The 72,089-nt window shown below is 35.4% G+C and overlaps 3 protein-coding genes across 4 annotated transcripts; 1 reads left to right on the forward strand and 2 right to left on the reverse strand.

Annotated features, from left to right (window-relative positions):
• Positions 1-15,725: 15,725 nt before the first annotated feature.
• LOC141717032 (uncharacterized) lies at positions 15,726-24,724 on the forward strand. Its single transcript, XM_074519161.1, has 5 exons — positions 15,726-15,937; positions 16,045-16,121; positions 17,615-19,158; positions 22,862-23,000; positions 23,869-24,724. The coding sequence occupies exons 2-5, from the start codon at positions 16,067-16,069 to the stop codon at positions 24,492-24,494; spliced, it is 2,364 nt and encodes a 787-aa protein (XP_074375262.1). The 5' UTR covers positions 15,726-15,937; positions 16,045-16,066; the 3' UTR covers positions 24,495-24,724.
• Positions 24,725-27,595: 2,871 nt separating this feature from the next.
• Positions 27,596-30,187, reverse strand: LOC141720622 (uncharacterized). Its single transcript, XM_074523133.1, has 3 exons — positions 28,679-30,187; positions 28,051-28,138; positions 27,596-27,967 (listed from the first exon to the last, which is right to left on the reverse strand). Exons 1-3 carry the CDS (start codon positions 29,306-29,308, stop codon positions 27,759-27,761), a joined length of 927 nt encoding a protein of 308 aa, XP_074379234.1. The 5' UTR covers positions 29,309-30,187; the 3' UTR covers positions 27,596-27,758.
• Positions 30,188-31,848: 1,661 nt separating this feature from the next.
• On the reverse strand, positions 31,849-37,729 carry LOC141720623 (UDP-glucuronic acid decarboxylase 1). Of its 2 annotated transcripts, none has more exons than XM_074523135.1 (7): positions 36,818-37,729; positions 36,433-36,575; positions 36,265-36,344; positions 35,227-35,310; positions 35,068-35,142; positions 32,489-32,581; positions 31,849-32,348 (listed from the first exon to the last, which is right to left on the reverse strand). In XM_074523135.1, exons 1-7 carry the CDS (start codon positions 37,459-37,461, stop codon positions 32,139-32,141), a joined length of 1,329 nt encoding a protein of 442 aa, XP_074379236.1. In that variant the 5' UTR covers positions 37,462-37,729; the 3' UTR covers positions 31,849-32,138. The 2 variants fall into 2 exon arrangements, with proteins under 2 accessions (XP_074379236.1, XP_074379235.1); XM_074523134.1 differs by having other exon boundaries at positions 36,433-36,579; positions 36,822-37,728.
• Between the last annotated feature and the right edge of the window lie 34,360 nt (positions 37,730-72,089).

The raw sequence follows: 72,089 nt of genomic DNA on the forward strand, positions 1-72,089 counted from the left end.
GAACTAAAAATAGATATAGCTGACTTGAAGATATACAATTCTGAGAAGCTGGATTCAATAATGCCATATGGTACCATGCAAGATCTATTACTAAGATTGAGGAGAGAATCAGATTCTGAAAAGAAGCTAGCCAAGCTGGAAAACAGAGTTCAAGTTATTGAGAATTCAGTGGCTATCCTTCTTCAAAATCAACAGACTCAGACAAATCTTCTCATGCAACTGGCTAAAGCACAAGGCCTAACTCTCAACTTGATGATAACAAAAAGGGGGAGAGAGAATCAAGTAAGGGGGAGAAAGGACCAACTGAGGGGGAGAAACTTCAAGTACAAATCAGCAAAGTAATTGTACCTTCAATTACAGTCTCCAAGCCAACAGTTGCAGATGGTATAGATCTAATTAAAGCAGCAACAGCAAACTTGAAAGTTGCTAAAAAAGGAAAGTTGAGTTTGATCAACTGGAATAAGATTGATGAGGAGATACAGAAAAAGTTTGAACTAGTCAAGAAGCCAGTTCAGTCAGCCATCCATCACTCTCATGTCAAGCCAATCAGTGTGAATGAGATGAGCATGAACTATCTAGAAAAAGGACAATCTTCATGCATCAAGTCTACAAAGGCTGAATCAATTTTTAAACCAAGGGAAAATTATCCAAAATCATCTTGGAAGAACCCTATGGACACTGTGTATGAGACACCCAAGCCTGATGAAAAGAAGCTTCTGTCAAGATCTATTGTCTTTTATAAAGATCCAGCTGATTCAGCTTCAAAAAGGAGAATTTCTAAGATATTCAGAAATGGAAAGGAAATTTGTGTGGTAGCTGGACATCCACAATTTGCTCAAGCAAAGAAAGAAGAAAAAGCCAGATTAAAGCAGGAAAAGAGGCAAGCTACTCTAGATGCAAAGAAGTCTAAACAAAAGATAGAACAGATTGTTATCTTGGCCAAGCTACAGGCTGTAAACTCTTCTCAATAAATTCCCTCTCAACCATCTGAAGCTGCTGAATCAAAGAAGAAAATTGAAGAACAAAAGAAATCCCCAAGGAAGAAAGAATTGGATAGAAGAACAAAAAAGAAACTGGAAGTTGTTGACAAGGAATTGGAAGATCAATTTCCTAAGGAATCCACTCCAGCTACAACTCAAACATCAAATCCCTCTGTGGTATTTGAAGACATAAGGGTGGTGGATCCCTACAGGAACATACATGATGAACCTATTATGCCAAAGGATGGGCCAATAGAGTGGGATAAAATACCAATTCCTGACTTCAACTTACCAATCCTTAGCAAGCCAAAAAGGACAAAGTCAAGGGCAGTCAAGAAAGTGAAGCTGTCACCTCTCAAATCCAAGTCAGTAGTTAAAGCTCAACACAAGGTCAACAGGGGAGACTACTTGTACTTGTGTGACATCAAAGAATTTTCAGATCTAAATCTTTATCTGGATGAACTGGATGAAGTAAGGGCAATTGATGCATACAGAAACCTACCTGAAAGGTTGGTGTTCAAGTACAAAGGAGGAAGGGAGATTCAGTGGCCACTTCATAGGATTCTTCAAGAAAGACAAGTTGTGCTGATTAAAGTCTATTCATCCTTCAAGAAAAACTTTGGGTTCAATGTAACTGCAAGAAGACTAGTATTGAAGAAGATTGAAGAGCTGAGGAGTGTTAGAGCTAAAGATGCACTCCCAAACACTCTAATCATCCCATACACAGGGAGAAGAGTGAATCTAAGGCCCTACTGGCGGATGGAATTCATAGATGACAAGGATGTAAGAAGATTCTTCAGATTAGAAGACCAATTGAGTATCTCTAGCAATGAGACTCTCTTGGAAATGCAAGAAAAGCTAGATCTCTCAGACTCTGATGAACTAGAATTCCACAGGCAGCTCCAGAATCAAATTGAAGAAAATAACAGAAAGCTTGAAAGAAGATCCAGACCTTCAAGGAACTAGAAAAATCTGCTCAGGCTAGAGGAACATCTTGAATTGACTATGAGCCAAACCTTACACATTTTAATTAATTGAAGCACTTTCAGTTTTATCTACTTATCTTTAAAGATATATGTTTAGGATGTTTTGTTATCATCAAGTATCTCTTAATTTATGGCTACAATTCCAGTAGACATAAATTGGGGGAGATTGTTGTGCATATGTTGTGTACTTGATGATTTCATAAACAAAACATCTAAGTAGATTTTACTTAGTGAAATTATGTAGCACTCGACGGATAAGAATTATAGTCCCGACGGATAACTCATTATAGTCCCGACGGATGATTAACTTATTATCCATCGAGTGAGTAGCTTATGTAATAATAAGTTTGTAGCACAGTTATGTATGCACCTTTGTATAGAATCTGTAGTAGCATATAAGTCATGTTGACTTTAACTAGATATGCAGAATAGGTTGATTAATTGTACATAAATGATGTCTTGTAATTCTGCATAAGTGATATAGAGTCAAGTGCCAAAATAGCTACCGACGGATGATTAACAAAGCCATCGACGGATGATCAAATGACTATCAATGGATGTTTAATATAGCAGTCGACGGATGATCAATTAAATCATCAACGGATGTTCTGAAAGTCGGCAGATGATCATATGAAGAATTCAAACAGCAGTTGAACAGTGAAAGCTGACACACAGCCGTCGAGATGTATACAAACACACTGTGGAAGCCCATTAACTGGGTAATAGAGGACGAAAAACAGCAAAGCTTAAGACTGTTAGATTTTATATTTGTTCAGTCTTTTTGACTTTGTAATCTTGGTATTATATAAACCAAGAGAGTAGCAAATAGAAAAATGACTGAGATAGCTGAGAAACACAAAAACAGAGATATCTTTGTAAGCAGAATCATTAGCATTTCCTGTATTCTCAGTAGTTCCATTTGTAAGCAGCTGTGAGCATTCCTGCACACAGAGTCCTCTCGATATATAATATATATCTCTGGTGGAATTGTTTAAATACACCAGAAAGTTTTTAAAGACTCTTGTTTTTAATTACTTATGTTTTGATTCAATTAAGTTTACATTCCGCATTGTGCTAATCAAAACAAATATATCTATAATCGAGTTGAACATTTTTATTTCAAGAAAAAGGTTCAAGAATTCCATTCAACCCCCCTTCTGTAATTCTTGCTATATTGTTAAGGGACTAACACAAAATATCTATAAAGATTCAAGAGTAATTTAGCATAACTAACTCACTTACCAACCTTGAAAAGGTGGATTCATCCAGTGGCTTGGTAAATATTTCTGCAAGCTGCTTTTCACTTGGAACAAAATGTAGTTCCACAGTACCATTCATTACATGTTCCCTTATTAAGTGGTACTTGATGTCTATGTGCTTTGTTCTTGAATGTTGTACTGGATTTTCAGTGATGGCAATTGCACTTGTGTTATCACAGAAATAGGAATTCTTTCCACTTGCAGACCATAGTCTAGCAATTGGTTTCTCATCCACAAAATATGTGCACAGCAACTGCCAGCAGCAATATACTCAGCTTCAGTTGTAGAAGTAGAAACTGAATTTTGCTTTTTACTGAACCATGACACAAGCTTGTTTCCTAGAAATTGACAGGTTCCTGTTGTACTTTTTCTATCAATTCTACAACCTACATAATTTGTATCTGAATAACCAGTTAGCTCAAAATCAGAATCTCTAGGGTACCAAATGCCAAGCTTTGGTGTTTCCTTGAGAAATCTGAAAATTCTCTTAATAGCTACTAAGTGAGATTCTCTAGGATCAGCCTGAAATCTAGCATAAAGACATGTAGCAAACATTATATCTGGCCTACAAGCTGTAAAGTACAGAAGTGAGCCAACCATGCCTCTATAACTTAAAATATCCACAGACTTTTCAGTAGGGTTTAATTCAAGCTTTGTTGCAGTGGCCATGGGAGTTTTTGCAGATGTGCAATCCATTAGATCAAACTTTTTTAAAAGATCATAAATGTATTTAGTTTGACTAATGAATATTCCATCACTAACTTGCTTAACTTTCAAACCAAGAAAGTAAGTTAGTTCTCCCATCATGCTCATTTCATACTTACCTTGCATCAATTTGGCAAACTTTTTGCAAAGTTTTTCATCTGTAGAGCCAAAAATAATGTCATCTACATAAATTTGAACAAGTATACTAGAGCCATTAATATTTTTAAAGAATAAAGTTTTGTCTACAGTACCTCTAGTGAAGTGATTCTCTAATAGAAACTTTGACAAGGTGTCATACCAGGCTCTAGGTGCTTGCTTCAGTCCATAAAGTGCTTTCAAAAGATAGTAGACATATTTTGAAAAATTTGGATCTTCAAAACCAGGAGGTTGACTGACATAGACTTCCTCCTCCAAATCTCCATTCAGATTGGCACTTTTGACATCCATTTGATAGACCTTGAAATTGGCATGGGCTGCATAGGCTATGAAAATTATGATGGCTTCAAGTCTTGCAATAGGAGCAAATGTTTTATCAAAATCTATTCCTTCTTGTTGATAATAGCCCTTAGCAACCAATCTAGCTTTGTTCCTGACTACTATGCCATTTTCATCCATCTTGTTTCTGAATACCCATTTGGTGTCTATTGGATTCTTTCCTTTAGGCTTGGGTACCAGCTTCCACACCTTATTCCTTTCAAATTGGTTTAGCTCCTCCTGCATAGCTAAAATCCAATCAGGATCCAATAAAGCTTCTTCTACCTTCTTTGGTTCTTCCTTAGAGAGGAAGCTGTTATATAGACATTCTTCCTGAGTTGCTCTCCTTGTTTGAACTCTAGAAGATACATCACCAATGATGAGCTCAAAGGGGTGATCCTTTATCCATTTCCTTTGTTGAGGTAGATTAGCTCTAGATGAAGATGCCTCGTTGTTTTCTTGATTTGTGACTGAGTTTTGATTGTTAGAAACTCCCCCTGAGTTTATGGATCTTTGATTTGTGAAAGGGGAACTTTCTGTACGTGATCTATTCTGACTTTCAGCTTCTTTTGATGACCCGACGGATGGTCAATTTTGAGTACCGACGGATGAAGCTGGTTATCTCCCGACGGATAAAGCAGATTGTCTCCCAATGGATGAAGCATTTTACAACTCGACAGATGTTGAATTTTGTGCTTTATTGGTAGTGGATTTTTCTGCATTATCCTTTGAAACTGTTTCTTGATCACTTTCATCATCACTGTCATCACTAACCATCTTCACATTGTCAAATTTGAGGCTCTCATGGTAATCTCCATCTTGCAGTCTTTCAATCTTTTTATCATCAAACACAACATGTATTGATTCCACAACAATGTTGGTTCTCAGGTTGTAGACTCTATATGCTTTACCAACAGCATATCTAACAAAAATTCCTTCATCTGCTTTAGCATCAAACTTCCCATTCTGATCAGTTTGATTTCTCAAGATATAACATTTGCAGCCAAATACATGAAGAAAATTTAGAGTTGGATTTTTGTTCTTGAACAATTGATAGGGAGTCATGCATTTTACTTGATTAACCAGAAAAATATTCTGAGTGTAGCATGCAGTATTTACAGCTTCAGCCCAGAAATATTTGGTAACTTAGACTCTTCAAGCATTATCCTTGCAGCTTCAATCAGTGATCTGTTCTTTCTTTCTACTACTCCATTTTGTTGTGGAGTTCTTGCTGCTGAAAATTCATGTAAAATCCCATTTTCTTCACAAAATACTCTCATGACAGAATTCTTGAATCAGTTCCATTGTCACTCCTGATTCTTCTAACTTTAAAATCAGGATGATTGTTGACTTGCCTTATGTGATTGATGATGATTTCACTAGCCTCATCTTTAGACTTAAGGAAATATGTCCAAGAGAACTTTGAGAAATCATCAACAATTACTAGGCAAAATCTTTTCCTTGAGATGGACAACACATTGACTGGTCCAAACAAATCCATGTGTAGCAGTTACAAAGGTTCTTCAATTGTTGAATTAAGCTTCTTTCTGAATGATGCTTTAATTTTCTTTCCCTTTTGGCAAGCATCACACAGTCCATCCTTAGAAAACTCCACTTGAGGAATACCTCTAACCAGTTCTTTCTTTACAAGTTCATTCATGGTCTTGAAGTTTAGATGGGATAGCTTCTTGTGCCATAGCCAACTTTCATCTTGACTTGCTTTACTGAGAAGACAAGTAACAGATTGAACATTTGATGAGTTGAAGTCAGCTAAGTACACATTCCCTTTTTTCACACAAGTGAGAACCACTTTGTTGCTTCTCTTGTTTGTCACAACACAGGCTTCTGAGGTGAAGGTTACTGAATTGCCTTTATCACACAGCTGGCTGATACTCAACAAATTATGCTTGAGACCATCCACTAAAGCAACCTCCTCAATGATGAAATTGTCTTTAGAAATCAAGCCATATCCCACAGTATAACCCTTGCTGTCATTTCCAAAAGTAATACTTGGGCCAGCTCTCTCCTTGAACTCTGTGAGCAGGGTAGAATCACCAGTCATGTGTCTTGAACAACCACTATCCAAGTACCATAGATTCTTTCTGTTTTCCTGCACACATTAAAATCAAATCAAGTTGATTTTGGTACCCAAGTTTCCTTGGGTCCTGCCTTGTTAGCTTTCTTTTTCTGTTTCTTAGGCTTTATCTCATTTGACTTGGGGATATCAGATTCATCCTTAGTCATTTGAGTTGAACCTTTGAAACCATTCATTGCAACAGAATTATCATGCACATTTTGATTAACAGGAAATGGCATGCTATTAGTAAACATATTATTCCAGTAGGGCATGCTAAATGGCATTTGAGGCATACTAAATGCAGCATAATAAGGATTAGGTGCAAATGGCATATTAGCAAATTGTGCATTCATATTCTGTGCAGACATAACATTCATACGCATAGAAGGCATGGCATTCATGTTGGAAAAAGGAGGTGGCACAGATATGGAAGTATGCATGGCAGTTTTGCAATTAACAGACAGATAATTTACACTACCACACTTAACACAGATTTTTCTTGGAGCATACTTATCAGGTGTGTAGTTGTTATGCTTGTTAATCCCTACTTTACCATTTCTATTGTTTTTCCTTTTAGCCTCTGTTTTAACCTCAATCTTTTCTAGTCTGTCATTCAATTGTTTGATAGAGAGATGACCAACATTTACTATCTTTTCCTTCTTCACTTGACTAGATTCTCCTGAAATCAAGTTTTTGGAAACCGATCCATACTTTTCATTTAACTTGCCAAGTTTGGCTTTACTCACAGGTTTGCTCACAGCCGACGGATGAGGATTTATGTCACTCGACGGATAATCTTTTTGATTATCCGACGGATGACTCTCATCATCCATCGAGTCCAGATCTGTTAGAAATCCCTCAACCAAGTTGGATTCCAGCTTCTCCTTATTATTCATCCAGGCTGCATCACAAAAGGACTCAATACCTTGAACTTTGGTGATTTGAGCATGAACATCTCTAGATGTTTTTCATGCCTTAATCACCTCCTGTTCTCGTTCAAGCTACTTCTTCAAGATCTCTTCTTTCTTCAAGGACTCAGTTAATTCATCCTTAGCAATTTTACACTCAATTCTCAATTTTTCAAATTCAATGAACTGAGATTCTAGCACATTATTCCTCTCACTTAAAAACAAATTTTTTTCTTTGATTTTAGCATTTTCCTTAGTAAGAGACTTAAGTGTAACACGCAAGTGATATAATTCTGTAGACATGTCATTTATTGCATCATTACACTCAGCTTTAGATAAATGTGCTAGGTTAGTGGTGATTACCTGATTACTTGAAGAACTTGTCTCTGTTTCATCAGACTTGGCCATTAGGGCTAGATTGACATAGCTGACATCCTCATCCTCATCCAGACCATCTGCTGCCCAGTCATTTTCTTGTGTAATGAAAGCCCTTTCCTTTTGTTTGAGTAACTCAAAATATTCCTGTTTATAATCCACAGGCTCAAACTTCTTCTTGCTGGAATCTGACTTTCTACACTCACTGGCAAAGTGCCCTGCTAAGCCACATTTGAAATATTTGAATTTTGATTTATCCACCATATTTCTATTTGGCTTAGCTGCTCCAAAGTTCTTCTTGAACTTGAGCTTGGAAAATCTTCTGGAAAGAAATGCTAGATGTTCATCAATATCTTCCATGTCATCTTGGCTCAAAGAATCTTCATTTTCTGCTACCAGCCCCTTGCCCTTGTTTTCACAGACCTTTGAAGTAGACTCAACAACTTCTATCTTCACTTCTTTCTCTTTCTCTAACTCAGCAACCAGTGCAATGGAACCTCCTTTCTTTCTCCCTTTCTCCATTCTTTCATCTTGCTCTATTTCAATTTCATAAGTCTTTAGAATACCATACAGTCTCTCTAGTGTAAACTCCTTGTATTCTTGTGAGTTTCTCAAGGAGACTGTCATTGGTTTCCATTCTTTTGGTAGGGATCTCAGAAATTTGAGATTAGAGTCTTTGGTTTGGTAGACTCTTCCATGCAGCTTTAGAGTATTTAGTAGCTTTTGAAATCTACTAAAGATATCAGTGAGAGATTCACCTTCTTCAAACTGAAAATGTTCATATTGCTGAATTAGTAGCTACATCTTGTTTTCTCTAACTTGTTCAGTGCCATCACAGATAATCTGTATTATATCCCAAACTTCCTTGGCAGTTTTGCAATTGATGATGTTTTCAAACATGTCACCATCAACTCCATTAAACAGAATATTCTTGGCCTTCTTATCCTTCCTGACTTGTTCAATATCAGGATCTGATCATTCGTGCCTTGGCTTGGGAACTGATGGCTCATTTCCAGTTGCAGCTCTCATTGGTACATGAGGGCCTCTCTCTATGCAATCTACATAGGCCTCATCTTGAGAAAGTAAATGAAGATGCATCTTTACCTTCCAGTGATGATAATTGTCTTTATCCAGAAAAGGAATCTTGACTCCAACATCCTTCTTGTTCATTTTGCTGTTTGTTGTGATCTTTAAACTCTTTGTCCTTTAAGAGCTTGCTCTGATACCAATTGTTAGTCCCTAACAATGCAACAAGAATTACAGAAGGGGGGTTGAATGGAATTCTTGAACCTTTTTCAGAAATATAAAAATGTTCTAAATTAAGATATATATGACAGTATTTTGATTTGCAAAGTGCGGAATAACAAGTTAAATATAAATCAAAACACAAAGTAATGAAAACACAAGTCTTTAAAACTTTCTGGTGGATTAGAAAGTATCCACCAGAGATATATAAATATATCGAGAGAACTCTGTGAAGCTTGAGTAGCTCATAGCTGCTTACAAATGAGAACAACTAAACTTACAGAGAAATGCTAAGAATACAACTTACAAATGTTTCTCTGAGGATTTACTTGCTTAGTCTTCTTGTTGTTCTAATTGCTACTCTTGATTTATATATCACCAAGATTACACAGTAATAAGACAAGATAATAAAACAAAACATATCAAGTCTAATATTATGCTGCTTCATTACTCTATTCCAGCATCTTTGAATATCTTCATAATAGCATGAAAATGGTAATATTTCTTTGTTCTCAAAAACCCAGTTGAATAGGCTTCCACATTCCTTTTGCATACACTCGACGCATATGACTGTGTTGTCACTATCAACAGATGTTTGAATTGATTATCCGTCGGGTACATGATCATCCGTCGAGTAGCCTTGTTGATCATCCGTCGAGTAGCTTTGTTGATCATCCGCGAGTAGCTATATGGCACTTGACTTCATTTCATTTATGCAGAATTACAAGACATCATCTATGTACAATTAATCAACCTATTCTGCATATCTAATTAAAGACAACATGACTTATATGCTAATACAGAATCTAAACAAAGGTGTTTGCAGAAATGTGCTACATGACTTATTGTTACATTGTTAGGTCACACACACACTGTAGAGGGGGTGAATACAGTATATAGTACACTCAAATCGAACTTTAAGAACTTAAGTAACAGAAAACAAACTTTATTGAAACAATAAACTCTGTTACAGTATGGAACTGTTACCTCTCAGTGATGAACAAATATCACGATAGCTGCTAGGGTTATATAGAATAATAACTTCGATAATGATAACACTTATAGTGTAAACCCTATGCCTGTGTTTATATACTACATAGTTACAAGATAATCGCTAATTGATATTGAATATAATTCTGCTTCCTAAAATATATCAATCAGATATCTTTTCTTCCAAGTATTCCATTCTTCACGGAATTCCTTCTTCATGCATATCTCTTCTTATGTTTATCTCGATCTTCTTTCCTTTAATCAGCTATTGTCCTTATCTGATTGTCCTTCAGCACTTAAGTTCTGATATCTATCTTCTGATGATTATCTCCTGATAATATAAGTACTGATATCCTTAAGTCCTGACTTCCAGTATAAGTACTGATCAACAGTTAAGTACTGATTTATCCTGTTCACGTAAGATCTGAAATCTAAACATAAAACATATTAGCCATGACATTATCAAATATATCTAACAATCTCCCCCAACTTGTAAATTAACAAAATATACAAGTTTAACAGATATTTGATGATGTCAAAAACATTAAGTACAAATGCATGAGAAATAGACTAGATAACTACAACTTATAGTCCTTAAAGTTTTTACCAATTTCAACTTCTGATAACAACTTCAATCTGTATAAATATCATAATTTAAGCAGTTGTAGATCTTCGACTTGGCTTCTTCATTTTCTGATCTCTCTGATGTCAGGAGTTGTTCTGAGATAGTTCTTCAACAAACATTTCTCAGCATATCTTAGTTCATCAATCATTCTCCTTTTAACACCTTTAAGCTCTGCAGTATCTTCACCAGTTTGAAAGATTGTAGCTCTGAGATCATTAATCTTTGCTTTTCTTAACTCCTGATCTAGTCTTATGACATAAGCTTTGTCAGATTCAAGATTGAATTCAAGTCCCTTAATACCAAGATACGTTCTGATCTGTGCAGTATTAGGCTTCATATCAACAATATCACCATTGTGATCTCTGTACTTTGGAACATATATGTTGTCAGACTTAACAGAATAAAGCCTTTTCTGTCTCTGAATCTGTTCTTTTAAGTAGTTTGCAGCAGTCTCTGTTATTCTGTCATCCACTTGAAGTAAGAAAAGTACATGCTCCAATTCTTCAAAATACTTCAAAGGAATGGCATTTTGTCTTATATGATAAACCCTACCATCTGTCATGAAATACAACATGATGTATTCTTTCAAGTAGGTATGGTAAACCATATGTACAGATTCCAGTTGATTCAATCTCTCAGGAGTTGCTCCAATACGTGGTTCACTCAAGGAAGTTGGATCATTGGTAGTGTTGTGTACTCTTCTTTCATCAGCACTTCCCAATCCAGTTTTATCTCTAGCTTCCTTTCCAGTAACTACTCTTGCTTCAAAACCACTTGCAGTAGTCTTCAAAGATTGAGTCTGTTTTGCTTTAGTGAATCCTGGTAGGAGTGTTTTAGATCTATTTTCTGATATCAAGTTAACTTGAGCACTGTCAGAGGTTACTTGCTTCTTCTGAATATCAGAACTTACAATTTCTTGACTCTGAACAACTTGAGCCATGCCAGAGGTTGTTTTAAGAACTTTTCTTGTAGTCAGAGCAAGATCATCTTTTCCATCAGTAATTTCTTCTTCCTCAGGAGGTACATAAGGCTTGATAGGTTCACCAACCTTTTCTTTACCCTTGGATCTTGGATCTATCTGTGGTTGTGATCTAGCAAAAGTTGCTTCAGTATGTATCCTTTCTTTGATCACAATGCCTTTAGGTTTTGGAAGTAACTTTTTACCAGAAGCTTCAGATTTAGATGTGACTTTCTCTGATTTAAGTCTGGCTTCTTCTTCCTTTAAACTTTCCAAGTCCATCCCTGGATTTTCTTGAAGAAATAACTGTCTTGACATTTCCTCATCAAGATCTAGAAGTTCATCAGAACTTATCCTTTTACCAGCAGCAGAACTTATTCTTTTCCCAATATCAGAACTTGTTCCGTGACTAGCTTGTCTTGATGTAAACCTTCTACCTTGACTATGACCACTACCCATTCCAGAGGTTCCTTGGTCATCTTTTCCATCATCCTTTCCTTGCAGTGTCTTGTTGGTTTTACATTTGGACTTAATTACCTTCTCCCCCTTTTTGGCATCAGCAGGTAATAAAAGAGAGATAAGTAGTTCCACTGAGGTCTGGATTTCAGTAAGTTGCGATTGCTGAGAAGCTTGATTTGTCAGAATTTGATCAATCTGAGCTTGTTGCTTCTCTTGAGTTTTCTCAATATAAGCAACCCTGTCAATGGTAGGTTGGAAGAACTTTTTCTTATCAATTTTCCAAACTTGTTCCTGTTTGATAAAGTTCTCCTGAATCTTGTGTAGCTCTGCATGAGTATTGGAATGAAGACCTTGTAGATGTTTAGTACTCAATGCAGTGACTCTAAGCTGGGTTTTAAAATCATCAGAATTTAACATTTCATCAGCTTTAGTCAAGTGCTCAGCAAGATGTAAAGCATTTGGAACACATGAAACTGAGTTCCATTCCTTAGTCCACTCCTGACCTGCAGGAGTTTCACTCCAAGGTACTGGTGCATCCCTGATAATAAACTCCTTTACCAGTTCAGACTTAGGAAGAGTCAGTGGAGGAGTATGTCCTGAAGGACTTGCTTCATCAGCATCTACAGTTGTAGCAGCCTCACCAGTATCTCCAACATTTGCAGCATCAGAACTTAAAGAATCAGTATCTTCTGATAAGACAACAGTGTGAGTAGCAATGGAGGCTTCAGCATCCTCTAATTGCTGATCTGATACTAAGTTCTGATCAACAGCCATATCCTAATGCTCACCTAAAATCTGATCATCAGCATCTTGATGCAGAGAAGGTGTTGTTGATAACTCTGGAGTTTGAACAGCATCAATAACAGGTGTTGTAGAAGTAATATTTGTTGTTGGAGCTTCTAAGAAAAGTATTTCAGGCACAACTAGGTTCTGAATATCAATTTCAGCACTTGTGCCTGGATCAACAAGAGACACAGATGGTGAGTTAGCCTTATCAGATACAGCTTCCTGAGATGGAGTTGATGGAGAAGAAGTGACTGGAGCAAATTCCTTGCCTTGTGAGATCAGAGATTCCTGATCCCCTTCCTTAGCTGCTTCCTCCTCATCATCTGAAACTGGCCTTTGTGCCCTCTATTTCTTGTACTTCCTTGTTGATTTGGATTCCTTGGGAGTTTCAGGAACTATCATACGTCTAAGCCTCTTGAGAAGCCTAGAACCCCCAATGTCAGAATCCTTCTGAGAAGTTGCTTTCTCAGCTTCAACCACCACAGGTTCTGAAGAAGGAATCTGTTCCTCAGAATCTGATTCATCTCTCAAAGTAAATCTCCTCCTCTTTTGAGGTGTTTGAGGAACAGTCTTTGTTCTCTTTGACTTAGAGGATGTAGGCTTCACAGTAGATGCTGAAGAAGAAGGTTGAGCAGTCGGTGAAGTGGAGAGATAGGATTTGAGATAAGTTCTGAGGGTAGGTTGAGTAGTATGAGAGGTAGGTACTGAGGTTGATGGATTTTGGTTATGGTGAGTTGGTTGAACATTTGAGTAAACAGATTTGTAAGTAGCAGGATCAGCATTTACCAGAATCTGTTTCACAGACTGAGGAATCTGTAATTGTCTCACCATTGATTTCTTTGTGTCAGCATTTATCAGGTCGTTAAAGTACCTTTTTGCAACCTTAAAAGGTGGGGTTTGAGTGCTGACTAACTGGGGTTCAGCAGTACAATACGTGTAAATAAGTTGACAGAATCTAGCAAAATAAACAACATCTCTATCCTCTGTCATCCTATCCCCAATAAAACCAATTATTCCAGTTGCAAAATCAAAATGAGTTTGATGGATAATAGCATACCCTATGTGCTGACTCAGAATTGGGATAGCATCAAAATTTGAACATTTGTTCCCAAAAGCTTTGGCGATGCAATCAAAGAAGAAACTCCATTCTCTTCTGATATTAGCCCGTTTCAACTGTCCAAATTTCGTCAGACTCTTTTCATATCCCAATTCAGCCATTAACTCCCGAAGGGCTGAGTCCTCTGGAACTGAGCTTAGTTAAGTTCACTTTGTATATCTTATTACTAAGTCACAAATTAGAATAATGCTACTCATCTGTTAAGTTCTGATACTAGTAAAACTGCTGAATGTACTAAGTGCTGATAGACCTCTCTTATCAAAAGCAAAAGCAAAAAGATCAAAGATTAAAATCAGGTACTCCTTTGAGATCTAGAGTAAAAATGTGGAAGGGACGACCCAAGTGCATTGCTGGTATTAAGTAAATATGCATCAGAAAAGCAAAATATTTTCTTGGTGACACACACACTGTAGAGGGGGTGAATACAGTGTATAGTACACTCAAATCGAACTTTAAGAACTTAAGTAACTGAAAACAAACTTTATTGAAACAATAAACTCTATTACAGTATGGAACTGTTACCTCTCAGTGATGAACAAATATCACGAGAGCTGCTAGGGTTATATAGAATAATAACTTCGATAATGATAACACTTATAGTGTAAACCCTATGCCTGTGTTTATATACTACACAGTTACAAGATAATCGCTAATTGATATGGAATATAATTCTGCTTCCTAAAATATATCAATCAGATATCTTTTCTTCCAAGTATTCCATTCTTCACGGAATTCCTTCTTCATGCATATCTCTTCTTATGTTTATCTCGATCTTCTTTCCTTTAATCAGCTACTGTCCTTATCTGATTGTTCTTCAGTACTTAAGTTCTGATATCTATTTTCTGATGATTATCTCCTGATAATATAAGTACTGATATCCTTAAGTCCTGACTTCCAGTATAAGTACTGATCAACAGTTAAGTACTGATTTATCCTGTTCACGTAAGATCTGAAATCTAAACATAAAACATATTAGCCATAACATTATCAAATATATCTAACAATAAGCTACTCACTCGATGGATAATAAATCATCATCCGTCGGGACTATATTGAGTCATCCGTCGGGACTATATTCCTTATCCGTCGAGCGCTACATTTTTCACTAAGTTAAATCTACTAAGATGTTTTGTTAATGAAATCATCAAGTTCACAACATATTCACAACAATTATTATTATTATTATTATTATTATTATTATTATGTTGCATGTCTTTTATAAAATATTATAATTTAAATTTATACTTAAACTAAAAAGTTAGCAGTTTAAAAGTTTTCGAGTTGTATATCGAGTAAACTTCGATATAATCGGAAACATAATTAGTTATGTTATTTATTATTTGTAAAATAATTTAAGTTAAATAAAAATAAAAATTATAAACTAATATTTTATTTTATCCGAGTTTTTATCGAGTATTATATTGAGAAAAATCTGAATATCTCGTTACTTTATATCTTGGCCGAATCAGACCGGATTCCGATATTTAGAACACCATAATATAATAATATATACTTGGGAGGTACTCTGCAGAACATATTTGCTTAAAAAATAAAATGAAAAATAAATATTTTTTACAACATAGCCGCAAAATCATCAAAAGTAGAAAGTAAAGTAGAAAAGCGAGCCGGAAGCGACCAACCTGTATTAAATCAGTTTTAGCGAGTAAACCGACGTGGTCTCAAACTACACGTGTACAAAGTAGGCCCCTGTGGGACCACAAGAGTATTATTTCTTGGCTCTTGCTCTTGCCCGAGCAGTGTAGACTAGCAGCACAAATGCACAATACTTCCCCGTCTCATACATCACAATTCACAACAATCTCACTCCATCTCACTGTCTTTTTTAACATTCAAGTGAATAAACACAAAATCTCTCTCTCTCTCTCTCTCTATCTATCTCTTTGTATTAAATGCTAATTCTGCTCCTCGTTAATATCCGCTCTCGCTAAATTTTTGTTAGACTCTCTCTCTTTCACTCTTTCGCTAAAACTTTGTGAGTCTCTCTCTCTCTCTACAATTAGATTGCATGTAGATGGTATTCATGTATAATTCTTATCTATATCTCATAATAATTCGAGATGTATATGTGACTGTATGCAGGTGCTTCTTGTTGTTTAAGAAAATGGATAGACTTCGACGTCTCGGAAAACCAAAGAGTTCAGCCAAAAACGATCAAGGTCTATTTCTTTATTGTAAATGTTTGTGTATATTTCATTGTTCTTGTATATTTTAATTGTGTGCACTTCTCCATGTCATCGGTGAAAACTGAATTATGTTTTTGTCTCTCTCCCTTACAATTATGTTAGGAAAATGTTAAATCCAGAGCAATTTTTTAATTTCCAGAGCGAACGACATGAAAAGACTAAAATGCCCTCCCTAATATACATCAACAATTCAAGTAAAAATTAATACGAGGGTAATTCAGTCATTTCAAAACTCTTTTGCTCTGGAAATTAAAATTATGCTCTGGATTTAACATTTACCTTATGTTATGTGTCTACTAGTACTAAAGTGAATGAAAATCTACTGTACGAGTTTTTGAATTTATTTTTCTAAACATGATTGATTGTTTTTAAAGAGGTTTTAAGATTCATAATTTTTTCGTAAATTTTGCTTTACACCTAAAATTTTATATATTTTATTTCAAAATTTTCAAATATTTAATTGATTTATCTATGTTCTTCATTAAAAAGTATAACCCTCCCTTCTAAGTTTTAATGGTAGATCTCATCCTGCCAAATTATATTTTTTATTTACTGAGGGAGTTTAATATGGGGTCCAGAAACCCCATAAACTCAAATTTTAATTTTTTTCACCATTCTTTTTTGAAAACTATATGAAAATATAAATGTGTTTTCTCAAAAATTTTGCCCGATACCCAGCCCCATCTATTTGGGCGTAAATCAAGTTTGGTATATTATGGGTGAAATCATGTTTGAAAATTATAAAATACGGTTAAAAAAAAGTTTGGTATACCATGTGCGTGAAATGTTGTTTGAGATTATAAAATTTAGTCTCATGAGATAATATGTGTATATAAAAATTATTTCATTATATATCTATTTATTTTGTAGCTGTTCTTAAAAAAGTTATATGAAAGTCGAGGAAAAAATGGGAATTTTTGTGAGTGTAATTATTTTTTTATAATACAAATTAGAGTAAACTTACCCAAAATAAAACAAATAAGGAAAAATGACTCTTTGTGACGCTTAAAAATCCAACTTTATCTTGGGTTTCTTGAAAATGGGAGTTTAAAGTATCTTAAAGAAAAAATTTGACAACCAGCCCAGGCCCAAGTAGCAGCCAGCCCAATTAAAGAAGCATCAAGGTTTAGAGTAAATAACACATCTAACATCTTTCTGCCATTCTGACAAAAAAAAACATCTTTCTGCCATGAAGAATCCAATTTTTAGTAGTGCTTTTATGGGTCTTTTGCAAAAAGATTGGTTAATTTAATTTTTGATATCCTATATTCCTTTGTGCTCCCGATGCTATAATCGTCCTCACATATTAACTCGAAGTGAGAATGCATATTATGGGGTTAAGGGTTTTAGATTGCATGATCTGTCTTCAGAATTCATTATTTACCGTTTGGCGTTTGCTGCTGGTGCGTTTGCACATGTTTACTTGTCTGTTGTAAGAGAGATTTAATGGATGTATGCATTTTCAGGAGACCAGCATGTTCGCCAAGAAAAGTCTAAATTAAAGCTGCCTTCATCCAGTTTGGTTGCTAGATTATTGAGGTTTGATGTCTTACGATGTCAGAATCTAATTCATAGGCAACGTAAAAGCTTTGCGGAAGGACATGCTAGCCCTGTAGCATTACAAGGAGATGCTGACTTGATTGGCGATGAATCACATAAGAAGAGGCTCACTCAGCAGCAACACTGCAAGGACATATTTGAAGACAAATGTAGCAGCTCAGGCTCCAGTAAAGATTCCATTCTGGGACTTCTTAAGAAACCCAATCCCCTGTTCTTCAAGCATCTGCAGGGCGAGCAAGACTCTTCTTCTAGCTCTCTTTTTACTCGTCACCTGCCTATCCCAAAGCAATCCAACCCTGAAAATTTTGAAGCCAAAGATCCAAACTTGGAGAGAAACACTTTCAAGAAACTTAATATTAGCTCTAAGAAGACAACCGATGATTGCATTCTGAAGCAGTCTTTAACTCTTGCTAGTACTCGTGATCGTCCCGAATCATCAAAAGTTGGTGGGGAGGAGAGAGAGGGTACTGATGAAGGAACAGCTTCAAGCATTGTAATTCTCAAACCAAACTATGCAATGGCACGGGTAGCTCGTAACTCTTCATCATCAAATGATTTTTCACGTGTTAATAGTTCTGGAAGTAGGAAAACTAAAGGGCATACTAGAGATAGGGCAAAGGATGAAGACTTTGTTGAAGCAATAGATTTCGATAATGGTGTAGAGGTCTCCGCATCTCAAGTCAGAGAAGCAAAAAAAAAATCCAAGAAAGTTATTGAAGATTTAAGCGGGACTACAAGCTCTACAAAGGAATTAGAAGCAAAAGAAGCTGCCAGAAGGTTTCAAAAAGAAGTGCAGGAGGTTTTTAGTCGTATGAGGACCGACTTCCCAGCTTATGTTAAAGAGATACCTGGGACAGGGGGCCTTTATGACTTTTCAAAAATTGATTCAGCAAGTGAATCAGAAGTATTGAAAATGACATCATATGATTCAACAGAATCGTTTGTTAGCAGGCAGGCAAAGAAGAGACTGCTGGAGAGGTGGAGAAGAGCACAGAGAAATGAACATGCCAGAGAGGTTGGCAAGGGCAGCACGCTTGGTGAAATGCTCTGTAGTTCGGAGGATAAAGTGAAGAACTTGGATGCTGCAAAGTGTGATAGTCCTTCGGGAATTAGCAGTGCAGATGGCTGGAAGGACAAGTACTCCAAAATTAAATCAAGATCACTTCCTCTTACTGGTACCGGAAATGAGAATTTATATGCAGAATGCGAGTATCGCACTGATGACAAGTTGCTAATGTCCAAGGAGGCCAGGTGTCAGAGTCAAAGTGATAGAGTACATGGGGATTTTACTAATGAAGCTTCTTCATCCAAAAGCTCCAGATCCAGCAAAAGAGAATCACAGTCTCGGCACAGACGTGCCTCTAGTTCCAATGCTTACCCAGATATCTCTGAGAACATGCTAAAACAACGTGATTCCTCTCGTGGCGGGAGAGTGCATTCAAGTCCAAAGGTTTGATTTTTGCTTTCCTTAATGATATATCTTTATAGTTATTATGATTGACTCTTGGCGAACAATTGAACTCTGGCAGCCATTGTTTAAAACTATGGAAATGTGTTCTGATGCATAAAAAATATTAATCCTTTATAGGATCTTTATAGTGCATTGCATATATCATTATTTCTACATGCCTCTCTATCCTGAATGTATATAATTGTTAGTATGAGTTATGTTTGCACTACTCCAGGTCCTATATTTCTCAATCCAAGTGTTGATTTCTATGGAGATTATGTTTTATGGTGCCAATAACTTTGATGATTTTATTAAAGTTCTATCAGTCTGAAAAAAATTGTCATATACTGATCAAGAATGCAAGATAGTATTGCCAACATTAATTAGTCTTATTTTTTGGCTTTGTGAATATCAATCATATACTGGCTATTGTTTTTCTTATTACTGGCATTAACTGCATACATTTTATATTTTCACTGTAGCATACATTAAGAAAAGGTATTACGTACCATCTGATATAAGAGTAAAAGATAGTAGCTTTCTTACTTTAAATGCATAGTGTACTTGAAGCTTATCTGAAAGACAAATATTAAGTAAAACTCGGGAAAACCGAAAATTGCTCTATTGTGTTTTTTTCCATCTCTCACATGTTGCATAATTTTATCCAACTCCATTTAAAAGGCTTACAGATAAAGTCCTACAAGTTTTCCAAATTCCTCATTTCTGTTGTACTATTTTCTTTATTGATCTGTTATAGAGTCAAACTTGTAAGTTTTGCTACATATAGATGACAAGCTCTCCCTTTGTCACACTGAGTTCATGCTAGCTAGATATTGAGGCTCCTAAAATGCGACCTGAGCTCACGGGTGAGAGCTCATCGATTAGCTTCTATGTGTAGGTTGGGGGGACCTGAGACATTGCAAGTCCTAAATCTAGGTCGTACAAGATTTGGGCACAAGTGGGAAGCACCTTGAATGGGTGGTTGATTATTTAATATTACATTAAATATGTGGAATCTACGAGCCAAACCGCTCGTACAAACTACAGATTCTTTTTTCCAAATTCTCAGGCTCTCTATCTTCAGTTGTATATACTAAATTTTATTTAGTCTTTAATGAACATAAAAGTGAAGGGATTGTGTGTCCGGTAAATCTCTATCACAAGCTTTTGACGATTAGACTTCATATAAGTTAAATTTATTAATATATACGAATAGTACATTTACTCCACTAGGAATGCAACTCTACATGTATAAGTTAATATTTTTTTAACAAAATTCCCCATCAATCCATAACATAATAAGAACATAGCCTATTTCTGGTCCATTTTTAATTATTCTATAATTTATAAATGCAACATATATTAATTCACACACACATATATAGTAAATTAAACCGTTTTCAATCATATGTGATATATATGTCCTACTCAGAAGTAGGGTTTGGGTATAGAGCGGTTTTCCCTTAGAATCTCGATCTTTATGAAAGAAGAAAGATCTTTAACAATAGAGTTAAATAATAGGAATGGAATTTTTTTCCGGTCAAGACATGTAAACAAAGTGAAACAATATAAGAGACACTACAATGAATTGTAGGTGGGAATAATACTACATAACGCCTGCCAAAAGCATTCCTAACTACAAGATCGAGAGACTCTCACCGCTCTAGTAAATCACTGAAACACTTGAAAACTCCATTATCATATTTGACGGCTCCCTAGCCTTTTCTTGCTCTCATAGAAGTTCACAGCCACATGACATGGTGTGGAAAAAATGATACTCGAAGGCTCCTAGACTTTAGTCAATGTACTACTCCGTCCTACCTTAAAAAGAAACAAGTTCAATGAGTGGGAGACAAAAGATAGATGAAGAATTAAGATTTTATTCATAGTAGAAAATTTTAGGTCTAGATAAACACACGCATGGCGCGGGCACCCTATGATCATAATAGGCAGATTTTTTATATTAGTTTTTAGAAAATCATATGCCATGATAAGAATACATAAGCTAGGCATTTGTAAAACTTTTACCACTTTTCAAAATTCAAACTACATTTAGGAAATGCAAAAACCATACAATTAATTCTCACTTTTATGCATTTGTACCTTCGGACATTGGGTTGTTGGTTGAATCAATGCATTCACTTTACTCGCCTCAATGAAGCAAGTCCTTTTGTTGGCTATAATAAGCAACCACATTTTAAGATATCCTTCTTTGGGCAACAAAAAGGGACAAAAGAATCCGATCCTTAATCCTTTGCATACTAGAATAGTATTAAGGTTTTAGAGAGACCAGCGCAATGCGTGGACACCGTATGATCTTAATAAATAAGTTGTTTTCTATATAATGTATCATTTAGTATCAAATGAATATGTAATTTGGGCATCGTGTACCCGACAAACATTTGATATAAATTTTAATTGATTCTACTTTAATGTGTTGAGAATTTTGAAAACCCTAATAATTACATTTTAAATTTTATGCCTTTGCGTCTTTTGACGCCGGGTTGTTAGTTTAGTTCAATGCATTTACTATGTCTAACTTAATACCATTCGTAACAACCCAATATCAAGTCTAGGGGTTTAACGAGTGTTAGATCTTTCGAGAATCGTACATGCGTTCTAAAAGTTCTAGTCATTACCTTGACGAAGTACTCCTTACATACCTAGATTTTGTTTGAAACGTTTTCGTCTAAATACTCCTTGTATACACCTAGATCTTGTTTGAAACGTTTTCGTTTAAATTAAATAATTAGACTTACATTTGTTAAAATATATATATTTATTAGATTAGTGATATTTTGTATTAAGGGTGTTTTGATAATTTGGCTTTCAAGACTTATTATATAAATAATGAGATTTGCATTCTAAAAGTTAAGCTCATTATAATAGAAGATTATTTTTCTTTTCTATCGGTATCAGAGCTTAGGGATATCGGATTCAAGTCTTCCTACCCCAATTTATGTAATTCAAATATTTGTTTGTGTGGTTATATTTGTTGTTTGTGTGGTCAATCATACAATTGAGGGGAAGTATAGGGAGTACTGAATAGTATAAGATCTTTTTGCGACATTTATCTTCTGACACCTTAAAGTTTTAGATAGACAGTTACTTAATAAGATTTATAAGTTCAACCCTTAGGGCATACTTTGTATAATGAGTATTTTGGCAACATGTGGTTGAACAACAATATATGAAAATGTGGAACCCGTTCATGAGTTAATTACTATGAATAATTACATGTTAAGTGATTTAAAGATCACTATGTTCATGTTCATGCATTCAGGAGGATCTTATTAAATATTGGTTCTTACCATTTATCATGAAAAACCTAGATATTGACTATCAAGACAAAAATTATATCATTGTGCTTATATTTCTTTATTTTTTTGGCTTTTTGCTCCAGCTCCACTTCTTCTCAGGGAGCACCACTCTAAACCTCAGAACTTTTAATGTCGATTTCATGTCTATTCTGTAAATCTTGATCTAATATCTTTGGAATAATCATGTCATTTTGATGTGTTAGTTTATATTGTTTTCTGAAAACAGGAGTTGAAGATATGTGCACTTCATTTTAAGTATGATATTAATGCAAGTTTGGCATGAAACAATTTCTTTATTTTGTTTGCGTTTTACATTTACTTTAACTCGTCGATTAATCATTAGATCATTGTATGGTCCATCTGAAGAAGTTTCTATTTTGTAGCACTTGGGTTCTGAAGCAAAATCCTCAAAAAGCTCGAAGGAGGCTGACGCCAGTCCAATTCCAGTTCTGGAAGTTCCTTCCAGAGAAGATGCAGCCTCGGGTCTTGAATGCTTTAAGCGAGTTAGTGCTGACCTTCAAGGTAACATATTATATGCTTACCATATGAGATTTTTTTGTTAGTTATGTAATTAGTTCCATTCTGTAAAGTAAATCGCTGGCAATGAAAGATAAATCAATCTTACCAGCAATGCACAACAAACATCAATACACATATATGCATATCTATCTGTATATATTAGATAATACCTATGGCATAGCTACTAATCTAAGCACAAACATAAGTTAGCCTATGCCATTTTTTCGTATAAATACCAAACTATAAAGCATGAGCTATTCTGACAGTAAAAAGATGCTACAGCCAAAAACTGCAATTAAGGTGTAGTAACCTAATAACGTTGGCCATGTTTTTCACTCTAAAAAAACACCATATAGAGGATATCAATCGCCCTAGCGAATTCAATTGGCATGAAATCGTGACACTGTCGATCAGAAGTTCCCCCTAAATTTACGGACTTGCTTTCATGTATTGAGTGCATTCACTATGCATTCTCTTTAAGGAATGTGGGGTATCTGTAAATTAATGTTAAGATTAATATTTTTCTGGTTAAAGCATTCTTATCTGAGAAATGCAGGGGTTGACTAAGTAGTTGCGATATTTTTTTACTAGCAGGTAGTTTTAAATTCGATGCCTAATAGGGGGTTGTTGCCCAATTATGTAGTGTGGTTCTATATAAACTGTGTTGAGATTTGAGAATATCAATTTTTTGCCTGTGGGTAATGTGCAAATATTTTTTTTGCTAAGCTGGAAACATGCATATTTGCTTCTTATTGGAGTAATTATCGATATTTATGTGGTCTGTGCTGTTTGAGTTGCGAACTAATTATTTCCTCGGGTTTTAGAGACTTGTATCACCTTTCTAATTATTCTTGGTTCTTGCTTTTTCTAGATCTTCGAAAGCAGCTATCTGTTTTAAGCAAAGAGTCAAAGAAAAATTTTGATCTACCTATGCACATCCAAACCGACTTTGATTGTGAAGAAATGAGTGTAGCAATGGATGAAAATGATCTAGTTGTATCTGAGTGCTGGGAATCCTTCTACATTGCTGATGTGTTAATTGAAAGTGGTCTTCATGATATGGACACGGATATATTCATGCAAAATTTTAAAAGTCCGAATCTCCCTCTTGGCCCGTGGGTGTTTCACAATCTTGAGAAGAAGTATTGTGATGAGACATCTGCACCGAGACATGAAAGGATGCTACTTTTTGATCGTATACGTTCAGCAGTGTCAGAGATTTCACAGTCATACATGAATCTATTTCCATGGGTGAAGCCAATGACAGCTGAATTTGGTAAGAAGTGTCCAAAACGTAAGTTGAGGAATGAGGTTCATAAGTTTCTGGCTCTCCAAGACGCAAAGGTCATCGAGAGTATGTCAGAAACGGCAACTGAAAAGGTGGAAGATTGGGGTGATCTAAGAAATTCGGTTGAGATGATAGGTACGAAAATTGAGAGGTCGCTGACAAATGGCCTGCTGAAGGAGCTTGTTATGGAATTGCAGTTAAATGAGTAGTCATAAGAGGGGGGGGGGGTATAGTGACAACATAAACAATGGGAAATTTAGTGCGAGGAAGTTACCAAATAATATATGAAAAGAGGGTACAGTTGTTACTGTTGACATACCAGAAGGCTTATGAATTGTAGGGGTTTCAATTATAATGACTTGCATTAGGATAATGATTTTGATTATATGTTGTGAATGATTTGGATTATATGTTGTGATTCATTTCATTTTGGTTATAAGGGCAGTATTATAATCCTATGTTTCAGTTTAAGCGAACAGGTATGCTTGTTTTTTTCATTTACAAACCTCCAAATATAGGCTGTATATTTGAAGGTTTGAGCTTGCTGCAGCTTTAAAATCTCCTTTGTTTTAAAGCTAGAAAAACAGTTTACTCCGTCCCAACAATTGTTGGAACACTACTTGAAGCCTAAGATTCATGGTGACAAGCTTCCATGCGACGTCGTCAAGGACAAGGAGATTTATGGTCCTGATGCCAAGGTCTTGACTGATACTAATATTTAAACGAAGAAGAAGCACAAGTTAATTGAAGCGACAATACTACTGAAAAGGGATTTAAATGTGAGGGGTACAGAAGATTATAATGAGGATGATTTATCTGAGGGATTTATCGTCAGATAAAGACTTGGATCTATTACTTTCTTATGATGATACAAGCAACAACCAACACCAGGAACAAATGCAAAAGCAAAGCAGCAGATTGGCGGTGAAAAGCAAATATTCTGAAGCAGGCCATTCTTCGGATGGGTAAATTACACTCCACCAGTAACTTACACTTATTTTTAAAATACCGATCAAATTTTAAAATTCTCAAAAACGTGACCAACCTTCCTTCAAATTTTTAAAACAATGGTTACCGTCAACTAATTTTATATTTTCCCCTCGATTGTGAATAGAATAGTTTGTTAGGAGAAGATTGATGAGTCGCAGAAGGGTGTCATTAGAGACCGGTCAATTTTTTGAAACAAATCTGCATGACTGTATGTATCCACGTGAAGATAAGATCGCACGGAGATTAGAATTTCGTAGCGGAACCGATAGATAAACTAATCAAATATATTTAAACTGGAATTATTAATAAAATAACAAGGTCACAAGGTAATCATTGATTTTATTCAATAGCGTCGGACGATTCACAGCAACTGAAGAGCGAGTAGCGGGTGTTTTCTACGAGGGTTGAGCGAATTCTAAATTACTGGGTCTGGTGTTAATTGTAAATTGTTAATTGTAATTAAGAGAAAATATTGCGGCTAAATCTCGGATATAACAACTGAGTGTGAGTTTTTGACCGAGAGATATTAAGAATTGAAGAAGATGGTTCTTACAATTAATAAGTCTCACAAAACCATAAGCCAAGATATTGTTTCACTTACTTTTACGTTGCATCATTATATATCAATTTGTACCTATAACACACATATTTGTACATAAATAAGCCGGAGGTCTTTTGAGTAAACAGTCTATTCATTTTTTGGAATGCGGGTAAGGCTGCGTACGGTATACTCTCCCCGGACACTATGCTAGACGGTATTTATTGGGTACGGTTGATTGATTGATTGTTACCGTCAACTAATATATTAAAGCGTAAATTACAAAATGGTGGTTATATTTACGCTGATTTTCTAGATAGTGGTTAAACTTTCAAAAATTGGTAATATCTCATTTCGCATTTTACTATAATATTTTTGTCAAATCACAACACGTACTCGCACCTTTATTGCTATTAAAAATACTTTTATTTCTATTAAAAATATATGATATCCCTAAATGATTAGATATATACACAATTCCAATAATCATCAATTGTTAACTACAATTCTTCCACGATAATAAAATGTCATTGTTTAAAATATTCAAAAGTGTAGTCACTATTTTAAAAATAAATGTAAACTACAATCATTTTTTATATAATAAACGGCGAAGATTTAACAATAGTTGACGGAAACCACTTTTTTAAAAGACTTATCCGGCAACTATTATCTTAATTTGGAAATACAACCAATATTAATGTCAAGAATACAACCAATATCCATGTCAAGTTTATTCTCAAAATACCGGGGCTCTCGTCATACATCAGCATGACACTAATTATCATACGATTCCCACAAGTGTGATGGATGCGATATGGTATTTATTTAGAATATATATTTCTTTTAATCCGGTGGCCGGATCAACTTTCACGCACCTCAACTAATTCGGAATACTGCTAGCATACTCGTACCTACCGAGCATGACAATCCACTTACTTCCTTGTCTCTCGGAAGGTTAAAACTTGTGACCTTGGGATGGTAAACTCCTAAAATCACATTCTAAACTAACTAGGACACCCTGGTTGATTTCATTTGGAATTTTATCCTGCCGGATTCCATACAACTAAAAGACAGATTTTGAATTTATAATGTAAATTGGTAATCTTCTCAACAACTGTAACATTGTGCTCAATATATATTTGTTGGTTTATTAAAAATATACTGGTCATCTTAAAACACAACTCCAGGAACAAGAAACAGAAATTGGCATACCTTAGTTGTAAGTTTGTCTATATAAAGTCTCCAAACACTCTAATTCTTATCGATGTGCATCTGCGGACCACTGTGTATTTTTTTTACAAGCAACAACTAAAAATGTATCAAGAAGCATGGAGCAGAAATGAGGGATTTGACAGACAAGGAGCATGACCTGACAATGTCCGGCATGGGATGTGGAATATATCTCCCGCTTTATATATATCAACTATATCATACTTATTTAGGTTCCAAACCCCTAAAATAATTGGTGTTTTTTCTTTATTTAATTTTGTTTAAAGGTGAGCAAACAAAAAGTACTTGTCATTGGTTCTGCTCAGGTTCAGCCCTGCAATAATCTAGCATGCTCTTTAAGTTCTGTTATTTGGTGCCTTTTGTGTATGGAAGTGGATATAGACGCAAGGCAATATGGCTACCACACTTCAAGTTAACACAGAATAAGAACACATAGGACTGTAGTTTCCTTGTGCGAGGCCCTCAGAGCGGAAAAAGGGGCTAGAATGCCAGCTCCTCAGATCTTACAATTATAAGTAGGCGATTAGAAGCATGACTGGAATCATCTAATCAGATTATTAGCACGATTATTTCATAAACATAGCTCAAATTTGACAAAATAAACATACTTGACTAACAGAATATGACTGTTATCAGAATTTTATTCTTTCTAAAGCTTATAAACACTTAAACAACCCCCAAAACCTGGATCCCACCTAACTCATTATAATTAAACTCAAACTAGAATTGCCTTGTCTTTGCTAATTGTTGATATAGTATCATTTGAGCAAGAAGGGATTGTCGAGGAGGACGTTATTGGTGCTGGTGATGTCAAGAGTTGAGCTTTTTTCACTTTGGAGACACTAGCCAGTACAGATAACGGTGTTACATTTCCAACAACTGTCAACTTCTTTGCAGCAAAGTCTATGTTAAAAGATGTTACTCCTGTGCACCATTCATACATTGTGTCATATACCTGCGAAACCTTAATTACAAACGACTTGTTGATTTGTACAATAACTATATACCTTCCATTTTGGATATATGTTTCCTCATTTTTCTTTCGCATCCTCTGCAGTGAAGAGACACTCGAAGTACTACTACCTGCAAATAATGCTACACACAAAAACTCATACGCATTTAAACACCACCTTAGCTGAACCACCACTGTTTTATGATCTTTCATGTTATTTTTTGTTCTTGGCTTGGCATTTCTTATCCAGCACATCAAGTCCCCTCTGGTAGTGTTACAATTGATGGATTCCAAGCTTTTAACCGGCATAAATTGAGTTTCCATTTTAAATTCTCAGGCTTAATCTTAAACTCTTCAAAAAACTCCATCTCACATTCTAAAACCATGAAATTGAATCAATCCAAATCCAGCCGAGTCATTTGAACCAAATCCATCATTTGGAATAATACTTTAGTTCTAGACATATCACTAGGTGACTTCGAAATCTTAGTTTTGTTGCCACTTAATATCATTTCTCATCTAATACATAAAATATAATCATGTAGATAATTATCATTAGAAAACGAAAACTTTAGCGTTCTTTGTATGTTATCCACATTTCCATACAAATATCTATAACAAATTATAGGTATATACATAGAAGATTATGTATTATGTAGAAAAATATAAAACTGGTTTTATACCTGGCAGTTGGAAGCTGCAGAAGCAGGGGAAGAAGTAAATTGAGAAGAAGAAAAGGAAGAGGTACAAGAAGATTGTTCCACCAGAGCCAAGTGAGGATCAAAACGATGTGAATATATGAATGATTTCATTTCATGAGTGCTACTACTATTAGCAGTAGTCAACAAGTACCTTGAAGAATCACCAGGACTATTGATAATAATCTCTTTACTATCTGTAGCAGGCTCACTACTAGTTTTAGTCTTGTTTACCAATTTGTCAGCACAATCTGCAATACTGGTAGTCTTTTTTTCTTTTTTCAATGAAGATAACATTGACGTCTTTTTCTTCTTGGTCTGACGAATATTTATCATGCTTTTAATAATATCGTGTTTAGGGTCTGTAGTTGGTTGATGAGGAGAGGAAGGTGGTTTAGTACCTGTGGTATTCAGCTGCACTACTTTGCCAAGTCTACTTGCATCTCGGATAATGGGATTGCAGCGGTCTATAGCTCGACCGCCTAGAGAAATTGGGCTAGAGGAACAGGATGAAGATGATGCCAATTCATCTTCCACAATTAGTCTGTCTCTGTTATCTGTTGCAGCTTCTTCTTCTTCTTCTTCTTCTTCTATGCCTAGTTTCATATATACCATTTTGGACGAGAGCTAAATGTCTACAAATTTCTTCTACTCCTCCTTTTCTAAGCTCTGAGCTACATAAAGATGGATATACATTGGTTGTGTAGTTGTTGGCAGCATAAAGTAATACTAGCTCCCTTCCTCCAGCTAGTTCCTCAAAAAAAGGATTCTATTTACTTTATGCATAAATCCTTTTCATGCTAATATTACACATATTTTAATTGCACCATCTATTTCTATAATAACAAAATTTTAACTACAAAGATCAAACATACAGGCCATTGTTGAAAATCTCAATTATAACAAACTACTATCATTAAGGTAGCACAATACTCGCGCATCAGTAGGATTCACAACATTGTCCTTATTTATTTAATTTTTTTCATGAAAGGACTGTTTGCAGCGTCCGTAGTCGAGGAGATGGAAGTGGATGGTTGAAAGTTGAAACTTAATGTTGTCTGACTTAGTTGGGATATGATACAGATGACAATTTTGGTTGCTAAAATAAAAAATTAGTATAAAGAACTGGCAGTAACGGAAGATATCAATGCTGTTGATATATAATGCACGCTAGATGCTACAATCTAGGATGAAAACATGGATAGCAGAAATTGTTTACTAGTTTCTGGATGATAAACTTATTATAATGTACTATGTGTAATTGTGTATCAGTGAATCTGTGGGCAGATTAATATTTAGTAAAATAAATGGCACGGCTACAGGGTTGATGAGGGTTTCACAGAAAAATTCAGAACGAGGTCCATGTATTCAAAGTTTTCTCAAGGATATGAAAACAGCCCCCCCCCCCAACTAACCTCTGAATAATGAACGTGAAAAAGCCTGTTTTCTTGCTCCTTTTCTTCTATGTGATTAACCAACCATGTTTTGCTTTGGCATCTTTCATTTTTTAACACTGCATCAAGGAGGGGGATAAGCATTCAAAACCATAACATTTTTCTAGAAAGCATAAAGCAGAGATTCTTCACTCACTTGCCTTACCGCGCACCGGATTCTTGGGTGCACAGGGATTCTTCTCTCGTTCACGATTGAGAGAAAATAATACAAATACTTGAACATTTAATCAATAAACTATACTAAAATGCATTGGTTCAATTATCAAGTAATAATAATATATATATTAACAATAATGTACTCATAATGAACTTCATAATTTAGTTTAACTTGACTAAAACTCCTGAAAAATATATAAAAAATATATTTTTAAAGTATTAATGTTTGGCGAATCCCCCGCACCCGTAACCCCATATTTTTAGATTTTACGAATTCCCGTATCCCCGTATCACGCACCCCGTACCGCACTCATGCTTTCTAGACATTTTTTTGCTGGCAATTTTCATAACAATCCTTCTCCATTCCATTACGTTCCCTCCAACCAAACACAAAGCATAATTTTGTAAATCAGTAGTGTAAAACTCGAGAGTTGGGGGTCATGCAATCAAAACTAAAGAACCAATTTAAAAAAAACACTACAATTCATGTATACTAAGGTATCAAACTCTGCAAAATAGGTTACGGAAGACAGATATTTACAAAAGGTCTTTTCATGTAAAGGGGGAATAATTGAGGAATTGTATTCGGAGCAAATGCAACCTCCACTGAAAACCCCAAGATATTTATTTTTGCTGTGGATGAGCAAGACAGAAAGCTACTTTGTTTCTCTTCTGCACGCTTCATACTAATTTGCTCCACAAGCTGATAGAATCAGATGCCTACTTACTTATATGTTGTCTTATGGAAACAGCATTATTCCACTTCTTTTTTTGCTTTACATCCCTTGCCGACCCATATCTAACTTCAAACCCCTTTCAAGTTCCAACTCAAATGCTTTCTTTCTAAATCAACATTCTTCCTCCTTTTTCTCGATTAACTTATGTACCCAACCTAATTCTGCCAGCTCTTTGTAGTGCAGTTGTTTTTGTGTTCTGTTCTTGTTCTAAAGTTTTCTTTCGCTATCTATGGATCACTTTGTTCTCTTTTTTCAGTTTTGAGTTTCGCAAAAAAAAAAAGACAAACCGGAATGCTTTGTACATATATTGCATTACAAACCCACAGCACTGAGGGATGATTATACCCCTCTTTTCGAGGGTATCAAGAGGTTCAGAGCTGGTACCAAAAGGTTTCTTAGTTTAGACGGTTGAGTCTTCGAGGAGACAGAAGTTCATGAACACTGCAATTGACCATTACTTCAAAAAAAAAAAAATCTGGCAGGCATATAGATAGCTTCCTTCCTTGTGTATACAAATTTTGCATGACTACATTAATAAGATTAGTCTTTTTTTTCTAAATATTTGGTCAATATAGCAGGAAACAAGAGAGAAACAGAAAGATTAAAACTGGGCACTCAGTAATGGAACTGGTAGCAATTATTTAGAGATACTGCAAAGGAGATCCATTCCTCATTAGCTTAGGTTGATAATCTCTTAGGCAAAATCACCTCTTTTCATTTAGTAAATTAAAGTATTTCCCCTATATTATTCTCTTACCAATTTTACACGGCATATGAGAAAATTTAAAACAAATCATACAGTCCCAACTAGTACAAGATTAAGTCTTTACCATTTCACTAAAAAGTTGTTTATTACAACATTTTAGGAAACATATGGACAGTGCAAAATCGGGTATTTCAGACCATTGTCTTGTCAAAATATCTGGAATAGATGATAGAAAAGACATTTTTCCTATATACGTGACTAGAGTTCCCAAGTATGTAAATAAAGGAGAATTTAAGATACTAACCCAATACTCAGTAAAAATGAATAAACAACATCCAAAAACAAGTTACTTGCCCAGTAGCTCTATACATATACTGCTTTTATCATCCTTCTTATTTTTGTCCTTTCCCTTCATCCTCATTCAAGATACGGTTCTGAAAATCAGATACCATGCGCGGAAGACCCTCACGAAGGGATATTTTTGGCTCCCAGTTAAGTAAATCCTTTGCTTTGCTAATATCTGGTTTCCTCTTGTGAGGGTCATCAGCAGTGTTCTCTTTATATTCAATTGTTGCACTGGGATCAATTGTTTCTTTGACAACCTACACTCCACAAAGAAGTAACTTCATTTATTCCAACATAAGCTATATTAACTTTTGAGTAATACTCGATTTCGAGGGGACAAATGCAGCACAGGCCATAACTATATATCAATATATAAACGATTTAAGAAAATACCAACCTCAGCAAGCTCCAACATGGTGAATTCCCCTGGATTCCCCAAATTAAAAGGTCCCACATGCTCACCTTCCATCAATGCCATCAATCCATCAACCTGGAAAAATGTTGACAATTATTCTTTAGTTCAACATGTAGGAATTTTCTTACCAAGTTATTAATATAATTGGTATGATGATGCATATATTCTCTTATTCAATAAAACTAAGGTCAAAATTTGTTTGAAACAACGCTTTCTGTTTACACGTGACTTGTATTATCTACCATATTCTAGAATATTCCTAATACAATATATATATATATGTATGTATATGTATGTATGTATATATGTGTGTGTGTGTATTAATGAATTACAATTAAATCTCTTCCTAAATATAACATAAATAAATACAAAATATTTAATTTCTCGTTCCGCATCTATCTGGGCATGTGGCTAGCCTCTTCTCTTGTTATAAATATGCTGAGAGTTCAAATCTCAAAGTAGCATAAATATCTACGAATGACCACTACAAGAAAAAGTAACTTCAGAATAGTCTATAATATAATAAAGTTTAACTTTTTATATTAAAATGTTGAGTATATTATCTGTGAAAATAGTAAAACTTATAAATAATAGATACCTACGACATCACAAAGATTATCAAAAAATTCGTATGATTATGTTTCTTTGCTACATAAATGAGTCGTTGCATCCCCTTATTAGGTAATCTATCACAATATTTTAATACTTTTTTAGGTTAATTACAGTAAATAAATAGTATTAAAAATTTAAAATCATATTTAGTATTTTAATATGAGCAATTAACACTTACTATTAGCATACCGCACTAATTTCATATTGCTATTTTGTTGGAAAATTAGATCAGAAGGATTTGTTAGTGTTCAAGTCATTAAATTCATCTAGTTTAATGCTGTAAAGAATTTGATATATCTATTAATTGATTGCTTTATATTTGATTTTAAAATGATATTTAACTCATTTAAGTCTTAATTTATTTTAGCAAGATATAAATACTTCAAATTTTCTAATAGTATTTAGGTAATTATAAGACCCAGCATCATATATATGTATTACATAAATAAGGACCTTAAATGCCATCGTACTTGCAAGTAGCACTATGAAGAATTATTTACTGAACTCTATCCTAAATTATTATCTGTGAAACCTGATCTCATAATCAGTGTTATCAAAAGCGCGCAAAAAGCACAGCTTAAGCGAAAAGCGGAGCGAAGCACACCTGTTGGGCTTCGCTTATAAAAAGCCCAGAGTAAATTCAAAACCCTGCTTAAGCACGCTTTTTGATGAAGCGAGAAGCGCATAAAAGCTATGAAAAAGCGGGCTTTTGTTCAGATGTGTACTTTGATCTAATACAACTTATACAGTTGGGCTGGTCTTTAACTTATTGGGCCTTTTTTGAAGACCATTATAAAACAAAATATTAGATCATTGATCCTATATTGTTAAACAATATTGATAGAAGTAATGAATGGCTAACCAGAAGGCTTAGAGGAAAATCTGAGAATGACTATGTATTCGATGAAGAAGATGGTGAAGAAAGATGGCTTCACATATAATGATGTTTATAATGTTTCTGTTGTTCGAGAGCCACTCTATAGATCAGAGTCACAATCAAGAGTGAAAAATACAAACAGGAAATCTGGATCTTCTTTTAGGCATCTAATTGACGAGATTGAGCTTGATATCTTTTAGTAATACGAAACATTGGTCTAGTTCAATCTTTTGAGGTTATAATTATTAATAGTATGTCTAGTGTTTACACGTATCTTAAATTCTTTTATATATATATATAGCTATATATATATTTATTATTTTATATAGTGCGCTTTTTTTTACAAAAGCCTGCACTTCGCTTTGTGCTTTTCGCTTAAGCTATAGAAGACCCCTCGCCCTTCGCTGCACTTTTTGCCTTCAATAACACTGCTCATAATTAGGTGCCATCAGGATCCTTGATCCTCAGAGAGCTAAGATTTCATAAAGGTTAGTTTCATTCATATTCAATCAGGTCATCTAATCCGAACTACACAAGTGCCAAGTGCCAACTAGGCAAGTTATACCACCAGCAAAACAAAAGCATTGCACCCGCATTTCCTCCCTCTTGCATCTAGCGATCTATACCACCAGCAAAATCATTGCACCCACATTTTCTCCCACTTGCATACAGTGAGCACATATTAAACATGTGACCCGAGAAGAAGGATGTTCACATTACTAATATGGAGAAATAAAATTCATTTTGTGGATGAGCTATGAATATGTGGAGGGGAGATCGCACGTAGGCAAAAACTACCTCTAGCAAGTTTAAACTACCAGACCACCAAATAGGATTTCTAGCTATCTGGCTAAATTTCAAGGAAACATTGTATAGGACCGCTGTGACGAGAAAGACTAAGATTCTTCAGAAGAAAGGTTAGGATCTGTTCTCATGAAACTTAATGCCTCTTTAAGAACCATACATTTTTTCGTTTCGAATCTTGCGAAGCATTTTTAGACATTGAGCCTGGCAATTGTTTACAATATTACCTTAAACAAAGGTCAATAGACCTAAAAAGCATGTAACATACCAAGTCTGCTACATATTGGAAGCTTCTTGTTTGCTTTCCATCACCATAAACGGTCAATGGTTGTTTGCGGATTGCCTGGTATAGAGGTATAATGATGAGAGTCCAAGTAAAGATAATTAAGTGTTCTATGCACCACCATAAGAGAATAGCAGATTGTACCTGTGCCACGAAGTTGCTTACAACACGCCCATCATCTAAACACATACGAGGTCCATATGTGTTGAAAATACGAGCAATGCGCACCTAAAGAAGCACAAACATATTCATAAATTCTACAGATGTTAACTATCCGCACAATATATCTATAGCAGTTTCATGTGTGCTTTATCATGTCATAGTATATAATTTACAGAATATCTGTTTTCTATCTAACATTTATCATAAAAAAAGTAAAATTAGAATACCCTGTATACCTGATACAAACTAATCATTCTGGTGGAAAAACTATAAACTCATCAGTAGAGGACAGTAAAGATACCTTGACTTGTTTAAAGTTGGATTTAATCTCCATCTAAATATCTATTTTATCTCACACAGATGAGCATAATGATCCGTAAACCAAAATCATAAATTATTTTCTATAAATTAAAAAAAATACATGTATATATACTAAATTATTAAAACATAAAACCAAAACATTAAAAGTTTGTGAGTATGGTAGGCTAGCAGTAAACCGAATTTATGGTATAAAAAGGAAATAAACAAATTAAATAATACAAGAGAAATTATGGTATTAAACTACATAAATTGTTTGAGTTGGAGTTGAAAAGTGTGTAGAAAACTATTTATAAGATATAGTTGTACATCCGAACTCTCTTTTGCTTATATTACATATAATCATATTTAACATCTAAAATTTAATATTTACGTATACAAGTAGATATAAAACACTACATAAATTCATCACTTCATTCATCACAAGTCTCTAAGTACTGGTCTGTGTATAAAATTAAAATAATATTTCTTTACATGAGACTAAATAAAAAATTAAAAAAGATTATTTTAATAATAAAAACATATGTACAACTACAAGTTATAGATGAACCATGCATTGCATCCCACAAGTTATAGTAGGTTAAAAGGATTTTACCGCTAAATTTCATTTAATATTGAATTCTGTTCAAGGCCTAATAAACTATTTTCACAGATGAACTGACACAAGATCGTTGTAAATAATGTAAGCATACTATATTTTACCTCAACACCTGCACCTCGATGATAATCCATAGCCAAAGTCTCAGCAGTTCGTTTTCCTTCATCATAGCAACTCCTTACACCTAAGATTCTTAAGCCTTGTTAACATTAAAAAACACAGCAAAACACAACCTATCCTCTAACAGAAAATTTGAGTGCACGACATTTCACCTATTGGATTCACATTTCCCCAATACGTCTCCTTCTGGGGATGCTCAAGTGGATCACCATATACCTCACTGGTGCTTGTGAGCAAAAACCTTGCACCAATTCTCTTCGCGAGCCCCAGCATGTTCAAGGTACCCATAACATTTGTCTTGTACTCAATAGTTAAGGATATTACATATAATTACAAAATTCACTAACTTTAAATAATAAGGCAACAATGGCATATACACGTACATATATAGGTTTGGCTAAAATAAGAATGACAATTCAATCTAGGTTGCTATTATTATCCTGCAATTTGTGTTTGAAAATTCAGTTCTCACTGTTCTCATTTCAACCCAACTCTATATATACACACCGTAAGTAAAACGTAAGTAACCATAAAAAGGATATAATAGTCTTGACAGGATTATACTTGTAATGAACGGGAGAAGCGGGACAAGCCAAATGATAGATCTGATCAACCTCCAACAAAATTGGCTCAACAACATCATGTCTAATCAATTCAAACCTATGGTTGCCAAAATGATGCATTACATTATCCTTGCGTCCCGTAAAGAAATTATCAATAACAATAACATCATCCCCTCTGGCAATCAACTTATCAACCAAATGACTCCCAACAAATCCAGCACCACCAGTAACCACAATCCTCAACCTCTTCCTTCCAATTCCAACAGGAATCCTCCCGCTCCGCTGCTGCATTCCCGCATTGGTCCTCGGAAACGCTTTTCGACTGGGAAGCGATTCGCGATCAACCAACGACACCGATTTAGGGAGAGAGGCGGAAGACGAGGTATCGGGAGGCGAAAAAGAGGAGAGATTAGGCTGAATTATAAAGAAGGTGGAGCCAATGAGAATGCCGAGGAGAATGAAGAGGAGACGTTGCTCTTTGAAGAGATAATTGAGGGATCGAGGGAAGGATCGGTGATGTTTTAGGGCTTTTGGTGAGTATGAAGAAGGATCGGTTGATGATAACATTTCTTCATCTCGTTTGTATGCTACGCTTGATTGTTTGTGTAATTGCTTCATTTATTTATTGAGATTGTGAATACAATTGATTTCAATTCAGGCTGATTCGATTGTGGTGTGTAGCTAGGGTTATGGGGGATTCATATGAACCGAATGCTTGTGTGTGTGTGTGTGTTTTTTGTTGTTGTAAATGAATTGCACAGGTGAATTGTTGTTTGTTTGTGGTAATTCAGGTGAAATAAGAATGGGGAGAACGGAGATGGTTGGTGGAGAAAAACATTTGAGATGCAGATCTGGTTTTGTCCGATTTGGGCCAAGTTTAACGCGCGTATGTTACTTTTTTCCACAACACGGGCCCAACTTTGGATACGCCTTTAATCAACTCATTTCGCTCGACATTTTCTTAATATCTGTTTAGCTGTGATTCATCCATTTAAACTCAGAATATGAACCCCTAATTATAAATCCTCATTTATTTATGAAAAAGACCCCTTAATCTCACAATTCTTGATTAAATGGTCCAAAATATCACAAATTAGAAAAATGGCCCTTAATAACACATACAAACGCAACTAAAACTTGTGTTTATCAAACAACTAAAATTATTGGTTTTGTTAATGGGTCTTGAACTGGACCTGCAAATATTTAAAAGTAACGCATGTTTTTCATGCGTTATTTATTTTGGAAACGCATGTTTATCATGCGGATACAATATGAACGATCTTTTAGATGCGTTTTCAAAATTTCACTTATTTATTTATTTTTTTAAAAGTTTATTTTATATTCTAAAATTAATATTAACGGAAATAAAAAATGCGTTTTGTAAAAACGTAAATAAAAAATACGTTTTCAAGTGATAAAAAAGGTTATTTTTCCGGATTGTGAGATTTTGAGCCATTTTTCCTAAAATTGTGATACAAAGGACCAATACCCTTTATTTATATAGCCAATTCTTCGCTCAAACTTCTCTCTCTCTCTCTCTTCAAGCTATTATGAAAAACATTGTTAGGTATTAACTATTAAGTGCAACACCGAGAGGTAAATGTCTCACTACACCAAATATGACCTATTGCAACCCCTTCTAAAAAAATGTTACTCCAATATGTTATCTTAGGCATGTTACTTACAGTCTAGAGTCTAGTGTAACATTGTGTTTTTTGTGTTACCTTAGGTAAAAACCTGATGTTGCATTAGTTATAACTAGCATAATAACCCGTGCGAGGCACAGATTATTTTCTATAATTTTTTATATATCATGCAATTATAATGTTCTTAGTTATTTTTTTATTTGTAAATATTGTACAATATCTAATGTATATCAAATACAAGTTGGTTGTTTACGAACTTGTATTATTTCATACAAGATGTTAGGTAATGAATTACACACATAGGGGGGTGAATGTGTTTTTGTTCTTTACTTGAACTATTTTGGTTGTGAACAAAGTAAATCAATTATTGTAGTGAAATGTGTTCATGCTGAAATTTAAACATGCAATAATAAAGAACACATATCTTTCAAAACTCACTTAATTTTATATTAAAATTAAGAATGTTTTGCTACAAATTTTCTAGGTTCTTTGTTGATAAAGAGCTTAGCTTCTATCTTGAGAGAATACAAGAGTTCATGATCTAAATTGTTACCTCTAACAAAAGGACCAGTGTTAACTTTATAATTTAGTTAACTGTTGGTTTACACAGTGTATAATAAGACATGCTATTAGTTTTAGTAAACTGACACTTGTCATTTCCATTTAAGGAAAAGTATATCTTCCATTTCTGGTTTAGCATATCTTTGCATACTGTGTTAACTTTGATCTTCCTTTGTCAGTTAATCTTCAACCTTGATCTTGCACACTCGTCAAGCTGCTTTTTGTAGACTTGTCAATCCAGATGGTTGGATTGTTTGTTGATTGTAAATCTTGGATATTGAACGGGTCTGCAATTTTGTACTTTGAGATTTTACCTCGAGATCTCCATTTTGGTCTATAGAGAACTTGACATCTCGATAAGTATATTGGCTTATCGAGATCTCTAATACTCCTTGTAACTTTGACTTGTAGAGGTCTCTAAGTTCTCTATAAGAGAATTTGGCTTTTCGAGATCTCTAGTCTTCATATCTTCACTTTGACTTATCGATATCTGAGTTCTCTAGTGGCTTATTGACTTATCGATAACTCAGAGTTCTCTAGTCAAATTTGACTTGTTGATAACTCAGAGTTCTCCAAGTGAATTTTGGCTTATCGATATCTCTGAGTTCTCTAGTGGAATTTGACTTATCGATAACTCAAAGTTCTCTAATGAATGTTGACTTGTCGATAACTCTGAGTTCTCTAGTGAAGAAATGACTTGTCAATATCTCCAATCTTCATATCTTCAATTTGGCTTGTCGATATCTCTCTGAGTTCTCTAGTAGCTTTCCTGACTTCTCGATAAGTCATTTGGAGTTCTCGAGTGTCTATAACACTAAATCTGTGACTTATAGAGATCTTTGACTTAGTATATTTTTATCCAAACAGATTTATTCAACTCCAAGCTTCTTCATAATTCTTCTGAGGCATGATCTTCTTGATCTTCTTCCGAATATAATCTTTAGGCTTGATACTGTTTAAACAAAAAGACTTCAGTCTGCTCTTTTATATTTTTACAGACTTTAAATATTACAAGTACAAATGCAAACTAAAATTACAATACAACTAACTTAGGATTGTCAATTTGACTTAGTCTTGTTAAAGTACAGGCATGTCTTGCACAACAATCACCCTCAATTTGTGGGAAGATTGCTTCACACAAGACTAACCCCGAGAAAAAAATGGAAAATGAAATTAATACATTAAGCTTGATAGAATTACAACTTTTATACATTAGGAGATTTACAAAGTTTAATAGTTACAAGTATCAGGTAAAGACAGTTTTTGTATCTGCTTCTTCTCTAAGGATATCCTTTAAGTGATCAAGAATTTCAAGTTTGATAGGTCACACACACTGTAGAAGGGGGTTGAATATAGTGTTTACTACAATCAAATCGAATATAAGAACTCAAGTAACAGAAAACAGATTTTATTCAACACAATAAACTCTGTTACAAAGAACTGTCATCTCTTAGTGATGAACAAATTATCATGAGAGATGCTAGAGTTACAATGAATAATAATCTCGATTATGATAACACATTTAGTGTAAACCCTATGCCTGTGTTTATATACTACACAGTTACAAGATAATCTTCTAATTGATATCGAATACAATTCTGCTTCCTAATATATATCAATCAGTTATCTTTTCTTCCAAGTATTCTATTCTTCATAGAATTCTTCTCCATGCATATTTCTTCTTATGTTTGTCTCGATCTTCTTTCCTTTCAATCAACCGCCTTCCTTATCTGAACGCCTCCTTAAGTCCTGATATTATCTCCTGATAAATATCTCCTGATAACTTAAGTTCTGACAACTTAAGTTCTGATATCTTAAGTCCTGACTTCAATATAAGTACTGATTTCCAGTTAAGTACTGATTTGTCCTATTAAGTAAGATCTGAAAACTAAACACAAATTATATTAGACATGACATCACAAATATATCTAACAATCTCCCCCAACTTGTAAATTCGCATAATATACAAGTTTAACAGATATTTGATGATGTCAAAAACATTAAGTACAAATGCATAAGAATTTGACTAGATAACTACAACTTACAGTCCTTTTAGCTTTACCATCCTTAAATCTGATAACAGCTTCAGTCTGTATACACTTTAGAATTTAAGCAGTTGTAGATCTTTGACTTGGATTCAATTTCTGATCTCTTTGATATCAGGAGTTGTTCTGAGATAGTTCTTCAACAAACATCTCTCAGCATATTCAAGTTCATTGATCATTCTCCTTTTAGCATTCTTCAATTCAACTGTATCTTCACCAGTTTGAAAGATAGTAGCCCTGAGATCATTTATTTTAGCTTTCCTTATATCCTGATCTAGTTTGATGATATAGGCTTTATCAGACTCAAGATTGAATTCAAGTCCCTTAATACCAGAAAATGTAGTGATGATTTTAGTAGTATTAGGCTTCATTTCAACAATTTCTCCACTGTGAGATCTGTATTTGGGACAGTATGGGCTGTCAGGCTTTACAGAATAAAGCTTCTTCTGTCTCTGAATATTTGACTTTAAACACCCTGCAGCACCATCTGTTGATCTGTTTTTAACTTGAAGAAAAAATAAAACATGTTCCAGTTCTTCAAAATACTTCAATGAATTTGCATTCTCCCTGATCTGGAATACCCTCCCATCTGTCATAAAGTATAACATGATGTTTTCTTTCAAAACAGAATGGTAAACCATTTGTACAGATTCAAGTTGATTCAATTTCTCAGGAGTTGCTACTACACCTGGTTCACTTAAGGAAGTTGGATCATTGGTAGTATTGTGTACTCTCTTCTCTTTAGAACTATCCAATCCTGATTTGTCTCTTGCTTCCTTTCCTGTAACAACTCTTGATTCAAAACCACTTGATATAGTCTTCAAAGATTGAGTCTGTTGAGCTTTTGTGAATCCTGGTAGTAGCATCTTTGAAGGTTTAACATGAGCAATGTCAGAGGTTTTCTTTTCCTTATCTTCTGATATCAAGCCAACTTGAGCTATGTCAGAGGTTGCTTGCTTCACTGTCATATCAGAATTTACTAAGTTCTGATCTTGAACAACATGAGCTATGTCAGAGGTTGTTTGAATATCCTTTTTCTTCAAAATCAGACTAGCATCTTCATCAGATTTTTCTTCATCCATTACTGGCATATATACCTTTACAGGTTCACCAATTTTTTCTTTGCCCTTGGATCTTGGATCTATCTCAACTTGTGATTTGGCTTTGGTTGCCTCAGAAATTGTCCTTTCCTTAATCACAGTACCCTTAGGTTTTGGAAGTTTATTTTCAACAACAGAAGCTTTAGATTTGGAGTTGACTTTTTTTGTTTTAAGTCTAGCTTCTTCTTCCTTTAGACTTTCAAAGTCCATTCCAGGATTTTCTTTAAGAAATAATCTCTTTGAAATTTATTCATCAAGCTCCAGATGTCCAGTAGAACTTATCCTTTTACCAGTATCAGAACTTATTCTTCTCCCAGTAGCAGAACTTGTTCTTTGACCTGTAATTCCAGCTTTGCTTGATGAAAAACCTTTGCCTTGACCATGACCTTTACCCATTCCAGAGTTTCCCTGGTCATCATTTCCATCATCCTTACCCTTCAGTGATTGAATAGATTTGCATTTGGACTTAATTACTTTCTCCCCCTTTTTGGCATCAGCAGGTAAAAGAAGAGTGACAAGCAATTCCACTGAGGATTGGATCTCATTGAGTTGAGTTTGCTGAGAAGCTTGATTCTTGAGAATTTCAGAAATTTGATATTGTTGCTTCTCCTGAGTCTTTTCAATATACCCAATTCTGTCAAAGGCTGGCTTGAAAAATCTGTTCTTTTCCAATTTTATGTTCATATCTTGCTGGATCAAATATTCTTGAATTTTATTAACCTTGTCATGAGTTATTGAGTGTTGACCTTGAAGGTGCCTAGTACTCATTGTAGTAACTCTCAGCCATGCCTTGAAATCATCATTTATCAGCATTTCATCATCTTTGGCAAGGTGCTCAGCAAGAATTTTTTCAGAAGGAATAAAACTAACTGTGTTCCATTCCTTAGTCCACTCCTTTCCTCTAGGAGTTTCACTCCAAGGTACTGGTGCATCCCCTTGAACAAACTTCTTGACTAAATCAGCTTTGCATGGAGCTTGTTGAGGTGCATGTCCAGATAGACCAGCTGTATCAGCATCTACATTTGCATCAGCTTCACCAGTAAGTTCAGCATTATCAGCATCAGAACTTACAGAGCATGCAGCATCAACATCCGCTGATAGAATAACTGTATGTGAGGCTATAGAGGCTTCAACACCATCTTCTAAGTTCTGATCTACAGCTAAGTTCTGATCAACAGCCAAATCTTGATGCCCACCTTCAATCTGATTTTCATCATCCAGAGTCAGAATTGGTGTGGTTGGAATATTTTCATTGACATCAGCATTTAGAATTGGTGTTGTTGGTGGAATGAGTTGAGTTGGTGGAGCTTCCAAGTACAGAACCTCAGGTACAATCAAGTTATAAATATCAATTTCAGCACTTGTACCTGGGTCTTCAGTATGTACTTGATCAATTATAGGAGACACATGAGGTTTAGGCACTTTCTCTGGAATATCCTCTTGTTCTTGAATAGGAGACTTGTGAGCTGATTCAGTAGTAGGAAGTAATTCAATTACTATAGGTTCTGTTGGGATCAGAGAGTCCTGACCCCCTTCCTTAGCTGCTGCTTCCAGTGTGTCTTCAGAGTGTAATGATACACTTACAGCCCTCCTGGCTCTTTTCTTTTTAAGTCTCTTCACAGAATTAGAGACTTTGGGAGATTCATCATCAGTATTTAGCTTTCTAAGCCTTTTGAGGGGCCTAGAACTCCCAGTTTCCACATCTTTCTGAGAAGAAATCTTCTCAGCTTCTACAATAACAGGTTCTGATATTGGAACCTGTTCCTCCAATGTTTTCTCAAATCATCAAAATTTATTATTGACCATTATTAAATCAAAACATTCATCACATGATAAAATTTAAAATTGATGAAGTAAAGATTAACATATTTCAATTAAAACATGCACAATCACAGAATTTGAGAAACAAAGATCAAATCTTGCAATTAAATAAAATTTCATTCACATATCAGATGATTACATTGGATGAAATTTATCAATTACATGCAAAAGTACAAGATAGACCTAATCTTAGAATCTTAACATCAACAGCCTTAGTCTCAATCTAAGAAGACCTAACGACTAGCTTCTTCTGCTGCTGACGAAGAGCACTGCAAGATGAATGATTCGTTCTTGCTAACGGAGTGCTTCTCTCCTTTCCTCTTCCAGACGATCACGATGGAGATGATAGTCCATATAAAAGAATAAGAGGTCTGTGTGAACCTCTTGTGGAACTGAGTTCCAGATCTCTTCAGGAATGACAGTTACATGCCACTCCTGTCGCCAATCATCACAACTCAACTCGATATTAAAGGTATCATAGTTCAGGAGCAAGTTGAAATGAACCATGTTTTTGATGAGTATGTAAAAATAGTGAGTTTGTGAGAAAATGAAAGATGTATTGGCTGGAATGAATAGTTGATTTAAATAACCAATAGAATACCAATAGACGCAAGGAATATGTAATAGTTACAGGTAAAAGTAATGATACCTCGTCTCCCTAAACCAATGTGTAATAATAACAGTCATTAAATGATCTAAAAGCAGAGTTAATGGGCACGGAAAATAATAACAATTACTGTGCACATGTAGGTTTTCAAGACATACACACTAACCACAAACCCATAATGATTATGACTGATTTATCTCACTTAAACCAATATTCTGTAAAAATATGACCGTTCAAGTAATGACTAAAAATAAACCAAGTAAATAAATACTGCCACATCAGCATCAGAACTTGATTATTATCAGGATTTAAAAGTCATCAGAATATGGCTCCTTAACTCGAAAAGTGAATGTTTATCCCTGTAATTCTTCACATAAATACTGATATGGGTACATCAGAACTTAATCATCGGAACTTCCATCAGAACTTGTCCTCATAATTTATGCAACTGACACTTAAACTGTTCATCTAAAACAATATTGATCACTACAGTAATTTTCATCATTCATATGGAGTGTATGTGTGTGCAATAAGCTAAATATCAGACAAAGAGTAAAGTCTGATTCACTTCAGTACATCTTAGAAGTAAGGCATAACTAAGAACTTTGCTCAAAATCTGTCATTATTCTGAAGTCTACTGTAGAATGAGTTCATGTATGAGTCCACCTCAACTATTTTGTGCTCATTTTATGCATCTTTTGAAATTCCTTTTTACAGTGGCTTCTCACTGTAAGTGAGTCACAACTGCTTATCAGAATTTATGCTATTATCAGAGTATTTCTCCAGTAATCAGAGAATGTGAAAAGTCACCAAGAAAATTTTATTTTGCTTTTCTAATGCATATTACTTAATACCAGCAATGCACTTGGGTCTTCCCTTCCACATTTTTTTTTACTCTAGATCTCAAAGGAGTACCTGATATTTATTTCTTTTCTTTTTCTTTTTCTTTTGATAAGTGAGGCTTATCAGCACTTAGTACATCCATCAGATTTACTAACATCAGAACTTAACAGATAAGAAGCACTATTCTAGTTTTTGACTTAGTAATAAGATACAGAAAGTAAACTTCAACTAAGCTCAGTATCAGAACGCCTCCTTAAGTCCTGATATTATAGCCTGATAAATATCTCCTGATAACTTAAGTTCTGACAACTTAAGTTCTGATATCTTAAGTCTTGACTTCAATATAAGTACTGATTTGTCCTGTTAAGTAAGATCTGAAACTAAACACAAATCATATTAGACATGACATCACAAATATATCTAACAAAGTTCTTCTATAATAGGTATTCCACTTAGAGCTTCTACAAGTTTCTGTCTTGCTTCATTTGGATAACCACTGTCCAGTAAATCAATCCTAAATCTTAAGAATCCACCAACTTTAATGTTCAGAAATTTTCCATCCTTTGAGATTCTGCTCATTTCTTTAGCCTTGAGCTCTTCAGATCTTTTTATGAACATCTCAATTTCTTCATTATATTTCTTTACCCTTTCTTCAGATTCAGCCTCATTTCTTTTTCTTGTTTCATCCCTTGTAATCAACCATTCAGCTAGAACTGATCTCTATGCCTTTGTAGCAGTGTCCTTGTTCTTTAGCAAACTTAACATCCTTTTAATTTCTGTGGGAGAAAGAGAATCCAGTAAATCACAGCCAAGGAAGGTGAAGGACCCATCTTCATAGTAAATTCTAAATTCCCTTAGAGATACAACCCAAACTCTAACTATTTCTTCAGCTAGTTGTTGGAAATAATCTTCATCTGAGATGCACCAATTTAAAGGTAGAAAGTCACTTTGCTTGAAGCAGTTCCAGATGGCCCTTTCAGTAACTTCAACTTTCTCAGTAGACTTGGCTTTCTTAGGTTTCTTCCCAACAGATTTGAAATGAGTTTTATGTGATGGTTTGACAGAAGGTAGGACTGATATTTTCTTTAGAGATGTTTGGCTTGTGGTGATTGAGATTTTTAGGAAAGAGTTAGTAGTTTGCTTGTATAGAAATTTGAGCTTGGAGGCTTGAGGTGGTTTGATGTTTGAGATAGTTAATTTTGAAGGTTGAGCTGAAGGTTGAGCTAGTTGTGTTTGGATTTTTAGGGTTTTGTGTGGTCCTGAGCCATCATGTCTTCTCTTACTTCTTCTCTCACTTGCCTTCTTTTTTTCTTCATTTTTCTTCTCATCATCCTTTTTGTCTCCACCCTTCTTCTTTTCATCCTTACTGTCAGTTGCTTTAGAAGCTTGACTTGGATTTGAACCAGAAGGATTTTGCTTGTCATCCTTCTTCCCATCATCATCCTCATATTTCCTTAGATTGTACTGAGTGTTTGGCAACATAGTGTTAGGATTCGAGAGATACTTATCTAAGATTTTAATCATTTCAACATCCTCAGGTTTCTTGTTCTTTTTATGCTTTAAGTCAGACTGTAATGTCATGATCAGCCTCATGTTTGATCTAACACAGTGTTTGGGAACAATGAGATGCCTTGCTTGACTGGTTGTTGGACAAACATAAACTACTCCTTTGTGTGGATGTAGATAGGCTTCTGGGAAAGCTGTTATCTGTGCCTTTTTGACCGCTTAGAGTAGTTGAGTGTCTTCTTGAATCACTGGATTTACTTTGTCAATCATTACATCCAGTTCAGATGCTCTTAAGATTTGAAGACATGAAAGAGTCACCTGGAAACACCTGTCCACACCACCATCATTGATGTTCATAACAATCCTTTTCTCTAGGAAATTATCAAGTTTCACCACTGCTCTTATAAAATTGATGTTCTTGCCCAAAGCTTTCTTGCAAGCCATATAGTTGTGTTGTAGAGATACTCTTAGTGCTGCAAGAAGGTCATTGAATTCCTAATCTTGATTAGGTCCTTCTGCAGCCCTTAGTAGTCTTTCTTTGCCAACATTAACTTGAGCACTTGAGCTTTGTCCCACCTGAACAGGCGCTTTAGATAGTGTCTTAGCATCCCTAGATTTTACAATCCTAGCCTCAATCTCCCCCTTAGTCTTGGAAACAGGCATGAGTAGGGGAGTTGGAATTTCTGGTCTAACTTGTTCAGGTAAAGCATGTAGTGAAATGTTAAGCTTCCCCATGATGGCCCCCAAAGTAACAGAATTCTGCATTCGAAGATGCTTATGAGAGTCCACCAGGGTCTGGATGTCAGTTTGTTGATTCTTGACTAGATAAGTCAAGGCTTGGACTTGAGCACTGAGAAAAGCATTTGAGGTCTACAATTCTGTGACTTGAGTTTGAAGAGATTGGATTTGTAGATTTGTGGAAGTGGAGCCAGGCTGATAAGAGCTAGTAGATGTTGAGGTGCCAGAATTTTCTTCTACAGCTGTTTGATGCCTTCCATAAGCAAAGCGGAAGGCTAATATCTGCTTTGGTGAAGTTGGTCCAGCTTGACCTTTATGTCATTGAAATGAGTGATTTGCTGATGGACAACTGTATAAAGAGAGATGAAGGATTGTTTGAGATTTTTGACTTCCTTTTCAATGGTAGTAAGATCCATCCTTGACATTTGATCAACAAAATGCTTGAATTTGGAAGTGCTCTGTACTTGAGATGGTATAATCTCATCCATTTTTTCCTTCACCAGCTTCCTGATTTTGTCTTCATGACCAGTTATCTTGACTTCAAGAGCTTTACCAAAAAGATGAAATGCTTTGAGCTGAGATTTGTACACTTCTGTAACTGCATCATAAACATCTTTTGGAGTCAAGACCTTTGCATTGCTTCCTAGAATAGTGATGTATTCTTCCCTAAATCTGGCCAAGACTTGATCCATCTCTAATACAAAGTCCTGAGAGAGCCATGCATCCACATTTTCATCTTGTTCTGCATCATTTACAATTTTCTCTTTTTGTTTCTCAACTTTTTCATTGTATGTAAGCATGATAGCTTGATAATCATGATTGCTCATGTTTGAAGTCAGTAGATGTTGTGAAATGTTTGCCAGTCCAACTGTTTGAAGAGAGATGAAGGATTGTTTGAGATTTTTGACTTCCTTCTCAATGGCAGTAAGATCCATCCTTGACATTTGATTAACAAAATGCTTGAATTTGGAAGTGATCTGTACTTGAGATGGTATAATCTCATCCATTTTTTCCTTCACCAGCTTCCTGATTTTGTCTTCATGACCAGTTATCTTGACTTCAAGAGCTTTACCAAAAAGATGAAATGCTTTGAGCTGAGATTTGTACACTTCTGTAACTGCATCATAAACATCTTGTGGAGTCAAGACCTTTGCATTGCTTCCCAGAATAGTGATGTATTCTTCCCTAAATCTGGCCAAGACTTGATCCATCTCTAATACAAAGTCCTGAGAGAGCCATGCATCCACATTTTCATCTTGTTCTGCATCATTTACAATTTTCTCTTTTTATTTCTCAACTTTTTCATTGTATGTAAGCAATATAGCTTGATAATCATGATTGCTCATGTTTGAAGTCAGTAGATGCTGTGAAATGTTTGTCAGTCCAGAAATCTGCTCAACTAGTAGATCATCTACAGATGTGGGTTGAGAGCCAGATTCTTATAGCTAGTGAGATAGAATGTGTGGTTATTGAGGTTGTGAGGTGATGGTTGTAGTGAAGAATCAGAACCAGTTGTGACTGAAGTCACAGTTTTACTCACAGATTGCTCTGTGTTTATGACCAGTTGTTCCACACTAGTTGTGGGAACCTCCAATTGAATTAGCTCCAATTGAATTGGAGAGGATTTGACTGGGTTATTGTCATGTGCACCCGTCTCAAACCCTTGTACTTCTTGCAAAGCACTGTCACTTGAATGTGATAAACTTGCCTCCCCCATAGCAAGATCATTGGAAATTATACTCCTAACATCAACTGCCAAAGCAATTTCTGCTAGGGTTTTGAGGGGAGTTATTCCTACATGAGGAACCTCCAATTGAATTAGAGATGATTTAGATAGCTCCCCTCAGGAGTACTATCCTCAAACCTTATAGTCTGTGAAGACTGAGTTGCACATGAAGGTGCATTTAGTGTCTCTATGGGGTCTTCAGTAAAAACTGATGAATCCCCCACGATTTTGATGGTGTCATCAAGGTCTACCCCATCTAGTAGCCTCTCACCATCTAAATGAAGTGTCTGGGTGGTGAGCAAGGTTTCTTGAACCAAGTCACTTGATTTAGCTTGCACTTGAGAAATGGATTCAAGTGTTGTTGGTAGAGAAGAAATTTGAGATATGAGAGATTGTTGCTCAGATGTGAGTGTTGGCAGCTCCCCGGAATGGATGAGGGAGCTTCAAAAGATGTGCCCTCACTATGTGTGCCATCCTTATTCCTCCTACCATACACTTGAATTGCTTCAGGTGCAGGCTGTGCAGACTCTATACAAGGTGCATTGGGGTGAATGCTCTTTTCAATAGACACAACCTGTTGAGAGGATGTATTTAGAGTCTGTTTAGTCCCCATTTTTACAACTGCATCCTGTTGGGAGGATACAGAGGTGGCTTAAGTGGTCAGCTCAGATCTCTTACTCTTCTTTGATCTCTTGACCAAGGGCGACTCAGCTTCTGTGTTAGATATATTTGTGATGTCATGTCTAATAATGATTTATGTTTAGTTTTCAGATCTTAACTAATAGGACAAATCAGGACTTAACTGGAAATCAGTACTTAAACTGAAGTCAGAACTTAAGATATCAGAACTTAAGTTATCAGAAGATATTTTTTTAGGAGATAATATCAGGACTTAAGAAGACATTCAGATGAGGAAGACGACTGATTGAAGGAAAGAAGATTAAGGCAAATACAAGAAGAGATATGCATGGAGAAGAATTCTATAAAGAATAAAATACTTAGAAGAAAAGATAAGTAGTTCATATATTTTAGGATGCAGACTTATGTTCGATATCAATTAGAAGTTTATCTTGTAACTGTATATCTATATAAACAGAGCATAGGGTTTACACTATAAGTGTTATCTTAATCGAGGATATTATTCATTGTAACCCTAGAAGCTCTCATGATATTTGTTCATCACTGAGAGAGAACGGTTCCATTGTAATACTGTTACATTAATAAGATTATTTAGTGTTTCATACTTGTGTTCTTAATTCGATTTGATTGTATTAGACACTGTATTCAACCCCCTTCTACAGTGTGTGTAACCTAACAAGTGGTATCAAAGCAGTCTGTTAACACATATACAGTAAAGATCCAAAACAATCATGTCTGAAGAAGAGAAAACTCCAACCAAGCCCACCAAAACTAAAGAAACTCCAAAGACTCAAATCCATAATCGATACGAGACTATTAGGGATCCCATATTGAAACCTTCTGAGTATCCCATATGAAAAGTGAGGATGACTATGTTTCTGGAAGCTACAGATCCAAAATACATTGACAGAATTAATGAAGGACCACATAAGCCAACCAAGCAGTCTGTTATAGTTGCAGATCAGCCAGCACAGACTGTACCAAAGGAAAAAAGTGAGTATACAGCTGAAGATATCTCATCTATTGCCAAGGATGCAAAGGTAAGACATCTGCTGCATAGTGCCATTGATAATGTCATGTCAAACAGGGTAATTAACTGCAAGATTGCAAAGGAGATATGGGATGCCTTGGAGACAAGATGCCAGGGAACTGATTCAATTAAGAAGAACATGAGGACTATATTTACTCAAGAGTATGAGCACTTTGACTCAAAACCTGATGAGTCATTAACTGGTTTATATGACAGATTTGTCAAACTCTTGAATGATCTGTCACTGGTGGATATGGAATATAATCTTGAAGATACTAATCTTAAATTCCTTTTAGGTCTTCCTGAAATTTGAGATTTAAAGGCAACTACTATAAGAGACAACTATGCTCTTGATGAAACAACTCTTGATGAAATTTAGGGTATGCTCAAGACTCATGAACTTGAGATGGATCAAAGAAGGAAGAGGCATGGGAGAAAGTCAAGAACAGTTGATCTTAAGGCTGTGGAGGAATACCCCAAAGTGGTTGTCTTAAAGAAATGCAAAGGAAAGGCTCTCATCACAAAGTCTGATTCAGACTCATCAAATTCTGATGATGATGATGAGGATTCAGAAACTGAAAATCTATCTGAGATGGATGCTGATGAAGAGATGATGAGATTGTGTGCTCTTATGGTGAAGGGCATCACAAAGATAGCTTACAGGAAATTCAGAAGGGGAAAGAAGTTTTCAGGGAAAAGTGGAAGTTCTGATAAGACGGGATTCAGAAAATCTGAAGGCAAAGCTGGAAAGTCTGACAGAAGAGATTACTCAAATGTTAAATGCTACAATTGTGGTGAGAAAGGCCACATATCTCCTGACTGCAAGAAAGGAAAAAGTGACAAAGGCAAGGCACATGTCACAAAGAAGAAAAGCTGGACAGACACTTCAGATTTTGAGAATGAGGTGAACTATGCCCTGATGGTAAATGCTGATAGCAGTTCTGAAGCTGCTGAGTTAAAGGGCAACAGGAAGAACATCCTAGTTCTGGACAGTGGATGTTCAGGACATATGACTGGAAATAAAGTCCTGCTATCAGACTTTGTGGAGAAAGCTGGCCCAGGTGTTTCTTATGGAGATGGCAACATGGGAAAAACACTGGGATATGGCAATATCAATCTTGGGAATGTCATCATTCAAAAAGTAGCTCTAGTCTCAGGACTTAAACACAATCTGCTGAGTGTTAGTCAAATCTGTGACAGAGGTTATCATGTGGATTTCTTTGAAGAACACTGTGAAGTTGTAAGCAAATATACAGGCAAAGCTGTTCTAAAGGGATACAGGCATGGTAACATTTATGAAGCTAAGCTTTCAACAAGTTCTGATGGTTCTGCAATCTGTCTGCTAAGCAGATCATCAATTGAAGAAAGCTGGGATTGGCATAAGAAACTTTCTCATTTAAATTTCAACAATATAAATAAACTAGTGAAGAAAGATCTTGTGAGAGGACTGCCAAAATCAGTATTTGCTCCTGATGGCCTTTGTGATTCATGTCAAAAGGCAAAACAAAGAAAATCTTCATTCAAGAGAAAGACTGAATCTTCAATTCTTGAGCCTTATCACCTACTACATGTTCATCTATTTGGTCCAGTGAATGTCATGTCAATTACAAAGAAGAAATATGCTATGGTCATAGTAGATGAGTTTACCAGATACACATGGGTGTATTTCTTGCACACAAATAGTGAAACTGCATCTAACTTGATTGATCATGTCAAACAACTGGATAAGTTGGTCAAAGACACTGTGAAAATTTTAAGAAGTGATAATGGCACTGAGTTCAAGAATTTGATCATGGAAGAGTTCTGCAAAGACCATGGAATAAAGCAGGAATTTTCTGCTCCTGGAACTCCACAGCAAAATGGAGTTGTTGAAAGAAAGAATAGAACTCTTATTGAAGCTACACGAACTATGCTTGATGAAACAAAGTTACCAACCTACTTTTGGGCTGAAGCTGTGCAGTCTGCTTGTTTTACTCATAATGCAACACTTATCAACAAGCATGGAAAGACACCATATGAGATGGTGAATAAAAAGAAGCCAAATCTGAAGTACTTTCATGTATTTGGATGCAAGTGTTTTGTTCTTAAGACTCATCCTGAACAGCTATCCAAATTTGATCTAAAAGCTGATGAAAGAATTTTTGTTGGATATCCACTTTCCACAAAAGCCTCCAGAGTCTACAATTTAAGAACATGGGTTGTCATGGAATCTATCAATGTCTCTTTTGATGATAAGAAGATTACTGGACTTGAAGATTTCAATGATCATGATCAGCTGAGATTTGAGAATGAAGTTTTTAATTCTGATTCTGTAAATTCTGATAGTCTAAATCCTGATACTGCAAACTCTGATGAGTTAAACTCTGATGTTATTGAAACTGTTGTGACTACGCCAAAGGATAATGCACCTGTGCAGGGGGAGCATATTGAAGATCCAAACACATCTCAAGAAGTATCAGAACCTAGAACAGGCTCTTCAAGTTCTGATTCATCAAGTTCTGATGGGCCAAGTTCTGATAATTCTGGAAACCCAAATTCTGAAGAACCCAACTCAGAGAGCATGATTTCAGGGGAAGCATCAGATAATGTTGATGTAGACAGCATGGATCATGGGGGAGCATCCATTTCTAGAGATAATCTTCCATCTGCAAGGAAGTGGACTAAAGCACATACACCTAACTTGATTATTGGAGGTCCTGACGCAGGTATTAGAACTAGAACAACAACATCAAATGAATGTCTCTATCATTATTTTCTTTCTCAGGCTGAACCAAAGAAAGTGGAAGAAGCTCTTTAAGATGCTGATTGGGTGCAAGCAATGCAGGAAGAGTTAAATAAATTTGAAAGAAATAAAGTCTGGACCCTAGTGCCAAGACCAAAGAACAAATCTGTTGTTGGTACAAAATGGGTGTTAAGAAACAAAACTGATAGTGATGGCATAATTACAAGGAATAAAGCAAGGCTGGTTGCAAAAGGATATTCTCAACATGAGGGAATTGATTATGATGAAACATTTGCACTAGTTGCTAGATTGGAAGCCATAAGGATATTTTTGGCTTATGTTGCTCACAAAAAGTTTATAGTCTTTCAAATGGATGTAAAAAGTGCTTTTCTTAATGGAGAATTGGAAGAAGAAGTATATGTTGAACAACCTCCAGGTTTTGTAGATTCAAAATTTCCTCATCATGTCTACAGACTTGATAAAGCACTTTATGGCCTTAAGCAAGCTCCAAGAGCATGGTATGAGACATTAGCTCGGTTTCTTCTGAAAAGTGGATTTAATAGAGGGACTATTGACAAAACTTTATTCTATCTCAACCATGGAAATGACTTGCTTTAGGTGCAGATATATGTTGATGATTTCATTTTTGGTTCTACAAATGACAGACTTTGTAAAAGGTTTGCCAAGCTAATGCAGTCAAGATATCAAATGAGTATGATGGGAGAACTTAGCTATTTTATGGGCCTTCAAGTCAAGCAGAATGAAGAAGGAACTTTTATTTGTCAATCTAAGTACACCAGAAATTTGTTGAAGAAATTTAGAATGCAAGAATGTTCAAGTGCATCCACTCCTATGGCCACTGCAACAAAATTGGATAAGGATACTGGTATATCAGTAGATATTACTGATTACAGAGGTATGATTGGCTCATTACTCTATCTAACTATAAGTAGACCTGATATCATGTATGCTACCTGTCTTTGTGCAAGATTTCAAGCAGATCCAAGAGAACCTCACTTAACAGCTGTGAAAAGAATTTTCAAGTACCTTAAGGGTACAGCTGATCTGGGATTGTGGTATCCTAGGGAATCAGACTTTAAGCTAATAGGTTACTTAGATGCAGATTTTGCAGGGTGCAAAATTGACAGGAGAAGCACAAGTGGAAGCTGCCAATTTCTTGGAGGAAGATTAGTTTCTTGGTTTAGCAAGAAACAAAAGTCAATTTCTACATCAACTGTAGAGGCAGAGTACATTACTGCAGGAAGCTGTTGTGCACAGATTCTTTGGATGAAGAATCAGTTACTGGATTATGGGTTAGAATTTTCTAAAATCCCTATTTACTGTGATAATCAAAGTGCTATTGCTATGACAGGTAATCCAGTTCAACACTCAATGACAAAGCACATTAGCATAAGGTATCATTTCATAAGGGAACATGTGATGAAAGGTACAGTGGAATTGCATTTTGTTCCAACAGATCAACAATTAGCAGATATCTTCACAAAATCACTATATGAAGCTACTTTTACAAGATTGGTAAATGAACTTGGAATGGTTTCAGGTTCTTTCTCTAAATCTGTTTAGTTTATGTTCTGATACATCAGACTTTATGATCAGTATTTACAGATATTACTCTCTTTATGTAATCTGTGCTTATATTGAAATTTACCTAAGTACTTATTGTTGTCTGATTTGAATTTCTAAACTCTAATAGTGATATGAATGTTTCTGTGACTATTCAATCCAATGAGGATAACTGTGCTAGATATTGACCTAGTAATCTCTAATATACTAAATATCCCATGTTTGAAGTAATTGTTTATGTGGAAATCTTATGACACAAGCAAATTCTGATATTGAGTTTAGTTAGGTTTACTTTATGTATCTTATTACTAAGTCATAAACTAGAATGGTGCTTCTTATCTGTTAAGTTCTGATGTTTGTAAAGCTTATGGGTGTACTAAGTGCTGATAAGCCTCACTTATCAAAAGAAAAAAGAAAAGAAAAAGAATTAAAAATCAGGTACTCCTTTAAAATCTAGAAAAAAATATTTGTGGAAGGGAAGACCCAAGTGCATTGCTGGTATTAAGTAATATGCATTATAAAAGCAAAATAAAATTTTCTTGGTGACTTTTCACATTCTCTGTTTACTGGAGAAATACTCTGATAATAGCATAAATTCTGATAAGCAGTCGTGACTCACTTACACTGAGAAGCCACTGTAAACAGGAATTTCAAAAGATGCTTAAAATAATCATAAAATAGTTGAGGTGGACTCATGCATGAACTTATTCTAGAGTAGACTTCAAACTAATGACAGATTTTGAGCAAAGTTCTTAGTTATGCCTTGTTTCTAAGATGTACTAAAGTGAATTAGACTTTACTCTTTGTCTGATATTTAGCTTAATGCACACACTTACACTCCATATGAATGATGAAAATTACTGTGGTGATCAATGTTGTTTTAGTTGAACAATTTTAGTGTCAGTTGCATAGATTCTGAGGACAAGTTCTGATGGAAGTTCTGATGATTAAGTTCTGAGGAAACCATATCAGTATTTGTGTGAAGAATTACAGAAATAAACATTCACTTTTTGAGTGAAGATGCCATATTCTGATGACTTTTAAATTCTGATAATAATCAAGTTCTGATGCTTATGTGGCAGTATTTATTTACTTGATTTATTTTTAAGTCAATACTTGAACGGTTATATTTTATCAGAATATTGGATTATGTGAGATAAAGCAGTCATAATCATTTGTTTCGTGGGAACAGTTTTTTTGGAAAAATTGAATGTGCATAGTAATCATTACTTATTTCCCGTGCCCATTAACTTTTGTTTTAACTGCTGCATGCCTGACAAGTGTAACGTCTGTTCCACTTCTCCATAACTGTTGTCACGTGGGGTGTCTAAGTAAAAGAGATAAAAGATTTTCAAATCTTTTATTTACATTTCTATTCTATTTACTCTCTCTCTTTTTCTTACCCTCTCATATTTTCTGACGGTTTATAATACAGACATTTTATCAAACACTTTTCAGGCATTCTAACTTCTCATCTATTTTCAATGGCACCCAAGGATATAATCTTTGATGGAGCAAAGTTCATCCCCAACAACTATGCTGCCATTCTCACTAAGAGTGAAGCTCCGTCAGAACTTCATTTTATACAGGATTTCTTAGCTAATAGTGAGATTGGGTATGCTCTGACTCAACCTCAATCTATTTCTGGCAAACAAGTGCTGACGTTCTGGAGAACTGGGTTTTATGATGATGGGGGTGCTGCTGGTTCTCCAAGCATCATTTTCACATCAGGCGATGTCGAGTATGTAGTTACTAAATCGACTGTTCGTAAAGCTCTCGATTTACCAGAAGACTGTACATTCTCAACAGTGGAGGAGCCTGTTTTACAGCAGTTTATGGCCAATTTGGGCTATGAGTAAATCTTGGGAAAGCTGGGTCAATTGAAAAGATCACATATCATAAAGGAATGGAGTTATTTCTTTGACTGCTCCAACTTTGATGTTATTCCCATTCCGAGTCAGCAAATCGGGTGTGCTCTTATAAATCAAACTCATTTTGATTATGCAAGTGCTGTGCTAGGTTTTATAGGGGATAGGATGACAGAAGATAGGAATGTAGTAAATTTTGCTAGATTCTGTCAGCTTATATATAGCAGCTGTTGTGCTGAAGAACCTCAACTATTCAGTGACTTAATTTCACCCTTTAAGCTTGCAAAAAGGGCCTTTAATGATCTATTAAACTCTGATACTAAGAAGAGAGTTTTAAGACCTTTACAAATCCCTCAATTAGTAAAGCAAGTCTTGGTAAATGCTGATCCAGAAACCTATACAATTGTATATCCTGATGTCCAACCCATCAACCCACAACAGCCATCAGTACCTTCTCCTGTTACTCAACAACCACAAACATCAGATCATGCCAACCAACCATCAGCACCTACGATGAAGCCTTCTTCTTCTAAATCAAAGAGGATAAAGACTGTACCTCAGACACAACAGAAAAGGAGGATAATTCTGATAGATGAATCAGAAGATGAGGCAGAGGTTCAACCATCAGAACCTGTTGCAAAAGTAGCTGAGAAGGTTTCTTCTCAGAAAGTTCAAGAATTTGGGAGTTCTAGGCACCTCAAAAGGCCTAGAAAGATAAATTATGATGATAAAGCTCCCAAAGTTTCTCCATCCTTGAAGAGATGGAAGAAACAAAGAGCTAACAGGGATACAGCTGAGTCAGATTCAGAGGATGTGGAAGTAGCAACTAAGGAAGGGGATCAGGAATCTCTGATCTCAAAGGAGCCGATTATGATTGAATCTCTTCCTTCTACACAACCAAAATTTGCTGAAGCCACTGAATCTACACCACCACTGTCACTAATTCAAGTTGAAGACATTGCACAAGACAAGTACCTACACCTCCTGTGTCACCTATCATTGAACAAGTACATGCTGAAATTACAGGTACAAGTGCTGAAATAGACATTCACAATTTGGTTGTGCCTGAAGTTCTGTACTTAGAAGCACCAACCATTCCTCAGCAAACACCACAAACAACACTAATTTTAGATGCTGATATCAAGGCAGATATTCCAACAACACCTCTTATGAATCCAGATAATGAAGATCAGATATTAGGTGAGCATCAGAATTTGGATGTTGATCAGAACTTCGAGGATAATCTTGAAACCTCTATAGCATCACACACTATCATTTTATCAGAGGAAGCTGATTCTGAAGGCTTTGTAAGTTCTGATGCTGCAAATATTGAGAATACTGGTGAAGCTGCTATAAATGAAAATGTTGATGCAGCTGGTCCTTCAGGACATGCACCTCTACCAGCAGTTAGTAAAGCTGATTTGATTAAGAAGTTTGTGAGAGGGGATGCACCAGTACCTTGGAGTGAGACTCCAAGAGGAAAGGAATGGATAAAGGAGTGGAACAAAGTTGATTTTGTTCCTACTGAAAAAATTCTTGCTGAGCACTTGGTTAAAGCTGATGAGATGCTACTGAATGATGACTTCAAAGCACAACTCAGAGTTACTGCATTGAGTACAAGGCACCTTCAAGGTCAACACTCAATAACTCAAGTCAAGGTGAAAAAAATTCAAGAAACTCTGATTCAGCAAGACATGAATGTCAAATTGGAAAAGAACAGGTTTTTTAAACCAGCCTTTGACCGCATTGGGTATATTGAGAAAGCTCAGGAGAAACAACAAGCTCAGAATGCTAAAGTACTGAAGAATCAAGATTCTCAACAAGTTCAACCTAATGAAATCCAATCTTCAGTGGAATTACTTCTCTCTCTCCTATTACCTGATGATGCCAAAAAGGGGGAAAAAGTGATTAAGTCCAAATGCAAATCTGATTTAGCACTAAAGAAAAAGGATGATGGAAATGATGACCAGGGAAACTCTGAAAGGGGTAGAGGTCATGGTCAAGGCAAAGGTTCTTCATTCAGGAAAGCAGGAACTTCTACACAGAAATCAAGTTCTGATGCTGATAGAAGAATAAGTTCTGATAAGCAAGTTCTGACTAAGCCTGATGTTCTGATACAGGGTGAAAGTCAAGAATCACAGAAGTTTATGCAGAAACTGAAGCTTAAGGGGAATGAAACATTAGTCTACTATCAAGACCCCAAGTTACAGAAGCTGGATGAAGAAATTTCAAAAAGACTATTTCTCAAAGACAATCCAGGAATGGACTTTGAAAGTCTGAAGAAAGAAGAAGCCAGACTTAAAGCAGAAAATAACAAATTCAAGTCTAAAGCTTCTATTACTGCAAAGAAACCTCCAAAGCCTAAGGGCATTGTGGATGAAGAAATTTCAAAAAGACTATTTCTCAAAGACAATCCAGGAATGGACTTTGAAAGTCTGAAGAAAGAAGAAGCCAGACTTAAAGCAGAAAATAACAAATTCAAGTCTAAAGCTTCTATTACTGCAAAGAAACCTCCAAAGCCTAAGGGCATTGTGATTAAAGATAAGACAAACTCTGAGGAAATCAAATCTGAATTCAAATCCAAATCACAAGTGGAAGTTGATCCTAGATCCAAGGGCAAAGCTAAAGTTGATGAACCTGTAAAGGTATATATGCCAATCATGGATCTGGAAGAAAAATTTGATGAAGATACTAGTCTAATTTTGAAGAAAAAGAATATTCAAACAACCTCTGACATAGCTCATGTTGTTCAAGATCAGGACTTAATAAATTATGATATGACAATGAAGCAAGCGAGCTCTGACAGAGCTCAAGTTGGCTTGATATCAGAAGATAAAGAAAAGGAAACCTCTGATATTGCTCATGTTAAACCTTCAAATATTCTACTACCTGGGTTTACTAAAGCTCAACAATCTACACAACTTTTGAAGACTACATCAAGTGGTTTTGAAGCAAGAGTTATTAGAGGAAAGGAAGCTAGAGACAAATTAGGATTGGGTAGTTCTAAAGAAAAGAGGGTAAATGATACTACCTCTGATCCAACTTCTTAGAGTGAACCAGGAGTAGGAACAACTGCTGAAAGATTGAATCAACTGGAGTCAGTACAAATGGTTTACCACTCTGTATTGAAAGAAGATATCATGTTATATTTCATGACAGATGGGAGGGTATTCCAGATTAGAAAGAATGCTATTCGTTTGAAGTATTTTGAAGAATTGCAATATGTGCTATTTCTACTTCAAGTGCAAAATAGGTCAACAGACGGTGCTGCCAGTTACTTAAAATCTGATATTCAAAGGCAGAAGAAACTTTACTCTGTAAAGTCTGACATGCCATACTATCCTAAGTACAGATCTCATAATGGTGATATAGTTGAGATGAAGCCTAATACCGCCAAAATCATCACTACATTTCTTGGTATTAAAGGTCTTGAATTCAATCTAGAGTCTGATGAAGCCTATTTCATCAGACTAGATCAGGATATAAGGAAAACAAAAATAAATGATCTCAGGGCTGCTATCTTCCAAATAGGCGAAGATACAGTTGAACTTAAAGATGCAAAAAGGAGGATGAAGAATGAACTTGAATATGCTGAGAGAAGTCTGTTAAGGAATTATCTCAGAACAACTCTTGACATTAGAGAGATCACACACTGAAGCCAAGTCAAGAACTATTGTAAGAACCCTGATTTTTGTAATATTTTAAAACTTTTGTGAATAGTAACTTGAGCTGATCAAGTAATACGTATAGGGATCATCATAAAATGAATAGTGAAATTTTGAGAATCCGAGATCATATTCTTATTTATCGAGGAAAATAAGTGAATGTAAAAGCTGACGGAATTCGAAGATTCACGATTATACTACGTGTTTTCGTATCCGTAAAGAATGGCGTAGAACCGGGAATAATACATGAAATAAATAATATATCAAGGTGTTTCCATGATCAAGAAAAGGAATGGAATTGGTTATAGGATTATAAGCGATAAAAGAAATCGCTACAAAACAAGTCATTATACGTGGAAGCTATCAGAATGGAACGACGATTGCGTTTACGATAAATAAATGAATGAGAAATTAAATCCCATGCAAGTTGGACATGCATAACCAAGTCCTAACTAGTAGTTAGGAGTGTAACTAGATGATTAGAAGCTAATTAGAATAGTTAGTGGAATAGTGTTGAATAGTGATGGGAGACAAACAAGTACACAAGCCATACTTCTCCCTTTTCTCACTTCACCACACAATCAAACCAACCCATACCTTTGCCAAATTATTGTCCAATCTGCTGCATACATCCCATATATTCATTATACACTCACACACTTTATCCACAAAAGAAAATAACCCCTTTCCCCTCACTCAAAGCTCTCCCATTTTTCATTCCAGCAGTTCGGATTTTCTGAGCAAGGGAGAAAGAAAAATTCATAACTCAAAATATACTCATTCAAATATCAATAAATTTTTACCACAGCTTCTCTATATCATGGGTAAGCTTCGTACCAAATTTCAGCCTCAAAATATTTTCTTTCAATTTTATAAAAATGTTTGAATGAGGTGCTGAAAGGTAACTCCGAAATTCTAACTTGTTTCTTGGTTTTGTTTCTTAAGGATCTAGCCCTTCTAAGTGTTTTCTAAGAAAAATAAGCCTCAATAATCTTAGAACTAACCTTCCTAGTGTCCAATAAGGTATAACTTTCAACCCTTTAAGGTTTTATGGTTGGATTTAAGAGTTATGTTTGTTGTAGTGTTAAGATCCAAAGGATTGTGTTTGTTTGAGTTTGTATTGATTATGTTCTTGCTAAAGGCTTGAAATGTTGAGTTGTAATCCATGTATGTGGTACTGGATAGAGCATATAAGGTGTATGTGGGTGGATCTTGAGAAGTACTTGTGTTTATGATGGTTATAGGTAGTGATTGTGTTAAGATCAAGTAGTAGAAATTGAGTTTGGGCATTCTTGCACTTGATCTGTTTTCTGCAGGACATTCGGCCATGAAAATGGTTAAAATTTGAAAACCACTGGCCTTGAATAGATAGATCTTGTTTTGTAGTTTCTATACATGTGTAGATAATCATGAGTAGATTTATGGTTTAGGAGTTATGGTCATTTTAGTGTAAAACATTTCTACGATTAGCCAACTGCACTTAAGTCCACTTGCATGGTGATTTTGAAGGACTTAAAATAATTTAGAGATTCTGGAAAAATTATGAAATCTGGATATGACAGTATAGAAGACTGTACAAAAAGAATTTTGAGAAAATATTAAATTTTCTATTTTATAAAAATATTTTGGTAAAGCGAGCGCAAGCGAGAAACGCATAAAAACCTAGTTTTGACACGCGTTTTCTCACGTTCGAGCTTAAAACTCGAAATGGACTTTCTAAAGCGAACGATCGATTTCAAAACTCGACCATGTTATAAAGTGAGAATATAAGTGTTGAGAATGTGATGATCGGAGATCCTTTATACTTGAGTAGTTGCGAAAGTTGCTTAATAAGAGCGAGACGTTAATCGCGTACTAACTTAGACCGTTGGTTCTTGTTTATAGATCGCCAACCAAACACCAGAGACCATACCACTTCGATTACTCGAGGCAAGTTTTCGAAACCCTATCTCATACTATCCATGCTATATATATACTGTTGTGATATTGATGCCATGATTTACAGTTCAAATATATATGCTTGTCTATGATATCAATGCATACGAATTATGCGATTGTTTACGAAAACAAATTTCGTTTTACACGAGTATGAGAAATTGAAACGTATTTCAAATATAATATATGATAATGGGAGTCGGAGATATTTTAATAACGATTTAATTCTGGAGAGAGCCGGACGCGAAAGATTTCTATTTCGATAAACAAAGTACGTTCGCGTAATATATATATCAAGCGAACGATTGAGATTTTGACTTAAACTTCGAGAAATATTGGTTTATTCATTTAAGGGACACCCTTACTTGATTGATTATTTTATAAAGCGATACTTAAGGGATTATTAAATATCCAGAAAGTATTTAAAAATATACTGAATAGTTTATAAATTATTTCACATTATTTAATAAAGATTTAACTATTCAAAGAGCAATATTAGGATACCAAATCCGGTTTTGATTATTTGGTTAAGGTGTCTCCATTCGTTGGACCTTATTCAGAAATATTTTGTATTTAAGGTTTTTTATTAATTCATTGAACCTTATACAGAGATGTTTTATTTATGAGATTTTATCAATTCATTGAATCCCTCTTAAATTATTATGAGACCTTAGATATTTAGTATCTTCGGACTTCTAAAAACTTATTTAAAAATAGACATAGTTCCCAAAGGTACTTTCTAAATTATTCAAAACTCTTGAAAGAGATTAATCATTTGAAACGTATCAAAACCTTAGGGAACTTAGTCTAGAAGCATAAGAGTTTTGCTTCCTCGTTCAATAAAGAACAAGTGAGTAATATATGTGTCACCGTACTACATATAGGGATTTGAAAATGATTTTAAATTCAACACTCCGACAACTCCCAAAGATCAATTGAGTTAAAAGTGATGAATAAATCATCTTATTTACTGGTCAACTTTAAATGACCTATTCCTTCGAAAAAGGATTTTGAATTCAAAGTGATGAATAAATTATCTGATTTAAAGGTCAACTTTTAACGACCTATTCCTTTGAAAAAGGATTTTGAGCAAAAGATAATTGTTTTGGGACTGGAATGTGGCATGCCCGGCACGGAGTGGTATCGGGCAGTGACCAGGCGCGGAGTGGCGCATTATGCAAGCACGGAGTGGCGCATTGTACGGTTATATGGTCTATGTGACCATTGACTTTCGGACTTGCACGATAATGGGCAACCACCGTGTAGTGTCTTGATGAGCCCAAAGGCGGCTAGGTTTGTATTCCTTCTACTAGTAGAGAAAATTTCGTATTCGGCTGATCACCGATACGTGGTTTATTCCAGTATAGTCCCTTTCTTCCATTTTGGAAAAAAACTGTTGTGAAATATACAACAGAGAGCCGATAAGGCTGAGTTTTAAACAAGGATATTGATGAATATATATCAAATCCATTTGAGAAATCTGCCAATAAGGCTGAGTTTTAAATTGGGATGTTGACGAATATATATCACACCCATTTGAGAATCTTGGTTCGAGTAACATCTTGAGATTTTGAAATAAAATGAGTACGAGTATAAAATGATTTTGAGAAAGAGATAAATACAAGTATTCAGTGGATATACTATTGTAGTTGATTTTGAGAATACTATAAATTTGACAAGCATATAAACTTTCATAACGCTTTGGAGTTACAAAGTATAATTATTGGTTTTATTTATCCTTACATACTTAATTATGGGGATATATACCTTGCTGAGCTATAATGCTCACCCTTGCTTTTATATATCATATCACAACAGACTACCAGCATAGATCAGACCAGGACTGCTGTCCGTAGGCGGGTAAGGAATGCTCGTGAGTTCCGTAGGCTTTTTGTGCGCCAGCCCCGTCAGGTAGATAAGTGGAGATGATTTATTTGATACTGTTTCCAAGCATATAACCTGTGTGTGTGAGTTTGAATAAAAGGTCGAGTAATATTGTGAAAAGAGAATTATTTAATTGATAAGTGATCGTAACGACCCGAATTCACGACCTTGGATTTGGGGGTATTACAACTATAACTGTTAAATTCTGAAGATTATACAGGTTAAAGCTGATTTCAGACTTTAAGAATGGTAAAAGCTATAAAGACTGTGAGTTGGTGTTACTTAGTCAAATTCTCATATGCATTTATACTTAATGTTTTTGACATCATCAAATATCTATTGAACTTGTATATTATGCTAATTTACAAGTTGGGGGAGATTGTTAGATATATTTGTGATGTCATATCTAATAATGATTTGTGTTTAGTTTTCAGATCTTAACTAACAGGACAAATCAGGACTTAACTGGAAATCAATACTTATACTGAAGTCAGAACTTAAGATATTAGAACTTAAGTTATCAGAAGATATTTATCAGGAGATAATATCAGGACTTAAGAAGACATTCAGATGAGGAAGACGACTGATTGAAGGAAAGAAGATTAAGGCAAACACAAGAAGAGATATGCATGGAGAAGAATTCTATGAAGAACAGAATACTTGGAAGAAAAGATAACCAGTTGATATATTTTAGGATGTAGACTTATGTTCGATATCAATTAGAAGTTTATCTTGTAACTGTGTGTCTATATAAACACATCATAGGGTTTACACTATAAGTGTTATCTTAATCGAGGATATTATTCATTATAACCCTAGAAGCTCTCGTGATATTTGTTCATCACTGAGAGAGAATGGTTCTATTGTAATACTGTTTCATTAATAAGATTATTCTGTGTTTCATACTTGTGTTCTTAATTCGATTTGATTGTACTAGACACTGTATTTAACCCCCTTCTACAGTGTGTGTGACCTAAAATTCTGTTTGATCCTTACCACTCTCAATTATAACTGATATGGTTACCTCCTTTTTCTTCCTTTTATTCACTTCATTTCTTTGAGAAGATGAGGTGGTTGGTTTCCTAGCTACTAAGGGTTTTGAAGAAATGGTTCCAGCTTGAGTAGATCCCCGTGAGTGTTCCTGTGTTTGTACTTCCACAAGTTCAGGGATCATAGCCGTGCTAGATTGTACATTTGACCTCATGTCAGGCATTGGGTAAGGGTAAGTCCTAATCCTCTCCAACATGAATGGAGTGATTTTCAGACTTACATTTACCTTATTCTTTGTAGTAAGTGAACCAAATATTATTTTGGACACTTGCTTACAATTGCCTATTTTTGTGCTATCTATACCATTTAATAAATGTATGTCTGCTACTTTATGATTTAAAGTGGACATAATAAATCTAGGAAATAAAATTTCCTTACCTCTAGCTGGCAGGGGCATTGTTAGCCTGGTTGTAAGTTCTTCTAGGATCAATAAACCAACATTCAAGTGTCTGTTGTGTGCTATTGAGTATACCAGCTTCTGCACCAATGTTGTCATACGCTGCCTTCCTGCATGTGAAGACTCAAACCACAAAATCAAAGACAAAGGACCACTCATTCCTTAGATTGGTCCTGTTCAAGCTTGACAAGTTGAATCTTCCACCGTAATTGATGAAGTCCAGAAACTCAGTCAGCTCATCAGAAGTTGGCACCTCCACCAGATTTGCAGTTGGCAACCCCAAAGCTCTATTCACATCTTGCTCATTAAACACAATTTATTGGCCTCCAACTGAGCAAGTTACCACCAGAGACACAGAGTTGTCATTCATAACAGTCCTTACCACAGCTGTTGTCTAAAACTCATGCAGCACATCTAGGTACAACACTAAGTTAGTAGTTAAAGCTCCTGCAAGGTAAGACTCAGACAGAAATTTCACAAACCCCTTGAAACTATCCGGGGCTTGGTTAGCATCAGTAAAAGCCAGGTAGTTTATTCCTTTCTCTGGAATAGAGGCTCTTGCAACATTGAGTGCCATTGGTGATTGATAAGAATGAATGGGTAAGAATTTTTTTTGAGAAAGGAGTGAAAACGAGAGAGAAATTGGTTTTTTCTTGAAAAGGCTAGGTCACTTGAGATCTCGAAAATTGTAAGTATGTATATGTATCGAGATGTCTGGGTATTTATAGTAAAAGCAAATGACTTGTCGAAAACTAAAAAATAGACGTTTGAAATTAGTCTATCGAGAAGTCATTTTAAGAAATGAAAAATATATCGAGAAGTCATTTTAAATTACTCTTATAGAGAACTAAAAAATGACTTATCGAGTTGTCAAATAAATACCTAGTTTGTCCAAAAATTAACTGAATTATTTCCAATTTTTATTTGAATAAATTCAAAATAAAATTAGACTAAATTTGCCAAAAGTATTTTACCAAAATAATATATTAAGTTAAATTATTTCAGTTTTGAGTAATTGAGAAGTCTAAAAATTATACTTGTAGAGAACTCTGTGAATTAACACTACCAGAGAACTCTACAAGGACTTATCGATAAGTCATAATAAAGCTTATCGAGAAGTCACTCGAGAAGTCAGGTTGACTTGTCGAGAACTCACTCGAGAAGTCTTAAAATGACCTGCGATAAGTAAGTTAGTGTAACACCCCCAAATTCGGGGTCGGGGATCCGGGTTGTCACGAGTTCCATTTCCCTTAATAATACTTAATCTTAATAATCAACCAACTACTGCGTACTGTGACCCCACAATATACACACACACCATAAGTTATAGTCTCAGAGATGAATATCCAAAAATTACACAAGTCATTTTATTCCACAATTATAAGTCATTACACCTCAAAAGGGTTTTTGAATAAATTTACATATTCTTTGCCATTATTACAATTCATAAGTATACATAAGTCTGGTACATCAAAAGTTAAAAGCCTAGCCTATTGGTAGTTCCTACCTCAGCTACAACGACATCAACGCCTACAGGAAACTGCGGAACGTTTCTTATCCGCTCACGAATTGGAAGCGTGGTCTCGTTCATCTTGTCTATCTGTTGTTGTATGATGAAAGAAGAAAGCAAGGGTGAGCAACAGGCCCACCAAAATAAATATGTATAATGATTTACAATATGTGAGCATTCTCATAGTACTCATGAAAGTCTTGGTCAAACAGATATGAACCAAGTTTGATATCTTAACGCGACCAAGTCGCAAAATATTCAGTATATATGTATATATACTTTTTGAAATTTTGGAAATCCTCTTCCATGCATAATATACACAGAGTTCTAGTCTATAACTATATAAAGATATCGTTGCAAGGTGATCTCATATATCTAACCTTGTCTCAACGTTTTTCTGAAAATCTTTGTCATGCATAAGATAATCATTAACCAGATATAAGTTGAAAAGATGAAGTTATAAGATACTCCAATATATTTATATCTTTTTCGAATACTACTTGAACTACCACCGTTCAAGGTATAATCAGTTTCAAAAGTTCGTCACACAGATGAGACTACAAGATAAGACTTGAATAGATTCAATCTTTGAAATATCATTATAAAGAATGAAGTTACGAGATACTTCATTTGATGGAAACATCATTATAACTGTTTGACCCTGTCAATGCTTCGGCAATCACCCATCTGTAGCCTTTCGATCGAAATGCTCCGGGTAGTGTTGCAGAAATATCCTAACTGGATGATGAACTCATTACGGGAGTTTGCCGCGCCAGGAAGACCACTTACGACGATCAGTAGCAGTAGTGCAACCCCACCATTTTTCTATATGTAGAGGAGAACAGTCGGATTTACTTGTCAACCGAACACTGGACTCCTAAGGAATGGACCGTCTTAGCGAAACTTCCGGGCCATTTGGGCCAATATAATAAGGCTGGGCCAGTGCCACTCGACCACTTACGCCACTCCTAGTTCAGATGAAATCCATGACTCTGAAACGTAAAGCTCGTCCCCCCTTTCCCCAAGTAGAAACTTGCTGATACGGCTCCACCAATAAGTCGTATCTAGTTGGAAAGGAAAACTCACCGATATTTCTCAGGCGATGCCTGTTAATAGATTAACTTATTCCAAGAATTTTACTTCTCGAGTGTTGGGTAAGTAATCAAAAACTCTTTTATCAAAACAGCAACCTTGTTGCGAATATAAAAATACATCACGGAGCCGGATCCCTCAGATTTTTTGAGCGAGTATTTAAATCCCCTTCGAAAGGAAGATCTTAAATTTGAAAACGAGTTTTGGGATCCGCTCTAACCTTCCAAAAATAGATTTGATAAAGCTTGAAAATAATCTCTGGAAATATTTAAAGGAAGAATGATTTGATAGTATCAATTATTTTCCGAATACTTGGCAATTATCGAATCATTATTCTTTAGAAAAATAAAGAATATTATTTAATAAAATAAGCGGAATCATAAGTCCTCGAATGAATATTCAAAATAATATTCATTAAATAAAACAAAACTATCGAATAAACCTTATTTGATTAATAGTTTTGAAAACTAAATATATATATATATATATATATATATATAATATACTCGGGAACATCGCCTCCCGGTTTAGAAAGATGTTCAACTCTGGGTACCCTATATTAAGGGTATACGCAAGTACTGCTTATCTCTAGCATAGATATTATGCAGTTTATAATCAATTGAATCAACAATGAGATATCAAGATTATGAAATAGGCATGCATATATATATATATATATATATATATATATATATATATATATATATCATATCAACATGCTATAATATATTGCAAGACTTGCTAATAACAACCATGCATTTATCTCAAGACAATGCATATACAAATTTACATCACAATAACAGCATAACGGGTAGAAAACTTGCCTGAGTGCTCCGGGGTAGACTTAAGCTTAGAGTGGTTCCGGTAACCTATGAACAACAACATAAGCCGGAATTAAACCATGCTCGCTTAAGAAACTAGACTTTATCCACTTAGACCCTAACGTTCGCTTATACGCTTAACGATTTGCGTTAATCGCTTGCGTACCCTCGGCTCCACCAATTTTAATAAATTAACCGTTATGAATTTTAAGGCGACTCTTTCGCGAGTACTTTACCAACTTCCTAACCCACCTTACATAATTGTTTCGTAATCCAATTAGTCTTTTAAGGGACTTAAACAAGGTCTCAAAGTAAAGCGAGGGGTAAAGGTTCGTTCGCGAAACGCCGTTACTTAAAACGGTCGTTTCTCCGTACATCGAATTCAAGCGAACCACATATCAAAATGAAGCTTACGACACAACCTAGCTAAACATGGAAAAGTTACAGACTCAACAGTTAGCTCTATGTCCCGAACACTAAGAACAAGCAGTTGTTTGAAAACAGGCATTACGCCGACTATGTTTACGCGATTACCAAGTTTTAAACCACTCCAAACAACCACAATTCAACTCACAACCACCAATACAACCAAAATTCACCCAAAAATTACTACATCAGTCCCAAACCTCAAGATTATCCAATTCATTCAACCACAACCATGAACTACTAACTATACTTAAGTTTCAATAACTATAAACAAGATTCCATCGTCCAAATCACTACAAATCCAATCCAAACTTTAAACACACAAGCATCAAGCTTCTCATGAACTATATTAATCACAACCACTCCTAAACATTCAAGTAAAGCTTAGGGTTTGAAGTTTTTATACCTTCTTGAAGCTTTTAATCAATGAAAGATCCTTGGAATGCCCATGGAAGCCTTGATCTATGCTTAAGCTACCTTGACCTTACAAATAAAATCAATAATCAAAAGTTTGTTCTTGAAAGTTACTATTCACCCTAAACTAAAATGATTTATTTGAGATAGCAAACCTTGGATTCAAGCACTCAAACTACTTGCTCTTCTTAGTTATGAAATATAGGAGCTATAGAGACTAACCACTTGATTTATGATGGAGTGAAGCTTGAGTTTTGATTTTCTTCTTCTTGAAATGGGGGGGGGGGGGCAAGAGCTTCATGTTCTTGAACAAGAAGTCTATTTGCTGTTTTGTATAATGAATTTGTTGGTTAATTCTTTTTATGGCTTGGCTACTTTTTAGATTTACCATGGTAACTTTTACTTGGCTATAAATCAACCAACAATTCAAACTCCTTGTCATGATTATGTCACCATGCTTGTGTCATCCTTTTAACACATGTCTTCTTCTTGTGGTGTGATGATATCATCATCCACTAACCTCTTTGATTAACCCCTAATTACTTGGCTAATGACCGCTTATCTGTTATACGGTTCACTTAACTTTCATTCTCGTTTATCGTTTGAGGGATCATACCTGGGATCTTATTACTTGGGTTCCCCTAAAACTTTCTCAATATTTTATATTCCTTTTATGATCCTCTCTTATAATCCTTGAATTTAAATTCTTTTAATCATGTTACCTTATACTCAATTCTTTTGGTATCTGGTGGATTTTCGGGGAAAAATCAAAATGTCCGGATTCGAATTCTAACGACCTTTACATACACTCATTTACTTTATGGAATACTAATACGATCTTAGAATTTCCATAACAGTACTCCTATATAGCGTGGTCTGATAATTTTCCTTAATCAGCATCATCAGCAAAAGTTACTATTCATCCGTGTTTCAAAAATTCCAAAAATTGGGGTTATTACAGTCTCCCCTCCTTAAAAGGATTTCGTCCCGAAATCAGATAGAAAATGAATAGGGATACTTTCCTAGCATTGCACTTTCTAACTCTCAAGTCAATTCTCCACATTGTGGTTCTACCACTAAACTCTGACTAGTTTGATAACCCTTCTCCTAAGCACTTGTTCCTTTTCGATCTATAACCCTTCCTGGTTGCTCCATATAGGTTACGTCTGGTTGCATGTCTATGCGCTCATATGCCCCTATATATCTAGCGTCCGGATTACACTTCCATAACATTGATACGTGGAATACGTTATGAACTTGTTACAGGTTCGGGGGTAGGGCTAGCTCATATTCTAACTTCCCAATATGTCTTAATACCTCAAAGGGTCCAACAATTCGTGGGCTTAGCTTTCCTTTCTTTCCGAACCTCATCCATCCTTTCCAAGGGAATACCTTTAACAATAATAGGTTCCCTACTTCATACTCTTTGTCCTTTCGTTGTCAAATCAAATTACTTCTTATGTCCATCTTGGGCTACTACCAGCCGTCCTCTGATTAGATCTATTATATCCTTGGTCCTTTGGACCACTGCTGGTCCGAGCATCTTGCGCTCTGCAACTTCATCCTAACATAAGGGAGATCGACATTGTGTTCCCTCAAGGATCTCATAAGGCGAC

Source organism: Apium graveolens, chromosome 4, assembly GCF_009905375.1.
Source record: "Apium graveolens cultivar Ventura chromosome 4, ASM990537v1, whole genome shotgun sequence".
Taxonomy (NCBI): domain Eukaryota; kingdom Viridiplantae; phylum Streptophyta; class Magnoliopsida; order Apiales; family Apiaceae; genus Apium; species Apium graveolens.

What these genes read in the sequence shown, in the direction of transcription:
- LOC141720623 (XM_074523135.1), bottom strand. Translation starts at nt 37,461, where the DNA reads ATGAAGCAATTACACAAACAATCAAGCGTAGCATACAAACGAGATGAA. An exon ending in GGGAAATGTGAATCCAATAG is followed by an intron (nt 36,345 to 36,432) that starts GTGAAATGTCGT and finishes TAAGAATCTTAG; the next exon opens with GTGTAAGGAGTTGCTATGAT. An exon ending in TAAGCAACTTCGTGGCACAG is followed by an intron (nt 35,143 to 35,226) that starts GTACAATCTGCT and finishes CCTCTATACCAG; the next exon opens with GCAATCCGCAAACAACCATT.
- LOC141717032 (XM_074519161.1), top strand. Translation starts at nt 16,067, where the DNA reads ATGGATAGACTTCGACGTCTCGGAAAACCAAAGAGTTCAGCCAAAAAC. An exon ending in TTCAGCCAAAAACGATCAAG is followed by an intron (nt 16,122 to 17,614) that starts GTCTATTTCTTT and finishes ATGCATTTTCAG; the next exon opens with GAGACCAGCATGTTCGCCAA. An exon ending in AGTTAGTGCTGACCTTCAAG is followed by an intron (nt 23,001 to 23,868) that starts GTAACATATTAT and finishes TGCTTTTTCTAG; the next exon opens with ATCTTCGAAAGCAGCTATCT.
- LOC141720622 (XM_074523133.1), bottom strand. Translation starts at nt 29,308, where the DNA reads ATGGTATATATGAAACTAGGCATAGAAGAAGAAGAAGAAGAAGAAGAA. An exon ending in CTGCAGCTTCCAACTGCCAG is followed by an intron (nt 28,139 to 28,678) that starts GTATAAAACCAG and finishes TTTTGTGTGTAG; the next exon opens with CATTATTTGCAGGTAGTAGT. An exon ending in ACATATATCCAAAATGGAAG is followed by an intron (nt 27,968 to 28,050) that starts GTATATAGTTAT and finishes AATGGTGCACAG; the next exon opens with GAGTAACATCTTTTAACATA.